General features: G+C 47.7%; 3 protein-coding genes across 3 annotated transcripts in view; all 3 read right to left on the bottom strand.

Moving 5' to 3' along the window:
• LOC122750397 (sialic acid-binding Ig-like lectin 13) overlaps nucleotides 1-65 on the bottom strand; it is an 11,697-nt gene extending 11,632 nt beyond the window's left edge. Inside the window, exon 1 of the mRNA XM_043997119.1 lies at nucleotides 1-65. This exon is cut by the window's left edge and continues 38 nt beyond it. The gene's annotated coding sequence lies outside the window, so the exon portion shown is untranslated.
• An 11,982-nt stretch (nucleotides 66-12,047) lies between these two features.
• On the bottom strand, nucleotides 12,048-33,312 carry LOC122748284 (sialic acid-binding Ig-like lectin 12). The gene is given in 14 exon segments (XM_043993948.1): nucleotides 12,048-12,235; nucleotides 12,238-12,317; nucleotides 12,417-12,681; nucleotides 14,514-14,798; nucleotides 15,438-15,793; nucleotides 15,878-15,939; nucleotides 27,015-27,138; nucleotides 27,384-27,498; nucleotides 29,144-29,189; nucleotides 29,930-30,249; nucleotides 31,512-31,562; nucleotides 31,863-32,147; nucleotides 32,776-33,138; nucleotides 33,224-33,312. Coding segments are annotated over 14 exon segments (2,580 nt in total). The 5' UTR covers nucleotides 33,264-33,312.
• Nucleotides 33,313-57,158: 23,846 nt separating this feature from the next.
• LOC122751469 (beta-1,4-galactosyltransferase 3-like) lies at nucleotides 57,159-66,073 on the bottom strand. The gene is made up of 6 exons (XM_043998532.1): nucleotides 65,812-66,073; nucleotides 63,075-63,310; nucleotides 59,160-59,347; nucleotides 58,318-58,440; nucleotides 58,122-58,226; nucleotides 57,159-57,294 (listed from the first exon to the last, which is right to left on the bottom strand). Exons 1-6 carry the CDS (start codon nucleotides 66,056-66,058, stop codon nucleotides 57,159-57,161), a joined length of 1,035 nt encoding a protein of 344 aa, XP_043854467.1. The 5' UTR covers nucleotides 66,059-66,073.
• Nucleotides 66,074-70,481: the final 4,408 nt, after the last annotated feature.

Here is a 70,481-nt window from a genome sequence, read left to right as displayed (position 1 = left end):
GGGGCAGCAGAGAGTCAGGTTCTGGGGGCACGGTGTCACTGTCCCAACACCAAGGCTCCCTCTGGTCATCTCTGTCAGGCTCAGGGGAAAGAGGAAGCTAAAAGAGATAGACCCAAGTTGGAGAAGGAGGGAGGTCTGTCCACGGAAGAGGAAGCCCTGTTCTCTTTCCCAATGGGCTCCTGTCCTCCTTAGCTGACCTCAGTAGGGAGGGGCCTCCTGTCCTGGGGCAGTGTCAGGGACGTTGAGGACTCAGAGGCTGGGGGAGGACAGAGCTGGTGCACAGGCTGGGGCTAGGAATATTGTCTGCAATAGATTGTCTGTGTGGCTACTAGGGCTGCAGGGACCAGTGCCTGGGCCAGAGCAGGTGCTGCCCATCACACATGGCTGCACCTGTCCTGTACAACTGACCTCAGATCAGCAAGACCTGAGGTGAAGTCCTGCCTCAGGCATTTGCTGCAAGGCTTTTCCCCTGTAAGGATTACTCCCCTGGTGAGCCTCAGTTTTCTTCTCTGTAAAACGGGGATAATAACAGCCCCTACCTCTCATCCCTGTGGTTATGATTAAATGTATTTGCAGACCTTGAAGGGCTGCAGCAGTGCTGGGGACTGTCCATCAGACCTCACTCCCCTGCAAGATCTCTCTTATCCACCTACCCTGGCCAGCTGCCTGCTCCTTCAGAATGGCATTCCATCTCCCATCTCCAGGCCTTTGCCCTGGCTGTGCCCCATGCCTGGAAGGCTTTCCCCCTGCCCTCGTTTCCTTCCTCCTTGCTTCTGTCAAAATTCAGCTCATGTCCTTGTCCTGCTTCCCTTTTCTGTTTCTCTTCCTCTACTATCCTCTCTTCTACCTATGTGGTTGTTGAGGTGGTGTGTTCCCATGAGAATGAACATTCCTGGTGGGTGGGGGCTACTTCTGCCTTTCTTGGTATCCTTAGTGCTTAGCACAGTGCCTGACACCCAGTAAGAGGTTAGTAAATGCTTGGTGACCATTGACAGAATGCTGGTCCTCTTTACTTGGATTCCTTACATCTTGGTTCCCATTCTTTCCCTGGTTTCCCATGCTTCATTAGTCCACACAGATCTTCCTATACTTCTCTGAATTCCCCTATCCATACTTTCATTTTTAGAGCCCCATATTCCAATATTTTCACCCCACCTAATTCAACCATACTTCCCACCACCTTTGGATACCCACTTTCCAGTTTTTTGTGTTGGTGGCAGTATTTCCGCCACCCTGATTTTCTGTTATGGATATTCTGATAGTTATGGGACTTTTATGTTGTCTTTGTCCTTCAGAGGATTCAATCTCAGTGAAAACAATATCCAAGTGTCAACAGGGAACCCCATCACCAGGAGACTTATGTGAAAACCAAGTTTATTACAAGAGCAATGGACATGCATGTGTAGCCTCAAAGGTGGTAGATTTTATACAAATTATGTTTTTATAATAGCTAGACAAAGAGAGGAGGGGATGCCAGAAAGTCTCTTGACATTGGAGGGGGAACCATGTAGCAAAGGTGGGAAAAACACAAGACCAGTCCCCATGGTAAGGAGCAAGGTGATGGCAAAAAGCCTCATTTTTTCCCCCTGCAACCTGCTGGACTCTTTTTTTCAAGAAAAAACAGGATTTATTAAACATTTCCTATGTGCCAGGCACTATGTTAGTAGATGTTCATTATGAGATTTAAAATTGGAGAAGGAGGGAGGACTGTCCACGGAAGAGAAAGCCCTGTTCTCTTTCCCAATGGGCTCCTGTCCTCCTTAGCTGACCTCAGTAGGGAGGGGCCTCCTGTCCTGGGGCATTAATCTTCCCTCTTTAAACTTTCCCTTAATTTGTCTCCGAGATCATTAAGGTAAAGAACCCTCTGGTCTCTAGTTAGAGCTTTTATTGTTTGGTAATTACAAGGTGATGTTGATTAGAGGGATAGGAAAGTAGAAATACAAACAAATAGTCTTAAGTCTAAGCTTAGTCTCTATTCCGTATAAAACTCACCAAAAACCCAAGGCCACCTTTGGGGAGGAGAGCCGCATCAGGCGCTGCTAACGGCGAGCCCGGCCGAGTCCAACTCCAGTCAGCGTCTGTCTGAGCAGCTCAGTCATCAGACCAGGAGAGCAGGAAAGACCTCCCACTTCCATTCTCTCCTTGCCTTTTAAGCTCGCAGCCCGGAAGTGGAATGCTTAGCAGCGGGGCTGGCGTGCTTAGCCCATGCACGGCCGTCGGTCTCCTCCCCGAAAGGGTGGTCCTTCAAAAAACTGGCATCTCTCCATTATCGCTAACCAACTGTTAAAACTTTTTACCACATCATTTAAGCCCTTTACTACAGCTATAATATACCATTGCCTCAAGCTTTTGCATTGCTAGATTCTTTTAACAGCCCTGAGCACAGGTCAGTGATGCAGATGAGGACCTGTCCTCCAAGCTATAGATTTCAGACTCTGCAAAGGCATATGAAGGGGCTCCTCTGTGGCAGCTAGGAATCAGAGTTTCAATGGCTGGATCTTCCTCTTTTCATTTCCTGTCTTCAGCTTGGCACCAGGGGAGGCAGAATAGGGGGAAATTCATGTGGGCTGCTAGGAAGGAAGGTTGTTTTTTTTTTTTCTCTCTGGCTATACCAAATAGGTCTAAGATAGGATTTTCTATGCCATAAAGAATGTATTCTCAATTTCTCTCTCTTCGCTAACTTCTAATATATTTTAATAAATTCGTAAAAGCCTAAACCCTTGCTGAATTTATCATTGATTTTAGACAGCTTCCCCCAAAAAACTGGAGGGGGGCATATTAGGACCCATATTTAGAATTTAAACATCACAGTATATATAGTCTTATAGCCTTTTGGGCATGGTTCCTAATTGCTCTTCAGAATGGTTGGATCAGTTCACAATTCCACCAACAGTGTTTTAGTGTTCCAATTTTTCCACATCTCCTCCAACATTTACCATTTTCCTTTTTTTGTCATATTAGCCAATTGGATAGGTGTGAAGTGCTAAATCAGGGTAGTTTTAATTTGCATTTCTCCAATCAGTATTGATTGAGAACATTTTTTCATATGGCTGTAGATAGCTTTAATTTCCTCATCTGAAAAGTGCTTTGTCATATCCTCTGACCATTTCTAAATCAGGGAATGACTTGCATTCTTATATATTTGATTCAGTTCTGTATATGCTTTAGAAATGAGGCCTTTATCAGAAACACTGGCTATACAAATTGCTTCCCAGATTTCTGTTTCTTTCTAATCTTGTTTGCATTGGTTTTGTTTGTGTAAAACTTTTTTTAGTTTAATGTAATCAAAATGATCCATTTTGCATTTCTTGTAAAAACATATTACAGAATTCTCTTTTCCAATTAGCTTCCATTTTATGGGAGAATTCATGCCATTCACATTCACTGTTGTGATTGCTGTTTTTCTTGCATCCTATTTTTCCCTTTATTTATACTTTTCTCTTTACTTTCCCCTGACCCTTCTCACCAGTGTTTTGCTTCTGACCACCACCTTCCTCAATCTACCTCCCTTCTTACAGCCCTACCTCCCTTTTTCTTTTCCCTTTTGCCTCCTAGTTTTACCCTCCCTTCTATTAGCACTCCACCCTTTTCTTTCTCCCTTTCCCCTTTCCTCTCCTATTTTCCTTATAGGGTAAGATGGAATTTGATACCCAACTAAGTGTGTATGCTATTCCCTCTTTTCTCTAAATCAAATGAGAGCTATGTTGAGACAATGCTCACCCTTCACTTCTTTGCCCCTGTTGTAGTAGGTCTTTATGGTTTACCCCCATTTTGCCTTCCCTTTCCCTTTCTCCCATTTTCCATTTCCATTTTTCCATTTCCCTTTTTGCCACCCCTTATTTTTTATTTTTGATATCAGCACATCAAATTCAACTTATACCCATAACTTCTGTCTGTGTATGTCTTCTATATGTCCCAATAGCGATACTGTTCTCAAGACATACAAGTATCTTCTTCCCATGTGGGCATATAAACAGTTAAAACTTACTAAGTAATATGTTTTACCTTTTTATGCTTCCCTTTAGTCTTGTATTTGAAGACCGAACTTTCTGTTCAGTTCAGGACTTTTCATTAGGAAAGTTTGAAAGCCCCCATTTCATTGAATGCCCATCCTTTCCCCTGAAAGATGATGCTTAATTTTGCAGGGTAGTGCAATTCTGGGTTGGAATCCAAGTTCTTTTGACCTCTGGAATATCATATTCCAGGCCCTATAATCCTTTCATGGGGCCTGTCCCCATCTAGTGACAAAGCAGGAGAACAGCAGGTGGGTCCTGGAAGGACCTGGACATCCCCCCTCTATGCACCCTTGTAGAAGACACTTTAGTCCAAGGCAGAAGGGGGATACAGTAGACAGTGCACAGAAGCTGGGCATCATTCTTTTGGCATCCAAGTACCCTCCTGGGTGACAAATAGAGATTATTGAATGCAGCCTTCTCTTTTCAGGTAAGGAAACAGAGACCAAGGAACTTGCCCAAATGACTTGCCTAATATTCCCCTGGGAGAAAATAGCTCACCCTGCTGTCTAGTGTGACCCTGGGTTCTCTGTGGACAGCTGAGGGTGCTCTCCCAGGCCCAGGGTTAGGATTCCTGGGGCTCTGTCCTGCCTCTTTATCAGGTCATGGTATACAGATTTCCTCCCTCCATTCCTTCACCTTCAGGGATGTCCTCTCCTTCCCCCAGAGGTGGGGCCATGAGAGCAGGGTTCCCCATGGGAGCTGGGAAAGTCTGTCCTGCCAGAGTGCCTAGTATCACCTGAGATATCCCAAGATGGCCCCAGAACCTGGCTCCTAGCCCATACCCCAGATTCCTCAGGGGAGCAGAGTTGGTGACTCTGTTCACACCCACCTACTTGGGTCCTCTCCAAACACTTATTTCCTCTTCCATCTTCCCTTAGCCCAAGCCAAGAATGGATGGACAGAGAGAGTCTGAGGCCTGGGGACACCAGCCCCCAGGGAGCCCTGCCCTCCCTTCTTCCTCAGGGATGCTGCTACCCACCCCACCCAGGGCTGTGCAGAGTAGGGGGAGGGAGGGAGTGGAGGAGGCTCAGGAGAAGGGACAGAGTTGGGCTAGGGGCTCCCAGGGGCTCCTCCTTTGAAGTGTCTGTAGGGGGAGGGCCAGGCTTCAAAGGCAGGGGGAGGGCCTTGACTTGGGCTTTTCACCTGGGGATTAGAGGGGAAGCTTGGAGTCTGGGCTGGGGTTGGGCTGTGGGGAAGGAAGATGGTGCTGGCCCAGCCTCAGCATCATTGCACAGCCCTACACTGAGGACCTACTGGATACAAGACTAATTCTCAGCCCCAGGGTTTGGATATGAGGCAGGTCCTGCCCTCAGGGGGCTTACACTCTGGATGGGAGTTAGCCTCTCACACAGATCACTGAGACAGGCAAACTCCCATGGTGACAAAGGTATCAGAAAGGGGCAGATGAAGGGCCCTGGGAGGGGGGAGAGATGACAGTGTGTGCTGGGCAGGGGGAGCCCAGAAGGCTGCCTGGAGGAGGGGGCTTGGCTGAACCCTATGTCATGACAACTGACATTTCTCTAGCTAAGGCTGAGAAAGCCCTGAACAGGCATCATCTCATGGGAGCTTCACACACACCCAGGGAGGGAGAGGGGGACTTAGGGGGTTTCTCTTTCCATTTCATAGATGAAGAAAACAAGGCTCAGGGAGATTGAACAATGTATTTGCCTATTGTCACCTCCCTGGAGGGTCCCACCCTTGGCCTTCCTGGCTCAGGACCAGGCCTCTAGCCCCAAACCACACTGCTTCCCCTGAGAAGGACAAGTGACCACTCAGCAGCTCAGCAGGCCTGGGGAGGACCTTCCAGACTTAGAGGTTCTGAGGCCCAAGGCCCTGAGCTGGGAGAGAGGAGGCTGAGGGGGCAGACAATGAGGAGTCCAGCCCAGCTGGGGCAGGTTGGGAAGACTCCAAGCCCAGGAAGACTCAGCTGAGAAACATGGCAGCCCCAGGCTCCCCCAGTCCCAGGCTGCATCCAAAGAGGCCTGTGCCTGGACTGAAGCGGGGGAGGGGGGGGGGTCCCCTTGTCCTGGATCTGATCCAGCACACCTGGACATCTGTGTTCCCTTCTGGGCACCAGAACTCAGGAGGGACAGTGATCACTTGGGGAGCAATGAGAGGAGGGGGACCAGGCTGGACAAAGGCCTGGAGGTCATACCATAGGCCAATGAGGGGAAGGACCTGGGGCTGTTCAGAGGGAGGAGAGAAGGCCCAGGGGAGACCAGAGAACTCTCTTTAGTACTGGAGGGTGGGCCTGAAGCTGGTGGGTCAGGCTGGCCTTGCTTGTTTCCTGAGGGCACAACTGGGGCCCCTGAGTGGCAGGTGCAGGAGGCAGGTCTTGGCTGGGTCCAAGGCCAGAAGCAGGGCTGTCCCACAGACGAGGGGGCTGCTTCAGGTGCTAATGGGTGCACTTCCCTGGGGGCTTCCTGTGGGAGAAACAGGCCCAGTGCTGGAGTCACAGGGGGAAGAGCCAGGGGCTTTAGGCCACTGGGTCAGGGATGAGAGGTGAGCACAGGGACTGATTCTGGGAAACAGAATGAGGAGGGGGTTTGGGGCAGGGAGGGAGGGCCATGGGATGCCAGTCTTGGGGTCAGAGGGCAGACACACTCACCGGGTGTAACAGAGCCAGGTCAGGCCATAGGTGAGGAGGAAGCCGGCCCCCATGAGCACTCCCTTCAGCAGGATGAACATCAGTGGCCAGGAGCTATTGTCCTGGGCAGAGAAGACTGTGGCAGAGGGAGGGAAGGGGTGTTTATAGGGGCTTATTATCCCTGAGGTCTCAGGTCTTCCCCTCCTCCCTCACTCCCTTTCACAGTCCTGGTGCCCTGCTTAAATTCCCAAGGCCCAGGGTTGTCAGGTCTTTCTCTAGGGTGGGAGACAGAGCCCAGCCCAGTGGGCACAGGGCAGGAGTCCAGGCTCTGATCCCTGCTTTCATCAGCTCTTCTGGCCTGGTTCTTGGGGCTGCTGTGTGCTCAGATGAGGGACAGAACAAGGCAGGGGACATGTGATCAGCACAATCACCACAGGCATGCCCTCAAGGGAGGGTCTGCAGGGGCAGAGCCAAGATGGTAGAGGAAAGGCAGTGACTTCCCTGAGCTCCCCACAAGATCCCTCCAAATAACTTCAAATTATGCCCTAAGACAAGTCCTGGAGCAGCAGAACCCACAGAAGGATGGGGTGAGGTCATTTTCCAGCCAAAGACATCTTAGAAGGCAGGAAGGAAAGGTTTGTTGTACCAGGGTAAGAGTAGAGCACAGCCCAGCACAGGCCCATAGATCCAGTGCCAGCTTAGTCCCAGCCTCAGTGAACCAGGCCTTGGGGGCCTCTGAATCAGCAGGGGCAGCAGCTGCTTCTGGAACTCAGCTCACAGACAGTGAGGGGGTGAAGACGTTGGTCAGGGGGAGATTACAAGGGTCTCTTTGCTGGCGCTGAGTCAGGACTCTGTTGTTTTGCCCCTCTCACATCCAGGCCACAGTCTTGGGTGGCTCTCCCAGGAAGGGGAGGAGTAGAAGCACACAAGAGCCTGCAGCCACAACCACATTGAAGCAGGACTCTGTTCATAGTTCCAGGGCAGAGAAGCAGATTGCAGACCAGAGCACAGGCCAGGAGACTGGTAAATATACCTCTCCTGAAATCATAGCACCTTGGAAGAACTAAGGAGTTACAGATTCTTAGAAGTATCTTGGAAAACAGCTGCTCAAACACCCTGAAGCTTGGCCCAGTGAGCCCCCCACCCTGGAAGCAGTGCCCCACTTAAAGAAAGAGTTAAAAGTCAAGAAATAGACTCAGGAAAATGAGCAAACAGAAAAAAATGCTGACCCTAGGAAGTTTCTATGGTGACAATGAACACCAAAATACACCCTCAGTAGAAGATCACAAAGTCAAAGCTCCTACATCCAAAGCTTCCAAGAAAAATGTGAATTGGTCTCAGGCCATAGAAGGCTTCTAAAAGGACTTTGAAAATAAAGTAAGAGAAGTAAAGGAAAGAATGGAAAGAGAAATGAGAGTGATGCAAGAAAATCGTGAAAAAACGTCAACAGCTTGAAAAGCCAAATGGGCATAATGAAAAAGGAGGTACAAAAGCTCTCTTTAGAAAATAATTGCTTAAGAGGCAGCTAGGTAGGGGCAGCTAGGTGGCACAGTGGATAAAGCACTGGCCCTTTATTCAGGAGGACCTGAGTTAAAATCTGGACTCAGACACTTGATACTTACTTACTAGGTGTGTGACCCTGGGCAAATCACTTAACCCTCATTGCCCTGAAAAAAAATAGAAAAGGAAAGAAAAAGAGAGAGAGAGAGAGAAAGAAGGAAGGAAGGAAGCAAGGAAGGAAGGAAGGGAGGGAGGAAGAAAAGAAAAGAAAAAATGAAAAAAATTGTTTAAAATCTGCTTAAAAATTAGGATTGAGAAATTGAGAAATCAAAAAACAATAAAGTAAAACCAAAAGAATGAAAAAATAGAAAACAATTTGAAATATCTCACTGGAAAAACAACTGAACTAGAAAATAGATCCAGGAGAGATAATTTGAAAATTTTTGGACTACCAGAAAGTGATGATCAAAATAAAAGAGCTTAGACATCATATTCCAAGAAATTGCCAGGGGAAATTTCCCTGATATTTTAGAAGCAGAAGGTAAAATTCAAATTGAAAAAATCTACCAATCTCCTCCTGAAACAGATCCCCAAATGAAAACTCCCAGGAATATTATAGCCAAATCACAGAGCTCCCAGTTAGGGAGAAAATATTGCAAGCAGTTGGAAAGAAACAATTCAAGTATTGTGTAGCCACAGTCAGGATTAAACAAGATCTAACAACTTCCACTTTAAAGGATCAGAGGGCTTGGAATATGATATTCTGGAGGGCAAAGAAACTGAGATAACAACCAAGAATCACCTACCCAGCAAAAATGATCATAATCCTTCAGCGGGAAAAATGAGAATTCAATGAAAGAGAGGACTTTCTGGCTTTCTTGATGAAAAGACCTGAGCTAAATAGAAATTTCGACTTTCAAATAGAAGACTCAAGTGAAGCATAAAAATAGAATCAGGAAAAATGAATCATTAGGGATATTAAAATGGTAAATTCTTTCTATTCTTACATGGGAATATTATACTTGTACCTCATAAGAACTTTCTCATTATTAGGGCAGTTGGGTGGAGTATATTTAGACAGTGGGCACAGTTTTGAGTTGAATATGAAGGGATGATATCCTTAAAAAATAAAATTAAGGGGTGAGAGGAATGCACTGGGGAAAAGGGAAAGGGAGAGATCTAATGGGATAAAGTATCTCACACAAAAGAAACCAAAAAAAAAAAGCTTATACAGTGGAGGGGAAGATGGAGAAGGTGCTGGGAAGTGAGTGAACCTTACTCTCATCAGAATTGGCTTAAAGAGGGAATAACATACACACTCAATAGGGTATAGTAATCTATCTTACCCTGCAGGAAAAGTAGGAGGAGAAGGAGATGGCAGGGGGGAGGGTGAAAGCAGGGAGGGCTGGTTGAGGGAGGGGTCTGTCAGAAACAAAACACTTTTGAGGAGGGATAGGGTGAAAGAAGATAGAAAATAGAGTGAATGACATGGGGAGGGCATAGGATGGAGGAAACTACAGTTAGCAATAGTAATGGTGAAAAAAAATTTGAAGCCAGTTTGTCTGACAGGACTCAGTTCTCAAACACATAGAGAACCAAGTCAAATTTGTGAAAACAAGAGCCATTACCCAATTGATAGTTGATCAAAAGATATGAAGTATTCAGATCAAGTAATCAATGCTACCTATAGCCATATAAAAAAAATATGCTCTAACTCACTATTGATTGGAGAGATGCAGGTCAAAACAATTCTGGGGTACTACCTCATACCTATTAGATTGGATAAAAGGACAGCAGAGGAAAATAACAAATGTAGAAGATATGGGTGAAATGAGACATTAATATACCTTTGATGAAGTTGTAAACTGATTCAAACATTCTGACAATGACATCCCAGGGCATGTCCTGACTTGTGCATGAATTGGATGTGAGGCAGAGCTGCCCAGAGTCACAGCCTCCCTCTCTCTGCCAGTCCTCCAAGTCCAGTGGCAGGACTGAAGTCAGGACCAGGAGGTGATAGATGACCCTGGCATCTGTGATGTCTGACCAAGCTCGGTGTACTCCCCATCTCCTGCTTCAGCCGCCTTCATGGCCACCAGAAAACACTGTTCTCATTGGCCCATCCAGCCAGGGGCAGTCTCCCCATGCTTAGGGTGGACACCCCAATAAATCAGTGAGGGGTTTGAGGCCTCTCACCCACTCCCTCATTTATTCCTTCTTCCAAGAAGGTTTCACCAGAGTGTGGCCCACAGGAGGCTACAGCTTCTTGGAGCCACAGGTGACATTGGGTGACTCAGGAGGACACCCAAGGTGGATGAGCAGCCTTCCCCCAGAGGTCTGATCTTCCAGAACACTCCAACCATCCCTACACAGATACACAGGCCCCAGGTACCTAGTAGGGGTTTAATAAATGCTTGCTGACTTGACTTCACATAATTATGCAAAGCCTGCATATGTCTGACCTCAAGGATGTGAGTCCTAACCCTGACAAAGTTAATCTTGGATGCTCAGGTAATGAAGGAAGCAGCACAGGGGACTCATGACTGCTGCTTGGGGTCATCTTTGAAGTATATTGGAGCATGAGGCAGAGGCTACAGGATGGCGAGACACAAAGGAAGCCCTGGTTCCAAAGCAAGGAACAAGGGAAGCACTTGTGGAGGGACGGGGCATGTGGAAGGGCACGGCCTCCATGAACTCCAGCCCAGTGAGCTTGCCTGCTTGTCCATGCCCAGTTCTGCTGGCATCAATCCCCAGTTTTCCTTCTTCACAGGAAGGCCATGAATGCTCTCCCCAATGCTGGGCTGAAATCGAGGTGTACTTTATTTCAGACATTCCTCCCCCCTGCCAGGTTAGTACCAGATCCAACTCATAAGCTTGGGGAGTCCTGGCCTGCTCTTGGTGAAGGTCATGGAGGCTTTGCCGTCACAGTTCCCCTTTCTCACTGTTCATCAACCACCCCTTTACTATTCCATCCTCAAACTACAAATATGGATGTCAAGGTCCCTGGCCTATACTTTGTACATTGTACTCATTTCCCCTTTAAAAATAAATGGGGGAGGGGCAGCTAGGTGGCACAGTGGATAAAGCACTGACCCTAGATTCAGGGGGACCTGAGTTCAAATCCAGCCTTAGACACTTGACACTTACTAGCTGTGTAACTCTGGGTAAGTCACTTAACCCCCATTACCCCACAAAACAAACAAAAAAACAAACAAACAAAAATAAATGAGGACATTTGCCCATATCCAATCCTACTGCTCTTCTCCCATAATAAAGGAGAGATGTTATGGACAGAGGCTCAGCAATCATGTCCGTCCATTATTTTAGTGACCATGTTCCTCTAGGGGCAGCTAAGTGACGCAGTGGACAGAGCCCTGGCACGGAAGTTGGAGGACCTGAATTCAAATGTCACCTCAGACTTATTAGCTCTGTGAGTCTGGGCAAGTCACTAAACCTCATTTGCCTTAAACATCCAGGGCCATCTGCAGTTGTCCCGATGTATATCTGGTGACTGGACCCAGATGGCTCTGGAGGAGACAGGGAGACTGGTGACCTCGCACAGCCCTCCCTCCCTTAAATCCAATTCAGTACGAGTCATGACATCACCCTGACGTCATGGTCCTCTTCCAGAAGGAAGGATAAGCCATAACTAATTCCTCTGGGCAGGTGTCAGTTCACATGCTGGGGGGTGTTTCCCATCTGAGGTATGGATCCTAAATCCCCCCAGACCAGGTTAGTAGATTGGGGGCCGATTGAAATCCAAGCCTCCTGGCTCAGCTCCCTGACTCCTGTTCTGGGCTCTGCCCAGGACCCCTCACTGGTCTCTCGAGGCAGCCCCTGCCATCCCTCAGCCTCAGCTCTCTCCTCTGGGCCCCACCTGCCCCCTGAATCAGCCCCCTCACAGCTCTGCCTTCCTCCAGGAGGCCCAGACTTCTCACCTGGCATCAGCCAGATCCTGGCTCCTTTCCATAGTGGGTCCTCACCTCACAGTAGGGACTGAGGTTGTAGCTGGGCTTCACCTTCCCACTCAGGCTGCTGTTCACCCAGGGCCCAGATGAGGTGGGAAGCTCCCAAAAGTTGTCACTGCAACTATTGCCCTCCACAAACTTCCCCCCTACCCACCAGGGGAGGAAGGGGCTGGCTCTGCTTGGACAGTAAAGGTACAGAATAAGCCCCCCTTGAACCAGGCATAGGAAGGCCTGAGCATCCTTGGGAGACGTGGGAAGATACAGGAGACCCCCCAACTTGTCCTGGGTGACAATTTCCTTCCCCACCAGGACCCAAGCACCCCATGGTCTCCAGCCCCCTCATACTCACGCTGCACAGAGAGGCTCAGGGAGACCTGCTTGGAGCCCAGAGGATGCTGGGCATGGCAGGTGTATTTCCCTCCATCTCCCTGTCTCAGGTGGGGCAGATCCAGGGGCAGGACTCCATCCTCTGAGGGCTGGGAAGAGGCCAGGGTCTGGTCCCCCAGCATCCAGCTCAGTGTAGCTGGGGGATTGCTGTGGGCAGCACAGAGCAGGTGAAGGGACCCTCCCTCCTGCACCACAAGAGGTGAGATCTTTCCTGGGACCCAAACTGAAAAAAATCAGGATGTCCCAGTGAGAACCTGGAGGGACTTCAGAGATCACACAGTCACTGCCTTCATTGTACCCAGGAGGAAACTGGGAGCTAGAAAGCTGATGTGCCTTCCCTAAGGTGAGACAAGGAAGGGGAAACTGGAAGAGGACAGGAGCCCAGGCAGGAAGGAAATGCCCCAGGCCCAGCCCAGCCTGGACTTCCTGTCCCATTCTCACTCCACTCCATCTTACCTGGGTGGTCCCCAGGGCAAGGAAATGGAGTCCTCATCTGTTTCTCTTTCAACGACCAGCCCACACTCAGCCTGGGTTGTGCTCCCTGCCTTTCCCTATGATCTGGTTTTTCTTTTTCTTCCCTTCCTTCCTTCCTTCCTTTGTTCCTAGCTGGCTTTTTATCTCCTTCCTTCCTTTTTTTAATTTCTCTCCCTCTCCACTTGAACAAGTAAGAGGAAAATAACATGATAAACAGAAAAATCAAACAGACCCCCCCCCCACTCTCAGGGGACTGAAATGTCCACACATTGAACCCAAGAATCATGTTTCCTATGAGCCCAAAGTGATCCCCAGCAGGGCCTAGTTTCATATAACCAGCAGCCTTGTGGTCTCAAGAAAAATCCTGCACTTCCAGGACTGAAGACTCAAGGCTCAGCCTGGCTGGCCCCATCTGAGACAGCTCCTAGAGCCCTTCCCCATGACCTCTTTCTGTAGAAGCTCCTCAAACTCCCAGATCAGCCTTGAAACCGCCAAGGAGCAAAGCCTCCCATTCAGTCTGACCTGCTGAGGCCCAGCTCAGCTTCCCCAACAGGGAAACATCAATAGAGACAGTGGACAGAGCAGTGCCTGGGAACTGGAACACCTGGGTGGGACTTGTACCATTCAGCCTAAGCCTCATTTGGTGGACAAGTCATTACCTTTGGACTCCACATTTAGAGTTGACATCTCTGTGGTGCACGGTCTGAACCAGGTCAGGCCCTCCTCACAGCTCTGAGCGTCAGCTTCCTCATGTGGGAAAGGGGGATAAGAACTCCCCCACTCCTTATCTCCTGAGGCTACTGGGAGGAAAATGGATTCTTTCCTTAAAATTAAGAGTAAATGTGAGGGGGCAGCTAGGTGGCACAGTGGATAAAGCACGGGCCCTGGATTCAGGAAGACCTGAATTCAAATCTGGCCTCAGACGCTTACACTTACTAGCTGTGTGACCCTGGACAAGTCACTTAACCCTCATTGCCCCTCAAACAAAAAGAAGATTAAATGTGAGCTGATATAATTCAGAAATTAGGGACAGTCCAGGAAAAAGGGAACCTGGGCCTGGAGAATGAGAATCCTTGTCTCTCCTGTCTCCCCCATCTCCCTGGCATCCAGGACCACCCTCAGTCTAAAAGGTGAAGCACCAGGGGTCCCCTCCCTGCCCTCACCCTGGGGCTCTGCTCTCACCTGTTGGGATGTTGTCCTGGGAGATGGTGATGGTCACATTCTGCACAGCATCTGCAGCAGAAGGAGAAGGCTGGCTGGGGGTGGGGGTTCTCTGTCCAGCCGAGCATCGGGCAAGGAAGAGATGAAATTTCAGACTCACAGAACATCAGGGTGAGAAGGAAGCTCAGGGCCATCTGGGCTAATCCCAGCCTGACTGACTTTGGTACATGAAAATATGGGAACTGAGGGAAAAGATAGGAAAACCCAGACTATGTCTCAGCCGGGAAGCAGCTTTTCCTGCCCTGATCCAGATCAAAGTCATCTGGCTTCCCAGGGCTGGGCCAGGACCCTGGCATCTTGATGCAGCCCTCCATAGCCCCCCTCCCTTGGGGGAAGCAGACCTCCTGCCCCAGCACTCACAGGACACATTGAGCTGGATGGTTCTCTCTGTGCTCAAACGGCCTCCAGGCAAGGTCACCTGACAGGTGAGGCTGGTGCCATGATGCTGGTGCCCAGGGATGAAGGAGACCTCTGAGGAGTGGGAGGCCCCAGAGCTTCCTGGCTGGGAGGAGAGGGCAGCCCCCCTCCAGGAGAACTTGAAGGCCCTATTTGCCTCACAGGCTGAGGGAAATGTGCACTTCAGAGTCACTGATTTCCCTGATTCTAGCACCTCTGGAACACTGATGTCTGGCTTCTGGATCAAGCCTGGAGAGGAGAGAGACAGTGAGCCAGGGGAGGGGGAGGAGAATGAGGGCTCAAGTGTCCTTGCAGATGCTGGTACCTGCACCATCCCCCAGGTCCCTCAGGTGTCCCCTCATAGTATGACACCCTTGGTGCCCCTAATCCTTACCAGGAGCTTCTCCTGCCACCTTCAGGGCCTGAGACACTCAGAGATTAGAGGGCAAGAGGAAGTTCCATTAAAAGCAAGAGAGAACAACGCCTTCATTTGACATAAGAGGAAACTGAGTCATAGAGGGAGGGGGGAATTCACATGGTGAAGGGAGAAGGAGTGGGGAAATCTGGGATGTGAACCTAGTTCTTTTTGCAGCAGATACAGGCTTCTTTCCAGCACAAACCTGGCCCCTCCCAGCCTTGCCTGGGGCCTGGCTGCTCCCACAAAAGGAGCCCACCAAGTTCTAGCCCTTTGTAGCTCTGGAGCTTCACGCTTGTTCTTCAGACCCTGCCCTGGGTCTGCCCCCACCCGAAGTGGGGTCCCCACCTGTGCTCCATGGTCTCTTACCCCCCACACACACACATGGACCTTGGGGGGTCTCCAAAGCCAGTCCTTTCCCCAGACCTCCCTGCCCCACACCCTGACAACCTCCCATGACAGGAGCCTCCTACCTGTCACAGTCACAGAAAGTGGCTTCCCTGTGTAACTGTATTTTTCATGTCCATTTTCAACACGGAAGTAGTATCTGCCACTGTCTGAGAACTGGGCATCTGTGATGCTCAGAGAGCAGTTGTTCATTCTGGGATCCCCAAGGAGATGGAATCTCCCCTGGGCGTACTTATTCACAATCCAAGATGGGTGATTTGTGGCCATAGGTCTTCCATAGAAAATACGAGTCCCTTCTCTGAACCAATAGCCATAAACTGGCTTGCTGTTAAAGCGTGAGGGGTAGTAGAAGGTGCAGGGGACTCGGGCACACAGCCCCTCCTGCACACTCACCCGGGCCTGCACATCCAGTGTCTGGACGCTGAGGGCAGACAGAAGCCTGGTCAGCAACTTCATCTCTTCCCACCCCCTCAGCCCAGTCTCCCTCTGCCCCAGCCCCACTCACCCTCCCAGAGCAGGGGCAGCAGCAGCAGCAGCAGCATCTCTGGGGCAGCAGAGAGCCAGGTTCTGGGGGCACAGTGTCACTGTCCCAACACCATGGCTCCCTCTGGCCTTCTGTGTCAGGCTCAGGGAAGAGAGAAAGGTAAAAGAGATAGACCCGAGGTGGAGAAGGAGGGAGGATAGTCGAGGAAGAGGAAGCCCTGTCCTCTTTCCCAATGGGCTCCTGTCCTCCTTAGCCGACCTCAGTAGGGAGGGGCCTCCTGTTCTGGGGCATCAGCAGGGATATTCAGGACTCAAGGGCTGGGGGAGGACAGAGCTGGTGCACAGGCTGGGGCCAGGAATGTTGTCTGGAAGAGAGGGTCTGTGCCTGGGCCAGAGCAGGTGCTGCCCATCACACATGGCTGCACCTGTCCTGTACAACTGACCTCAGATCAGCAAGACCTGAGGTGAAGTCCTGCCTCAGGCATTTGCTGCAAGGCCTTTCCCCTGTAAGGATTACTCCCCTGGTGAGCCTCAGTTTTCCTCTCTGTAAAATGGGGATAATAACAGCCCCTACCTCTCATCCCTGTGGTGATGATTAAATGTATTTGCAGACCTTGAAGGGCTGCAGCAGTGCTGGGGACTGTCCATCAGACCTCACTCCCCTGCAAGATCTCTCTTATCCCCCTACCCCGGCCAGCTGCCTGCTCCTTCAGCATGGTATTCCATCTCCCATCTCCAGGCCTTTGCCCTGGCTGTGCCCCATGCCTGGAAAGCTTCCCCCCTCATTTCCTTCCTCCTTGCTTTTGTCAAAATTCAGTTCATGTCCTTGTCCTGCTTCCCTTTTCTGTTTCTCTTCCTCTACTATCCTCTCTTCTACCTATGTGGCTGTTGAGGTGGTGAGTTCCCATGAGAATGAACATTCCTGGTGGGTGGGGGCTGCTTCTGCCTTTCTTGATATCCTTAGTGCTTAGCACAGTGCCTGACACCCAGTAAGGGGTTAGTAAATGCTTGGTGACCATTGACAGAACGCTGGTCCTCTTTACCTGGATTCTTTACATCTTGCTTCACATTCCCTGATTTCCCATGCTTCATTAGTTCACACAGATCTTCCTATACTTCTCTGAATTTCCCTATCCATACTTTCATTTGTAGAGAACCATATTCCAGTATTTCTTTTTTGTAGGGCAATGTGGGTTAAGGGACTTGCCCAGGGTCACACAGCTAGTAAGTGTTAAGTGTCTGAGGCCAGATTTGAACTCAGGTACTCCTGAATCCAGGGCTGGTGCTTTATCCACTGTGCCACCTAGTGGCCCCCCCATATTCCAGTATTTTCATCCCACCTAATTTAATCATACTTCCCACCACCTTTGGATACCCACTTTCTAGTTTTTTGTATGGTGGGGGCAGTATTTTAGCCACCATGATTTTCTGTTATGAATATTCTGATAGTTATGGGACTGTAACTATTGGAATGACGCCATCTGCTGGAGAGTTACTGTAGGAAAGCTCCGCCATGAGAAGGCATCTGAGGGTAAGCCATGTGGCTTTTCCTTGGCTTCAGGAAGTGAAGTTTGCTCGTGGGTACTGTCTATCAAAGCTACCAGCCAATTAGCTTAGAGCTGTGTGTAAGTGGATGGGATGTTCCCAGTTTCACAGGAGGCTTGTGGGATGAAGGAGGTATGGTTCTTGCTCTTTTGTCAGGACTCTTGTGGAGAGTGGAGCAGAAATGCCGGCTTCCTGAGATAGACAGCTGAATCTAGGCCTCTTTCTCTCTCTCTTCACCAAATTCTTATTGTCCTTAATAAATGCTTAAGGGTCTAACTCTTGCTAGAGCTTATAATGTATTGGCGACCACTCATTAGATATTTTAGACAGACTAGCTAGAATTTTATCCCTGTACAGGACTTTTCCATCATCTTTGTCCTTCATAGGATTCAGTCTCAGTAAAAACAATATCCAGATGTGTAAGGGGTAAAATTCTAGCTATACTGTCTAAAATATCTAATGAGTGGTTGCCAATAAATTATAAGCTCTAGCAAGAGTTAGACTTTTAAGCATTTATTAAGGACAATAAGAATTTGGTAAAGAGAAAGAGAAAGGCCTGATTCCTCTATCTATCAAAGGGAGAGGGCATTTCTAGCTCTGCTCTCCACCAGAGTCCTCAGGAAAGAGAGAGTCAGAGCCAGCCTCCCCCTTCTTCCTCCCAAAAGCAAACATCACGTCCTGACTCCAAAGAAAAGATGCATGGTCCTGCCCTCAGAGGCCCTCTCCTCATATTGGAGCTTTCCTACAGTAATTCTCCAGCAGGTGGTGTCATTCCAATCGTTACAGGTGTCAACAGGGAACCACATCACCAGGAGACTTATGGGAAAACCAGGTTTCTTACAGGAGCAATGGACATGCATGTGGAGCCTCAAAGGTGCCCAGACTTTATACAAATTTACATTTCTATCATAGCTAGACAAAGGGAAGAGGGGATTCCAGGAAGTGTCTTGACATGAGAGGGGGGACCGTTCAGCAAAGGTGGGAAAAAAGACAAGACTAGTCCCCATGGTGAGGAGCAAGGTGATGGCAAAAGCCTCATTTTTACCCCCTGCAAACTGTTGGAATCTTCTATTTGTTTTTTTTAGTGAGGCAATTGGGGTTAAGTGACTTGCCCAGGGTCACACAGCTAGTAAGTGTTAAGTGTCTGAGGCCGGATATGAACTCAGGTACTCCTGACTCCAGGGCCGGTGCTCTATGCACTGTGCCACCTAGCTGCCCCGGAATCTTTTTTGAAAGAAAAAAAGAGATTTATTAAACATTTCCTATGAGCTAGGCACTGTGTTAGTAGATTTTCATTTACGTTGCTTACTACAACTATAATATACCATTGTCTCAAGCTTTTGCATTACTGGATTCTTTTAACAGCCCTGAGCACAGATTAGTGATGCAGATGAGGACCTGTCCTCCAAGCTATAGATTTCAGACTCTGCAAAGACATATTAAGGGGCTCCTCTGTGGTGGGTACTGTGCAAAGTGCTGTTGATTCAAGGAGAACAAGTATGGTTTGTCTGCCCTCAAGGAACTTGCTGTCAAGTGACGGCAAAGGGAGGATAAGCTCATGCACAGACTAGTCCCAAGCTCCTCTGGGCTCACTCTTCCAGCTCCCACTCATCACACTGACAGTTTGGGGTATGGGTGGGGAGAAGTGGAACACTGCCCCTGGGATCTCCCTCTGGAATCCCTTCTATCCTCTGCTATAGGTACCAAGGTAGGCCTCCTCAAGGCCCTCCCAAGCTAGGATATTGCCAGCCCTGGGCTGCCCTCTTGGTATATCAGCTCAGTGGTCCCTCTGGTTCTTTTCATTTATTTATTTGTTCATTTGTTTTTAGCATTTCACCATACCTTTATTTTTTCAATTACATGTAAAGATAATTTTCAATATTCACTTTTGTAACATTTTAAGTACCAAATTTTTCTCGCACCCTCCCTTTCTTCTCACCTCCCAAAGCCAGCAAGCAAATCTGATATGTTTTATATTACAATCATGTTCAACATATTTCCACATTGGTTATGTTGTAAGAGAAGAATCAGAACAAAAGGAAAAAAACAACACAAGAAAGAAACAACAGAAAAGTAACAACAAAAGTAAAAATAGTATGCTTCATTCTGCAGTCAAACTCCATAGTTCTTTTTCTGGCTGGGGAAAGCATTTTCCATCTCCAGTCTTTAGCACTTTGCTAAGAAGAGCTAAGTATATCACAGTTGATCATCATAAAATGTTGCTGTTACTGTGTATGATATTCCCTTATTTCTGTTCATTTCAGTAAGCATCAGTTCCTGTAAGTTTTTCCAGGTTTTTCTGAAATCTGCCTGATCATTGTTTCTTACAGCATCATAGTATTCCATTATATTCATATACCACAACTTGTTTAGCCATTCCTCAGTTAATGGGCATCCCCTCAGTCTCCAGTTCTTTGCCACCACAAAGAGAACTGCTACAAATATTTTTGTACATGTGGGTCTTTTCCACTTTTTTATGATCTCTTTGGCATATAGACCTATTAGTGGTATATGTAGGTGAAAGGGAAGTGGGGGGGGGACTGGATTTAATTGATCAAATTGATCATGAGGTGTCCTAAAGAATTACAAGATTCAGTGACTCGGTTTCCCAAGTTTTATTGAAAGACTGGTGATCACAAGGAGAGCACTAGGGAGGTGTCTTGAATAGGGAGAAGAAAATGGTTATCCTAACTTAGACTTCCTGGGGTCCTTAGACAACCTCCAAGGTGGGTATCTTTTTCCTTGGAGGTGTGTTTTTGGAGTTTACACATCATAAAGTGATCATAAGGACACATTTGGCCTTTTCTGTTCATGTTCCTAAAGACATGCTTAAACTTGTTAAGATCTGGTTTCTAGGTGTCCTGTCATCTAAGAATATTAATGGCTATCAATGGTTAATTGTCCCTAGTTATTGTCTCTATTGATGATATTGGTTGGTAGGGACTGAACCGCCTAGTTATAGTTCTGTTAATAAGAACAGAAACTTTAATTTCTCTGTTAACCCTTTCAGGTACTATTGATCTTAGGTTGTCTGTTAATCCTTTGTTAGCCTCCCCCATCAAAAATATATGCAGGGGCGGCTAGGTGGCACAGTGGATAAAGCACTGGCCCTGGAGTCAGGAGTACCTGAGTTCAAATCCGGTCTCAGACACTTAACACTTACTAGCTGAGTGACCCTGGGCAAGTCACTTAACCCCAATTGCCTCACAAAAAAAAAAATATATATATATATGCAGTTGGGGCAGCTTGGTGGCACAGTGGATAGAGCACCAGCCCTGGAGTCAGGAGGACCTGAGTTCAAATCCGGAATCAGACACTTGACACTGAATAGAAAATTTAACTTTCAAATACAAGACCCTGGAAAACCATAAAAAATAAACAGGAAAAAGACTTCATGATGGATACTAAGAGATCAAACTGTTAACATTCCTACATGGGAAGATAATGTTTCAAATTCATAAGAACATTCTCAGTAAGGAATTCACAGAAGACACAAGTGTGAAGTGAATATGAAGGGATGATATCTGTAAATCATTTATGTTTTGTTCTTTTGTTTTGTTTTATTTTGTTTTCCAGGGCAATGAAGGTTAAGTGATTTGGCTAGGGTCATACAGCTAGTTAAGTATCAAGTGTCTGAGGTCGGTTTTCAACTCAGGTCCTCCTGAATCCAGGACCAGTGCTTTTTCCACAGCACCACTTCAGTGTCCCCTATGTTTTGTTCTTTATGGGGCAAACAGGGTGGGGTGTCTTATGTCTGGGGCCGGATTTGAGCTTGGGGTCACCTGGGACCAGGGCTGGTGCTTTGTCTACTGTGACACCTAACTAACCCATGATGACATCTTTAAAATAGGGTTGAGGGGTAGGAGGATTAGCCTGGGGGAGGAGGAAATGGAGAGATGGTCTGGGGAGAGGTAGTTCACATGAAGAAAACAACAAAAAAGCTTATAGAGGGGAGGGGAAGAGGGGGAAGGAGTAGGGGAGTGAGTGAGCCTTAATATCATCAGAATTGGCTCAAAGAAGGACTAACATACATAATCATGTAGGTATAGTAATATATTTTTTCTCTGAGGGAGGGGAAAGAGATGGGGGTGGGAAGAAGGGAAGGAGGGAAGGGCAGATTGGGGGAGAGAGCAGTAAAAAGCAAAACACTTTCAAAGAAGGTGAAGATGTTCTGCATAACTGCACAAGTATGACATATTGAATTGGTTGATTTCATAGGGAGGATTGAGGAGGGAAGGAAGAAGAAAAATTTAGAACATGGACTTAAGTGCAAAGACCTTAATCTCATCACACTGGGCTCAAGGAGGGAATAACATTCACACCCAATTGGGAGGAGTAATCTATTTAACCCTACAGGAAAGTAGGAGGGGAAGAGGATAAGGAGGGAAAGGTGAAAAAAAGGGAGTACAGAGTAGGGGAGGGGACAATCAGAAGTAAAACACTTTTGAGGAGGAATAGGGTAAAAGAAGATAGAAGATAGAGTAAATATCATGGGAAGGGAATAGGATGGAGGGAAATAGTCATGATGATTGATTATAATGGGAAAATGGATGGTACCTACTTTGCTGGGCTATTATGAAGAAAATTCTTTGTCAAGTTTAAGGTACTATAAACAGGTTATGATTGTATGGGCCAAATTTAATATGGGGAGAGTTAATTGGGTGGCTTACCATAATATTGGAGTTCAGAAAATAATAAGGGACCTCTAAGTCCAAAGCTTCCTCCCCTCTGAACTGTCTTTTTTAGTTATTTCTCCCAGGCCAATAAGAAAGGAGCTTAACAGCCTCTTTTCCACAAACAAATCAGGTTTTATTTAATGGGAATAAAATACACAGCAAAGGTGGAATTAATTAAGCCAATGACAAGGGAATAATGAAAGAGGAAAATGGATAATCTCCCTGGTTCTAGCGAAGGCTGTTTCGAAACTCAAACTTGCTTTCAGCTCAGCTAATTCAAAGAGTTGAATTTAACACACCACCAGGTGTCTGTATTTTCTATGGGAGTCAGCTGCCAGTCTTTAGTCTGCTCCAACAGCTCCTCCAAGGCCCAGAGTGAGACCATGAGTGAGTCACTTCCTGTTGGGGTCCCTTTTTCTACCTTTTTCTCCCTCCCCCAAAGGGGAGGTCCTTCAAGTAGTGTGGCTAAGACTGGTTCCCTGTTGATGATGCAGTCCACAGACCTTGAGGACACTCTTCAGGGTTGGCCAAGTTAAGCTAGGTCTAACAGGGTGGGCCAAGTGTGGCTCAAATCTAATCTTTTTTTTTTTTCAGTGAGGCAATTGGGGTTAAGTGACTTGTCCAGGGTCACACAGCTAGTAAGTGTTAAGCGTCTGAGGCCAGATTTGAACTCAGGTACTCCTGACTCCAGGGCCGATGCTCTATGTACTGTGCCACCTAGCTGCCCCAAATCTAATCATCTTTAAATGGGTACTTAGTAGTTAATCAAGACAGACCTCCAGGTATCTGCCAAATTCCATAATTTTACCACATGATTAACAGGATACTATAAGAATAGCCTGGAAAGACCTACATGAACTGAAGCAGAGTGAAATGTACTGTATACAAAAAAACAGCAATAGTGTAAGATGATCTGCTGGGAAGCATGTGGGTATTTCCAGCAAGGCAATGATCCGATATAACCCTGAAGGACTTACAAAAATTGCAACCCATCTACAGAGAAAGAATGGATGGTTTCTGAAAACAGATGGAAACACATTTAAAAAATTTTTTTCTTTGATAATTCCTTAATCTGAAGTTTTGTTTTTGAACTGTTTTCTCTTACGATCTACCTAATGTGGTAATGTTTCCCATGACTACACATGTATAGCTTATTTTGCATTGCTTGAGTTCTTGTGGGTGGGGGGGTGGGAAGGGAGGGAGGAACAGAAGTTGGAACACAAAGTTTTAAAAAGTTGATGTCAAAGTTTGTTTTTACATATATTTTGGAAAACAATAAAAGCAAAATGCAAAAAAAACAAAACCAGAAAATAAAAACAAACAAAAAAGCATATGCAGCTTTATAGCATGTTGGGTATGGTTCCAAATTGCTCTCCAGAATGGTTGGATCAGTTCACAACTCCCACCAACAGTGTTCCAATTTTTCAACATCTCCTCCAACATTTACCATTTTTGTCATATTAGCCAATTGGATAGGTGAGAGGTGATACATCAGGGTAGTTTTAGTTTGCATTTCTCCAATCAGTATTGATTGAGAACATTTTTTCATATGGTTGTAGATAGCATTAATTTCTTCATCTAAAAATGCTTGTTCATATACTTTAACCATTTCTCAATCAGGAAACGACTTGCATTCTTATATATTTGATTCAGTGTGCTATATGTTTTAGAAATTGGGCCTTTGTCAGAAACACTGGCTATAAAAATTGATTCCCAAGTTTATGCTTTCTTTCTAATCTTGTTTGTATTGATTTTGTTTGTGCAAAACTTTTTTAGTTTAATGTAATCAACATGATTCATTTTGCTTTTCTTGTAAACAACAGATTATAGAATTCTCTTTTTCAATCAGCTTCCATTTTATGGGAGAATTCATCCCATTCACATTTACTGTTATGAGTGCTGTTTTTCCTGCATTCTATTTTTTCCCTTGTTTATACTTTTCTCTTTACTTTCCCCTGACTCTTCTCACCAGTGTTTTGATTCTGACCACCACCTTCCTCAATCTATCTCCCTTCTTACAGCCCTACCTCCCTTTTTCTTTTCCCTTTTGCCTCCTAGTTTCACCCTCCTTTCTATTAGCCCTCCACCCTTTTCTTTCTCCCTTTCCCCTTTTCTCTCATATTTTCCTCATAGGGTAAGATAAAATTCTATACCCAACTAAGTGTGTATATTGTTCCCTCTATTGATCTAAATCAAATGAGAGCAATGTTCAAACAATGCTCACCCCTCCCTTCTTTCCCTCTATTGTAATAGGTCTCTTGTTCCTCTTCTTGTGATATGATCTATTCCATTCTGCCTTCCCTTTTCCTTTCTCCCATTTTCCATTTCCCTTTTTGTCACCACTTAATTTTTTTATATCAACACATCAAATTCAACTTACACACATATCTTCTATCTGTATATGTCTCCTATCTGTCCCAGTAAAGATACAGTTCTCAAGAGTTACAAGCATCTTCTTCAATGTGGGGATATAAACAGTTAAAACTTATTAAATGATATGTTTTATCTTTTTATGCTTCTCTTCAGTCTTGTATTTGAAGGCTGAATTTTCTGATCAGTTCTGGACTTTTCATTAGAAGAGTTTTAAAGCTTCCTATTTCATTAAATGCCCATCTTTTCCCCTGAAAGATAATGATTAATTTTGCAGGTTAGTGCAATTCTTGGTTGTAATCCAAGTTCTTTTGACCTCTGGAATATCATATTCCAGGCCCTGTAAACCTTTCATGTTGAAGCTGACGGGTTTTGAGAAACCCTGATTGTTGCTCCTTAATATTTAGATTGTTTCTTTTTGGATGCTTACTGTATTTTTCTCCTTTCTGTGAAAATGCTGGAATTTGGCTATGATATTCCTTGGAGTTTTCCTTTTGGTGTCTCTTTCAAAAGGTGATGGGTGGAGACTTCCGGGGGTGGAGCCAAAGTGGCGGAGAGAAGCTAGGAACTTTCCTGAGCTTTCCCGTATTTCCCTCAAAAACAACATTAAATCAAGCCTCTAAACAGATTTTGGAACTACAGAACCTACAAAAAGAGAGTCAAAATCCTGCTATGTGAGATAATTTAGAAGACTTCAGAAAAGGTCTGTCTCACCTAGGGTAAAAGGGGAGGGAGGCTCAACTCAGCAAAGCTCCACTCAGTGGGCAGCTCAACACTGTTGCAACTCGATACAGCTGAGAGTGGGGCAGCTGAGAGCAGTAAGAAGCTTGCAACCGTGAACCCTGTGCCCCAGGAGTAGACTTCAACTTGATAAGTTTAAAAATAGCCTACAACATGAAGAAGAAACAAAAAAGAACCCTTACCATTGACAACTTCTATGGTAAAAGGGAAGACTAAAATTGAAACACAGATGAGTTAGTCAAAATGCCCAAAAGTGAAGACTAAAGAGAGAAGATGATCTTGTCTCAAGACCAAAAAACCTACTCTGAAGAGCTCAAAAAGGATTTTAAAAACCAAATAAGAGAAGTAGAAGAACAAATGGAAAAAGAAATAAGAGAAATGAGAGTTACACTGCAAAAAACAAGCACAAAAAATGACTGAGGAAAACAATTCCTTAAAAACATACAATTGGCCAAATGAGAGAAAAAATTAGCCAAACAGAAAAAGAACTGCAAAAGCTTACTGTGGAAAATAAGGCCTTAAAAATTAAAATTGAGCAGATGGAAGCGGGTAAAATAACTCCATGAGACAACAAGAATCTGATGAGCAGAATCAAAAGACTGAAAAAAATAAAAGAAAATGTGAAATACCTCATTGCAAAAACAACTGACCTGGAAAATAGGTCCAGGAGAGATAATCTGAGAATAATTGGACTACCTCAAAGCCCTCCTGGATGAAAAATAGAGATTATTGAGTGCAACCTTCTCATTTCAGGTAATCAAACAGAGACCAAGGAACGTGCCCAAATGACTTGCCTAGTATCCCCCTGGGAGAAAATAGCTCAAGAAACTATCCTGGGGCAGTTAGGTGGCACAGTGGATAAAGCACTGGCCTTGGATTCAGGAGGACCTGAGTTCAAATCCAGCCTCAGACACTTGATACTTACTAGCTGTTTAACCCTGGGCAAGTCACTTAACCCTCATTGCCCTGCAAAAACAAACAAACAAAAAAATAAATAAATTTTCCTGCTATCTAGTGTGACCCTGGATACTCTGTGGACAGCTGAGGGTGCTCTCACAGGCCCAGGGTTAGGATTCCTGGGACTTTATCCTGCCTTGTTTATCAGGTCATGGGATACAGATTTCCTCCCTCCATCCTTTAACCTTCAGGGATGTCCTCTCCTTCCCCCAGGGTGGGGCCATGAGAGCAGGGTCCCCCATGGAAGCTCGGCAAGTCTGTCCTGCCAGAGGGCCTTGTATCACCTGACATGCCCCAAGGTGGCCCCAGAACCTGGCTACTGGCCCATACCCCAGAGTGCCCAGGGGAGCAGAGATGGTGACTCTGTTCACACCCAACTACTTGGGTTCTCTCCAAACACTGATTTTTTCTTCCATCTTCCCTTACCTCAAGCCCAGAATGGATGGACAGAGAGAGTCTGAGGCCCCAAGGCCCTGAGCTGGGAGAGAGGAGGCTGAGGGGGCAGACAATGAGGAGTCCAGCCAAGCTGGGGCAGGTTGGGGAGACTCCAAGCCCAGGAAGACTCAGCTGAGAAACATGACAGCCCCAGGCTCCCTCAGTCCCAGGCTGCATTCAAAGAGGCCGGTGCCTGGACTGAAGGGGGGGGGTCCCCTTGTCCTGGCTCTGATCCAGCACAGCTGGACAGCTGTGTTCCCTTCTGGGCACCAGAATTCAGGAGGGACAGTGATCACCTAGTGATCAATGAAAGGAGGGGGACCAGGCTGGACAAAGGCCTGGAGGTCATGCCATAGGCCAATGAGGGGAAGGGCCTGGGGCTGTTCAGAGGGAGGAGAGAAGGCCCAGGGGAGACCAGAGAACTCTCTTTAGTACTGGAGGGTGGGCCTGAAGCTGGTGGGTCAGGCTGGCCTTGCTTGGTCCCTGAGGGCACAACTGGGGCCCCTGAGTGGCAGGTGCAGGAGGCAGGTCTTGGCTGGGTCCAAGGCCAGAAGCAGGGCTGTCCCACAGATGAGGGGGCTGCTTCAGGTGCTAGTGGGTGCACTTCCCTGGTGGCTTCCTGTGGGAGAAACAGGCCCAGTGCTGGAGTCACAGGGGGAAGAGCCAGGGGCTTTAGGCCAGTGGGGACAGGGATGAGAGGTGAGCACAGGGACTGATTCTGGGAAGCAGAGTGAGGAGGGGGTTGGGGCAGGGAGGGAGGGGCATGGGATGCCAGTCTTGGGGTCAGAGGGCAGACACACTCACCGGGTGTAATAGAGCCAGGTCAGGCCATAGGTGAGGAGGAAGCCGACCCCCATGAGCATTCCCTTCAGCAGGGTGAACATCAGTGGCCAGGAGCTGTTGTCCTGGGCAGAGAAGACTGTGGGAGAGGGAGGGAGGGGGTGTTTAGAGGGGGCTTATTGTCCCCGAGGCCTCAGGTCTTCCCCTCCTCCCTCCAGAGCCCAGCCCAGTGGGCACAGGGCAGGAGACCAGGCTCTGATCCCTGTTTTCATCCTCTCTTCCTGCCGGGTTCTAGGGGCTGCTGTGTGCTCAGATCAGGGACAGAACAAGGCAGGGGACATGTGCCCAGCACAATCACCACAGGCATGCCCTCAAGAGAGGGTCTGCAGCCCAAACACTTTAGGGACTGCCCCCCAGCCCCTTCCCAGCACTCACTCTGCTTCCCCACCCCCTGCAGACCCTCCTCAGACATTCTCCTCTGGCCTCTGCCTCCATGACCCTACCCAAACACCCCTGTCCTGGCTGCCCCCTGACACCATGTCTCTAAATGCCTGGCAAGTTATTGCTCCCTCTCAGCTGGTCTCCCAGTGGGGAACACAGGAGAGGGATCTCTGCCCCAAGGGGCCCACAGCACTGCCCCCTCTCCCTCCTTTTCTCTGGGCACAGAGACACTCAGGGGGCTGGGCTGGGCTTGGCAAGTGGGTGCCCCTTCATCAGCTGCCCTGGGGGCAGAGCTTCTGGCATCAGAGGCCTGGGAGGAGGCCATGTCTGTGGGTCCACCTCAGCCCTCTGAAGGGAGACTGAGGAAGGGACTGGCCCTCCACCACCAGCAGGAACACAGTCCTAGGCACAGTTTGTGTTCTCAGCTCAAGGCTCCTGACAGTCCTGAGGCCTCATGTGCCGAGGTCCCTCCAGCTCTGATGTTCTGTAGGCTATGTTCTAAGTCCCCAATGACCTCCAACATTCTATTCTGTGTTCTAAGGCCCCTCCCAGCTTTGACATTCCCTATTCTAAGGGCCTTCCCAGCCCTATTGCCTCCTATTATATGATCCTTCCTTAGAGGGGAAACCTTAGCTCTACCTTCCTAAATTGTAGATTCTATCAGCTCTAATTTTGCTTCTATTTTGTCTCCAAATACAATCATCTGTCAGCAGGGAAGAATAGAATAAAAACAAGTAACAGGAAAATCAACATTAATGCCAGTGTCCTCCCTGGGAAATTCTTCCACTCTTCACATTTGTCAGACCCAGCTGTCTCTGTGCTGTCTCCCCCAGCAGAATGGGATACTCTTGACAACCCGACTGTCACTTGCCTTTTTTCTCCACAACATTTAGCCCTGAGCCTGGCTCCTGGTTGTCTCTTTATCCCTTAGAAGGCCAGGGACCTCATGGGAGATGTCCTGACTTGTGCATGAATTGGATGTGAGGCAGAGCTGCCCAGAGTCACAGCCTCCCTCTCTCTGCCAGTCCTCCAAGTCCAGTAGCAGGACAGAAGTCAGGACCACTGGAGATGACCCAGGAGGTGATAGATGACCTTGGCATCTGTGGTGTCTGACCAAGCTCTGTGTACTCCCCATCTCCTGCTTCAGTCGCCTTCATGGCCACTGGAAAACACTGTCCTCACCTGCCCATCCTGCCAGGGGCAGTCTCCCCATGCTTAGGGTGGACACCCCCATAAATCCCTGAGGTGTGTGAGGCCGTTCACTCTCTATCTGATTTATCCATCTGCCAAGAAGGTTTCACCAGGGTGTCATCCTATCATGCTATAGCTTCTTGGAGCCTCACGTAACATTGGGTAAATCAGGGGGACACCCACGGTGGATGAGCAGCCCTGAAAAGGGCTCAGCAACCCTCAGACCAGAGGTGCCAAACGTCCAGAACACCCCAACCATGCCTACCTAGACACCCAATCCCCTCATACTTAGCAGGGGTTTAATAAATGCTTCCTGACTTGACTTTACATAGGCAGGTGAGGAGATAGAGGAAAAGCCAGCACATGTCTGCCTTCAAGGATTCAAGTCCTAACCCCTGACAAAGTCAATCTTGGATCCCCATGTAATGAAGGAAGCAGCACAGAGGACTCATGACTGCTTCTTGGGGTCATCTTTGAACCATACTGGAGAATGAGAGAGATGCCACAGGCCAGGAGGACAGAAAGGAAGAACTGGTGCTAAAGCAAGGAACAAGGGAATCACTGGTGGAGGGAGATGGCCTGTGGAAGGGCAGGGCCTCCATGAACTCCAGCCCACTGAGCTTGCCTGCTTGTCCATGCCCAGTTCTGCAGGCATCAATCCCAAGTTCTCCTCCACAGGAAGGCCATGAATGCTCTCCCCAATGCTGGGCTGAAATCTAGGTACTCTTTATTTCAGACATTCCTTCCCCCTGCCAAGTTAGTACCAGATCCAACTCATGAGGTTGGGGAGTCCTGGACTGCTCTTGGTGAAGCTCATTGAGTCTTTGCAGTCACAGTTTCCCTTTCCAACTGTTCACCAACCACCCCTTTAATTCTCCATCCTCAAACTTTTCAAAAATGGAGGGAAGACAAAGGGAACCTGGTATTTAGTGGGTGACATTCTCCTTTCCCCAGCAGGACCCCAAAAACCCATGGTATCCAGCCCAGTCGTACTCATGCTGCACAGAGAGGCTCAGGGAGACCTGCTTGGAGCCCAGAGGATGCTGGGCATGGCAGGTGTATTTCCCTCCATCTCCCTGTCTCAGGTGGGGCAGATCCAGGGGCAGGACTCCATCCTCTGAGGGCTGGGAAGAGGCCAGGGTCTGGTCCCCCAGCATCCAGCTCAGTGTAGCTGGGGGATTGCTGTGGGCAGCACAGAGCAGGTGAAGGGATCCTCCCTCCTGCACCACAAGAGGTGAGCTCTTTTCTAGGACCAAAACTGAAAAAGATCAGGATGTCCCAGTGAGAACCTGGAGGGACTTCAGAGATCACACAGTCACCACCTTCATTGTACCCAGAAGGAAACTGGGAGCTAGAAAGCTGATGAGACTTCCCCAAGGTCAGACAAGGAAGGGGAAAGTAGAAGAGGACAGGAGCCCAGGCAGGAAGGAAATGCCCCAGGCCCAGCCCAGCCTGTACTTCCTTCCCCCTTCTCACTCCCCTCCATCTTACCTGGCTGGTCCCCAGAACCAGGAAATGGAGTCCTCACCTGTTTCTCTTTCAATGACCAGCCCACACTCATTCTGGGTCACCTTCCCAGGCTTTCACTTGTGAATTATTTTTATGCATCTTCCCTACCTTCCATCTTCCCTTCTCCCTTCTTCTCTTTTGCTGTCTCTGTTTCTTTTACTATATGACTTAATGAAAAGATAATATTAAAAAAAAAAACAGGGAGCCCTTAGGAGACAGAAATGTCCACACAGTGAGCCTTAGAATCTTGTTTCATAAGAGCTCAACGTGATGACCATTGGAGCCACTTTCCTCACACCCAGAAGCCCTGTGACCTCAAGGCAAACCCTGCATTTCCCTGACTGAAGTCCAAAGGCTCTGTCTGGATGGCCAGAGTCCAGGCCCCATCTGAGAGCACCTCCTAGACACATTCCCCCCATGACCTCTTCCTGGACAAGCCCCTCAACTTCCCCAGATCAGCCCTGAAACCACAGAGAAAGCACCAAGTGAGCAAAGCCTCCCATTTGTCCTGGGCTGTTGATTCCCGGGTCAGGTACCCCAATGGGGAAGCATTGATAGGGACAGTGGACAGAGCACTGCCCTGGGGACTGGAACAACCAGGTGGGACTTGTACCTCTCAGCCCAAGCCTGGTTTGGTGGAGAGATCACTACCTGTAGACTCTACATTTAGAGTTCACACCTCATTGGTACTGGGTCTGAACTAAGTCAGGGCCTCCTCATAGCTCTGAGCCTCAACTTTCTCATCTAGGAAATGGGGAGAACAAGTCTCCCCTCCTCATCCCAGCACTGTTGGAGGAAAATGGTGTCTAACCCTTAAAGTCATGAGCAAATATGAGCTGATGTAATTCAGAGAGTGGGGGCCATCCAAGACCAAGGGAACCTGGACCTGGGGAGTAAGAGTCCCTGCCTCTCCTGTCTCCTCCATCTCCCTGATATCCAGGCCCACCCTCAGACTAAAATCTGAAGCACCTGGAGTCCCCTCCCTGCCCTCACCCTAGGGTTTGCCCTCACCTGTTGTCCTGTTGTCCTGGGAGATGGTGATGGTCACACTCTGCACAGCATCTGCAACAGGAGGGTGAGGCTGGCTTGGGGCAAGGGCTCTCTGTCCAGAACAACAGAGCTCAGGGACCATCTGGGCTAATCCCTACCTGACTGACACTGGTACATGAAAACATGGAAACTGAGAGAGAGAAAAGATAGGAAAACCCAGACTATGTCTCTGCTGGGAAGCAGCTTTCCCTGCCCTGGTCCAGGAAAAAGGCATCTGGCTTCCCAGGGTTGCACCAGGACCCTGGTATCTTGATGCAACCCTCCCTACCCCCCCTCCCCTGGGGAAAGCAGACCTCCTGCCCCAGCACTCACAGGACACATTGAGCTGGATGGTTCTCTCTGGGCTCAAATGGCCTCCAGGCAAGGTCACCTGACAGGTGAGGCTGGTGCCATGATGCTGGTGTCCAGGGATGAAGGAAACCTCTGAAGAGTAGGAGGTCCCAGAGGTTCCTGGCTGGGAGGAGAGGGCAGCCCCCTTCCAGGAGAACTTGAAGGTGCTACTTCCCCCACAGGACGAGGGAAATGCGCACTTCAGAGTCACTGATTTCCCTGACTCTAGCACCGCTGGAACATCCATGTCTGGCTTCTGGATCAAGTCTGGAGAGGAGAGAGACAATGAGCCAGGAGTGGGGGAGGGGAATTAGGGCTCAAGTGTCCTTGCAGATGCTGGTACCTGAACCGTCCCCCAGGTCTCTCAGGTGTTCCCCTCATAGTATGACACCATTTGTGCCCTTGATCCTTACCAGGAGCCTCCCCTGCCATTCTCAGGGCCTGAGATACTCAGAGATTAAAGGGCAAGAGGAAGGTCCATTAAAAGCAATGGAGAAAAAAAAGCACTGGAGAATAATCCCTTCATTTTACATCAGGGAAAACTGAGTCCAAGAGGGGGGATTTATATGGCAAAAAGAGAATGTTAGAAACCTCTGCTTTGAATCTAGTTCATTTCATAGCAGATCTAGAGTACTTTCCAGCACAAACTTGGTCCCTCTCAGCCATTATCTCAGTCCTACTTGTTCACAAAGAGGAGCCCACCAAGTTCCCAACCTTTGAAGGTCTGGAGAGTTGGCATTGACTTCAGACCCTGCCCTGGGTCTGCCCCTCCCTAAGTGGGGTCCCCACCTGTGCTCCATGGTCTCTCACCCCTCCCCCATGGGGCTTGAGGGGTCTCCAAGGCCAGTCCCTTCCCCAGACCTCCCTGCCCCATACACTGACAGGAGCCTCCTACCTGTCACAGTCACAGAAAGTGGCTTCCATGTGTAACTGTATTTTTCCTTTCCATTTTCAACCCGGAAGTAGTATCTGCCACTGTCTGAGAACTGGGCATCTGTGATGCTCAGAGAGCAATTGTTCATCCTGGGATCCCCAAGGAGATGGAATCTCCCCCGGACTTGCTCCTTCAGAATCTGAGATGGATGATTTGTGGCCACGAGAGTATCATGGTAAACATTAGTCCTTACTCTGAACCAATAGCCATAAACTGGGTCGCTGTTAAAGCGTGAGGGGTAGGAGAAGGTGCAGGGGACTCGGGCACACAACCCCTCCTGCACACTCACCCGGGCCTGCACATCCAGTGTCTGGGATGAGGACCCTGAGGGCAGACAGAGGCCTGGTCAGCACCTGCAACTCTTCCCACCCTCCTCAGCCCAATCTCCCTCTGCCCCAGCCCCACTCACCCTCCCAGAGCAGGGGCAGCAGCAGCAGCAGCAGCAGCATCTCTGGGGCAGCAGAGAGCCAGGTTCTGGGGGCACGGTGTCACTCCCCCAACACCAAGGCTCCCTCTGGTCATCTCTGTCAGGCTCAGGGGAAAGAGGAAGCTAAAAGAGATAGACCCAAGTTGGAGAAGGAGGGAGGACTGTCCACGGAAGAGGAAGCCCTGTTCTCTTTCCCAATGGGCTCCTGTCCTTCTTAGCTGACCTCAGTAGGGAGGGGCCTCCTGTCCTGGGGCAGTGTCAGGGACATTGAGGACTCAGAGGCTGGGGGAGGACAGAGCTGGTGCACAGGCTGGGCCAGGGATGTTGTCTGCAATAGATTGTCTGTGTGGCTACTAGGGCTGCAGGGACCAGTGCCTGGGCCAGAGCAGGTGCTGCCCATCACACATGGCTGCACCTGTCCTGTACAACTGACCTCAGATCAGCAAGACCTGAGGTGAAGTCCTGCCTCAGGCATTTGCTGCAAGGCCTTTCCCCTGTAAGGATTACTCCCCTGGTGAGCCTCAGTTTTCCTCTCTGTAAAATGGGGATAATAACAGCCCCTACCTCTCATCCCTGTGGTTATGATTAAATGTATTTGCAGACCTTGAAGGGCTGCAGCAGTGCTGGGGACTGTCCATCAGACCTCACTCCCCTGCAAGATCTCTCTTATCCACCTATACTGGCCAGCTGCCTGCTCCTTCAGCATGGCATTCCATCTCCCATCTCCAGGCCTTTGCCCTGGCTGTGCCCCATGCCTGGAAGGATTTCCCCCTGCCCTCATTTCCTTCCTCCTTGCTTCTGTCACAATTCAGCTCATGTCCTTGTCCTGCTTCCCCTTTCAGTTTATCTCCTCTACTATCCTCTCTTCTACCTATGTGGTTGTTGAGGTGGTGTGTTCCCATGAGAATGAACATTCCTGGTGGGTGGGGGCTGCTTCTGCCTTTCTTGGTATCCTTAGTGCTTAGCACAGTGCCTGACACCCAGTAAGAGGTTAGTAAATGCTTGGTGACCATTGACAGAATGCTGGTCCTCTTTACTTGGATTCCTTACATCTTGGTTCCCATTCTTTCCCTGGTTTCCCATGCTTCATTAGTCCACACAGATCTTCCTATACTTCTCTGAATTCTCCTATCCGTACTTACATTTTTTGAGCACAATATTCCAATATTTTCACCCCACCTGATTCAACCATACTTCCCACCACCTTTGGATACCCACTTTCCAGTTTTTGTGTGTGGTGGTGGCAGTATTTCCGCCACCCTGATTTTCTCTTATGGATATTCTGATAGTTATGGGACTTTTCTGTTGTCTTTGTCCTTCACAGGATTCAATCTCAGTGAAAACAATATCCAGGTGTCAACAGGGAACCACATCACCAGGAGACTTATGGGAAAACCAGGTTTATTACAAGAGCAATGGACATGCATGTGGAGCCTCAAAGGTGTCCAGACTTTATTCAAATTTACATTTCTATAATAGTTACACAAAGGGAGGAGGGGATGCCAGGAAGTGTCTTGACATTGGAGGGGGAACTGTGGAGCAAAGGTGGGAAAAAAGACAAGACCAGTCCCCATGGTGAGGAACAATGTGATGGCAAAAAGCTTCATTTTTTCCCCTTGCAAACTGCTGGACTCTTTTTTTAAAGAAAAAAAATTTATTTATTAAACATTTCCTATGTGCCAGGGACTGTGTTAGTAGATGTTAATTTAAGTCCTTTACTACAGCTATAATATACCGTTGCCTCAAGCTTTTGCATTGCTAGATTCTTTTAACAGCCCTGAGCACAGGTCAGTGATGCAGATGAGGACCTGTCCTCCAAACTATAGATTTCAGACTCTGCAAAGGCATATGAAGGGGCTCCTCTGTGGCAGCTAGGAATCAGAGTTTCAATGGCTGGATCTTCCTCTTTTCATTTCCTGAGTTCAGCTTGGCAGCAGGGGAGGCAGAATAGGGGGAACTTCATGTGGGCTGCTAGAAAAGGAAGGTTTTGTTTTTGTTTTTTCCTCTGGCTATAACAAATAGATCTAAGCTAGGAGTTTCTATGCCATAAGGAATGTATTCTCAATCTCTCTCTCTTCACTAACTTCTAATATATTTTAATAAATTCGTAAAAGCCTAAACCCTTGATGAATTTATCATTGATTTTAGACAGCTTCCCCCAAAAAACTGGGGGGGGGGCGATTAGGACCCACATTTAGAATTTAAACATCGCAGTATATGTAGTCTTATAGCCTTTTGGGCATGGTTCCTAATTGCTCTTCAGAATGGTTGGATCAGTTCACAATTCCACCAACAGTGTTTTAGTGTTCCAATTTTTCCACATCTCCTCCAACATTTACCATTTTCCTTTTTTTGTCATATTAGCCAATTGGATAGGTGTGAAGTGCTAAATCAGGGTAGTTTTAATTTGCATTTCTCCAATCAGTATTGATTAAGAACAGTTTTTCATATGGCTGTAGATAGCTTTAATTTCCTCATCTGAAAAGTGCTTTGTCATATCCTTTGGCCATTTCTCAATCAGGGAATGACTTGCATTTTTATGTATTTGATTCGGTTCTGTATATGCTTTAGAAATGAGGCCTTTCTCAGAAACACTGGCTATAAAAATTGCTTCCCACCTTTCTGTTTCCTTCTAATCTTGTTTGCATTGGTTTTGTTTGTGTAAAACCTTTTTGGTTTAATATAATCAAAATGATCCATTTTTCATTTCTTGTAAAAACATATCGTAGAATTCTCTTTTCCAATTAGCTTCCATTTTATGGGAGAATTCATGCCATTCACATTCACTGTTGTGATTGCTGTTTTTCCTGCATCCTATTTTTACCTTTATTTATACTTTTCTCTTTACTTTCCCCTGACCCTTCTCACCAGTGTTTTGCTTCTGACCACCACCTTCCTCAATCTACTTCCCTTTTTACAGTCCCACCTCCCTTTTTCTTTTCCCTTTTGCCTCCTAGTTTCACCCTCCCTTCTATTAGCCCTCCACCCTTTTCTTTCTCCATTTCCCCTTTCCTCTCCTATTTTCCTTATAGGGTAAGATGGAATTTGATACCCAACTAAGTGTGTATGCTATTCCCTCTTTTCTCTAAATCAAATGAGAGCTATGTTGAAACAATGCTCACCCTTCCCTTCTTTGCCCCTGTTGTAGTAGGTCTTTTGTTCTTCTTCTTGTGATATAATTTACCCCCATTCTGCCTTCCCTTTCCCTTTCTCCCATTTTCCATTTCCATTTTTTCATTTCCCTTTTTGCCACCCCTTATTTTTTATATCAGCACATCAAATTCAACTTATACCCATACCTTCTGTCTGTGTATGTCTCCTATCTGTCCCAATAATGATACTGTTCTCAAGAGTTACAAGTATCTTCTTCCCATGTGGGGATATAAACAGCAAAAACTTATTAAATAATGTTTTACCTTTTTATGCTTCTCTTTAGTCTTGTATTTGAAACTCAATTTTCTGTTCAGTTCTGGACTTTTCATTAGGAAATTTTAAAGCCCCCATTTCATTGAATGCCCATCCTTTCCCCTGAAAGATGATGCTTAATTTTGCAGGGTAGTGCAATTCTGGGTTGGAATCCAAGTTCTTTTGACCTCTGAAATATCCTATTCCAGGCCCTATGATCCTTTCATGGGGCCTGCCCCCATCTAGTGACAAAGCAGGAGAACAGCAGGTGGGTCGGGGAAGGACCTGGACATCCCCCCCTCTATGCACCCTTGTAGAAGATACATTAGTCGAAGGCAGAAGGGGGATACAGTAGACAGTGCACAGAAGCTGGGCATCATTCTTTTGGCATCCAAGTACCCTCCTGGGTGACAAATAGAGATTATTGAATGCAACCTTCTCATTTCAGGTAAGGAAACAGAGACCAAGGAACTTGCCCAAATGACTTGCCTAATATTCCCCTGGGAGAAAATAGCTCACCCTGCTGTCTAGTGTGACCCTGGGTTCTCTGTGGACAGCTGAGGGTGCTCTCCCAGGCCCAGGGTTAGGATTCCTGGGACTCTGTCCTGCCTTGTTTATCAGGTTATGGTATACAGATTTCCTCCCTCCATTCCTTCACCTTCAGGGATGTCCTCTCCTTCCTCCAGAGGTGGGGCCATGAGAGCAGGGTCCCCCATGGGAGCTGGGCAAGTCTGTCCTGCCAGAGTGCCTAGTATCACCTGAGATACCCCTAGATGGCCCCAGAACCTGGCTCCTAGCCCATAACCCAGATTCCTCAGGGGAGCAGAGTTGGTGACTGTTCACACCCACCTACTTGGGTCCTCTCCAAACACTTATTTCCTCTTCCATCTTCCCTTACCCCAAGCCAAGAATGGATGGACAGAAAGAGTCTGATGCCTGGGAGGGGGGCACAGTCTCCAGGGAGCCCTGCCCTCCCTTCTTCCTCAGGGATGCTGCTACCCACCCCACCCAGGGCTGTGGGAAGTAGGGGGAGGGAGGGAGTGGAGGAGGCTCAGGAGAGGGGACAGAGTTGGGCTAGGGGCTCCCAGGGGCTCCTCCTTTGAAGTGTCTGTAGGGGGAGAGAGGACCAGGTTTCAGAGTAAATGGGGAGGGCCTTGACTTGAGCTTTTCACCTGGGCATTAGAGGGGAAGCTTGGAGTCTGGGCTGGGGCTGGGCTGCGGGGCAGGAAGATGGTGCTGGCCCAGCCTCAGCTTCATTGCACAGCCCTACACTGAGGACCTACTGAATACAAGACTAATTCTCAGCCCCAGAGTTTGGATATGAGGCAGGTTCTGCCCTCAGGGGGCTTACACTCTGGATGGGAGTTAGCCTCTCACACAGATCACTGAGACAGGCAAACTGCCATGGTGACAAATGTGTCAGAAAGGGGCAGATGAAGGGTCCTGGGAGAGATGACAGTGTGTGCTGGGCAGGGGGAGCCCAGAAGGCTGCCTGGAGGAGGGGGCTTGGCTGAATCCCATGTCATAACAACTGACATTTCTCTAGCTAAGGCTGAGAAAGCCCTGAATAGGCATCATCTCATGGGAGCTTCACACACACACCTGGGGAGGGAGGGGGGGGATTTAGGGGGTTTCTCTTTCCATTTCATAGATGAAGAAAATGCTCAGGGAGATTGAACAATGTATTTGCCTATTGTCACCTCCCTGGAGGGTTCCACCCTTGGCCTTCCTGGCTCAGGACCAGGCCTCTAGCCCCAAACCACACTGCTTCCCCTGAGCAGGACAAGTGACCACTCAGCAGCTCAGCAGGCCTGGGGAGGACCTTCCAGACCTAAAGGGTCTGAGGCCCCAAGTCCCAGAGCTGGGAGAGAGGAGGCTGAGGGGGCAGACAATGAGGAGTCCAGCCCAGCTGGGGCAGGTTGGGGAGACTCCAAGCCCAGGAAGACTCAGCTGAGAAACATGACAGCCCCAGGCTCCCTCAGTCCCAGCCTGCATCCAAAGAGGCCTGTGCCTGGACTGAAGGGGTGGGGTCCCCTTGTCCTGGCTCTGATGCAGCACAGCTGGACAGCTGTGTTCCCTTCTGGGCACCAGGATTCAGGAGGGACAGTGATCACCTGGGCAGCAATGAAAGGAGGGGGAGCAGGCTGGACAAAGGCCTGGAGGTCATGCCATAGGCCAATGAGGGGAAGGGCCTGGGGCTGTTCAGAGGGAGGAGAGAAGGCCCAGGGGAGACCAGAGAACTCTCTTTAGTACTGGAGGGTGGGCCTGAAGCTGGTGGGTCAGGCTGGCCTTGCTTGGTCCCTGAGGGCACAACTGGGGCCCCTGAGTGCAGGAGGCAGGTCTTGGCTGGATCCAAGGCCAGAAGCAGGGCTGTCCCACAGACGAGGGGGCTGCTTCAGGTGCTAGTGGGTGCACTTCCCTGGGGGCTTCCTGTGGGAGAAACAAGCCCAGTGCTGGAGTCACAGGGGGAAGAGCCAGGGGCTTTAGGCCAGTGGGGGCAGGGATGAGAGGTGAGCACAGGGACTGATTCTGGGAAGCAGAGTGAGGAGGGGGTTGGGGCAGGGAGGGAGGGGCATGGGATGCCAGTCTTGGGGTCAGAGGGCAGACACACTCACTGGGTGTAATAGAGCCAGGTCAGGCCATAGGTGAGGAGGAAGCCGACCCCCATAAGTGCTCCCCTCAGCAGGGTGAACATCAGTGGCCAGGAGCTGTTCTCCTGGGCAGAGCTGACTGTGGGAGAGGGAGGGAGGGGGTGTTTAGCGGGGGCTTATTGTCCCTGAGGTCTCAGGTCTTCCCCTCTTCCCTCACCCCCTTTCAGAGTCCTTGTGCCCTGCTTAAATTCTCAAGGCCCAGGGTTGTCAGGCCCTTCTCTAGGGGTGGGAGACAGAGCCCAGCCCAGTGGGCACAGGGCAGGGGTCCAGGCTCTCATCCCTGCCTTCATCCTCTCTTCCTGCCTGGTTCTAGGGGCTGCTGTGTGCTCAGATCAGGGACAGAACAAGGCAGGGAAATGTGACCAGCACAATCACCACAGGCATGCCCTCAAGAGAGGGTCTGCAGCCCAAACACTTTAGGGGCTGCCCCCCAGCCCCTGCCTTTGCCAGCCCCTTTCCAGCACTCACTCTGCTGCCTCACCCCCTGCAGACCCTCCTCAGACATTCTCCTCTGGCCTCTGCCTCCATGCCTCCACCCAATCACCCCTGTCCTGGCTGCCCCCTGACACCATGTCTCTGACACAAATGCCTGGCAAGTCATTGCTCCCTTGCAGCTAGTTTCCCAGTGGGAGGCACAAGAGAGGGATCTCTGTTCCAAGGGGCCCACAGCACTGCCCCCTCTCCCCCAAGCCTCACCGTATCTAGACATGTAGACGTCTAGTCCCTCTTTCCCTCTCTTTCTCTGGACACAGAGACACTCAGGGGGCTGGGCTGGGCTTGGCAAGTGGGTGCCCCTTCATCAGCTGCCCTAGGGGCAGAATTTCTGGCATCAGAGGCCTGGGAGGAAGGCATGTCTGTGGGTCCAGCTCAGCCCTCTGGAGGGAGACTGAGGGAGGGACTGGCCCTCCATGACCAGCAGAAACGTAGTCCTAGGCACAGGTTCTATTCTCAGCTCAAGGCTCCTGACAGTCCTGATGCCACATATTCTAAGGTCCTTCTGGCTCTATTGTTCTATAGACTACATTATAAGGCCCCTTTGGCCTCTAATATTCTAGTCTGTGTTCTAAGACCCCTCCCAGCTCTGACATTCCTGTTCTAAGGTCCCTCCCAACTCCATTGCTCCCTGTTCTGTCATCCCTCCTTAGTGGGAAAACCTTAACTCTATCTTCCTAAATTGTAGATTCTCTCAATTCTGATTCTGCTTTTATTTTCTCTTCTAAATAGAAGTTTATTTTCCAAAATATATGTAAAAACAAATTTTGACATCAATTTTTAAAAACTTTTTGTTCCGGGGGCAGCTAGGTGGCGCAGTGGATAAAGCACCGGCCCTGGAGTCAGGAGTACCTGAGTTCAAATCTGACCTCAAACACTTAACACTTACTAGCTGGGTGACCCTGGGCAAGTCACTTAACCCCCATCGCCCCGCAAAAAAAACAAAAACAAAAAACAAAAAAAACCAACAACTTTTTGTTCCACCTTCTCTTCTACCCTCCCTTCCCACCCCCATCCACAAGAACTCAAGCAATTCAAAATATGTTATACATGAGTAGTCATGGAAAACATTCCCATATTATCTAGGTTGTGAGAGAAAACAGTAAAAAAACAAAACTTCTGATTAAGGAATTGTCAAAAACAATTTTTTTTTAATTGTTTCCATCTGTTTTCAGATACTGTCAGTTCTTTCTCTGCAGATGGGCTGCAATCGTCATAAGTCCTTCATGGTTATATTGGACCACTGCCTTGCTGAAAACAACCACATGCTTCCCAGCAGATCCTCTCCCAATATTGCTGTTCTTTTGTATACAGTACATTTCATTCTGCTTCAGTTCATGTAGGTCTTTCCAGATTTTTCTGATAGTATCCTGTTCATCATAACCTGTATATAGTACCTTAAACTTGACAAAGAATTTTCTTCATAATAGCCCAGCAAAGAAGGTACCATATGTTTTGCCATTATAATCAATCATCATAACTATTTCCCACCATCCTATTCCCTTCCAATGATATTTACTCTATTTTCTATCTTCTTTTAACCTATTCCTCCTCAAAAGTCTTTTACTTCTGACTGTCCCATCCCCCACTCTGCACTCCCTTTTTTCACCCTTCCCTCCTTATCCTCTCCCCCCCCCCCAGTAACTCCCAATTGGGTGTTAATGTTATTCCCTCCTTGAGCCAACTCTAATGAAATTAATGTCTTTGAGCTCTCCCCTTCCTCTTCCCCCAGCTAGCTAGGTGGCACAGTGGACAAAGCACCAGCCCTGGACCCAGGAGACCCCAAGCCCAAATCTGGGCCCAGACACAAGACACCTCACGCTGTTTGCCTCACAAAGAACAAAACATAAATGCTTTACAGATATCATCCCTTCCTATTCAGTTCAGACCTGTGTCTTCTGTGAATTCCCTCAAGGATTCGAGTCCTAACCCCTGACAAAGTCAATCTTGGATCCCCAGGGAATGAAGGAAGCAGCACAGGGGACTCATGACTGCTCCTTGGGGTCGTCTTTGAACCATATTGGAGAATGAGAGAGATGCTACAGGATAGCGAGACACAAAGGAAGCCCTGGTTCTAAAGCAAGAAACAAGGGAGTCACTGGTGGAGGGACGGGGCATGTGGAAGGGCACAGCCTCCAAGAACTCCAGCCCAGTGAGCTTGCCTGCTTATCCATGCCCAGTTCTGCCTGCATCAATCCCCAGTTCTCCTTCTTCTCCACAGAAAGGCCATGAATGCTTTCCCCAATGCTGGGCTAAAATCGAGGTGCACTTTATTTCAGACATTCCTTTCCCCTGCCAGGCTAGTGTCAGATCCAACTCATGAGTTTGGGGAGTCATGACCTGGTCTTGGTGAAGCTCATTGAGTCTTTGCAGTCACAGTTTCCCTTTCCAACTGTTCACCAACCACCCCTTTAATTCTCCATCCTCAGACTTTTCAAATATGGAGGTCAAGGTCCCTGGCCTATAGTTTGTATGTTCTGTTCTTTTTCCCTTTAAAAATAAATGAGGGGGCAGCTAGGTGGCGCAGTGGATAAAACACTGGCCCTAGATTCAGGAGTACCTGAGTTCAAATCCAGCCTCAGACACTTGACACTTACTAGCTGTGTGACCCTGGGCAAGTCACTTAACCCTCATTGCCCTGAAAAAAAATAGAAAAAAAATAAAAAATAAAAAAAAAATAAATGAGGACATTTGCCATCTCCAATCCTATTGCTCCTCTCCCATAATCCATGATCTTTTGTATGTTATGGAGAGAGGCTCAGCAATCATTTCTGCCCATTATTTTAGTGACCACATTCCTCTAGGGGCAGCTAAGTGACACAGTGGACAGAGCCCTGGCACTGAAGTTGGAGGACCTGAATTCAAATATCACCTCAGACTTACTAGTTCTGTGACCCTGGGTAAGTCACTAAACCTCATTTGCCTTAAACATCCAGGGCCATCTCCAGTTGTCCCGATGTATATCCGGTGACTGGACCCAGATGGCTCTGGAGGAGAGAGTGAGACTGGTGACCTTGCACAGCCCTCCCTCCCTTAAATCCAATTCAGTACGAGTCATGACATCACCCTGACATCATGGTCCTCTTCCAGAAGGAAGGACAAGCAATAAGTAATTCTCCTGGGCAGGTGTCAGTTCACATGTTGGAGAGTGTTTTCCACTCCAGGCATAGATGCCAAGTCCCCAGACTTTGTTAGAAGATTCTGGGATGATTGAAAACCAAGCCTCCTTGGATTTCACTAAACCTTGTGGGAATCACAGTCTGCTGTTTACTTGGGCAAAAGATGGAGAGATAGGGGCAGCTAGGTGGCACAGTGGATAAAGCACCGGCCCTGGATTGAGGAGGACCTGAGTTCAAATCCGACCTCAGACACTTGACACTTACTAGCTGTGTGACCCTGGACAAGTCACATAACCCTCATTGCCCTGCAAAAAAAAAAACAAAAATTAAAAGATGGAGAGATGAAGGATACTGTGCTTCAAACCCAAGTCTCTTGGCTCAGATCCCTGCTTTCTGTTCTGGGCTCTGTCCAGTACACCTTACTGGTCTCTCGAGGAAGCCCCTGCTATCCTTCAGCCACAGCTCTCTCCTCTGGCCTCCACCTGCCTCCTGATTAAGCCCCCTCATAGCTCTGCCTTCTTCCAGATGGCTCAGACTTCTTACCTGGCATCAGCTAGACCCTGAGACTACCCTTTCCATAGAGGGTCCTCACCTCACAGTAGGGACTGAGGTTGTAGCTGGGCTCCACCTTCCCACTCAGGCTGCTTTTCACCCAGGGACCAGATGAGGTGGGAAGCTCCCAAAAGTTGTCACTACAACTATTACCCTCTACAAGCCTCCCTCCTACCCACCCGGGCAAGAAGGGGCTGGCTCTGCTTGGACAGTACAGGTACAGAATAAGCCCCCCTTGAACCAGGCATGGGAAGGCCTGAGCATCCTTGGGAGATGTGGTAAGATACAGGAGACCCCACAACTCATCCTGGGTGACAGTTTCCTTCCCCACCAGGACCCAAGCACCCCATGGTACCCAGCCCCCTCACACTCACACTGCACAGAGAGGCTCAGGGAGCCCAGCTGGGAGCCCAGAGGATGCTGGGCATGGCAGGTGTAGTTCCCTCCATCTGCTGGCCTCAGGTGGGGCAGATCTAGGGGCAGGACTCCATCATGTGAGGGCTGGGAAGAGGCCAGGGTCTGGTCCCCCAGCATCCAGCTCAGTGTAGCTGGGGGATTGCTGTGGGCAGCACAGAGCAGGTGAAGGGATCCTCCCTCCTGCACCACAAGAGGTGAGCTCTTTCCTGGGACCTAAACTGAAAAAGATCAGGATGTCCCAGTGAGAACCTGGAGGGACTTCAGAGATCACACAGTCACCACCTTCATTGTACCCAGGAGGAAACTGGGAGCTAGAAAGCTGATGTGACTTCCCCAAGGTCAGACAAGGAAGGGGAAACTGGAAGAGGACAGGAGCCCAGGCAGGAAGGAAATGCCCCAGGCCCAGCCCAGCCTGAACTTCCTGTCCCCTTCTCACTCCCCTCCATCTTACCTGATTAGTCCCCAGAGTCAGCAGATGGAGTCCTCACCTGTTTCTCATTCTGATACCAAACCACTCTCAGCCAGGGTTATGTTCTCTGCCTTTTTCTCAGAACCTTTTTTCATTTACTTTGTCTTCCTCCCTCCCTCTCTCCCTCCTTCCTTTCCTCTCCACCCCTTCTCCCCCTCTCTCTTTTCTTCCTTCTGACAAACACAATTGACTGAGATCTGACTGAACTCCATCGAGTTTCCTTCCCAGTTCATTGTGTTATCTGAGGCTGACCCAATATGATCATTCTGATTTCTTTTTCATTATTTTGTAAGACCCCTACATTCTTCCCTCCCTGTTTATTCCCGGACTTTAGCTTATTATGAAAAATAATGTATCTCGTGATACTGTGAGAAACTTGCTCTTCTCAAAGGTAATCTCTTTGTTCTGAATAGAATATTTTCCAAAATATATGTAAAAACAAAATTTTAACATCAATTTTTAAAAAACTTTGTGTTCCAACTTCCCTTCCCCCCTCCATTCCCACCCTCCACCCACAAGAACTCAATCAATTCAAAATAAGTTATACATCAGTAGTCATGGAAAAATTCCCATATTCGCTAGTTGTGAGAGAAAACAGTCAAAAAACCCAAAACTTCAGAGTAAGGAATTGTCAAAGAGGAAATGAAAAAAAAAATGTTTAAATGTATTTCCATCTGTTTTCAGATACTATCACTTCTTTCTCGCAGATGGGCTGCAATCTTCATAAGTCCCTCAGGGTTGTATTGGATCATTGCCTTGCTGAAAACAACCACATGCTTCCCAGTAGATCATCCCCCACTATTGCTGTCATTTTGTATACAGGACATTTCACTCTGCTTCAGCTCATGTAGGTCTTTCCAGGCTTTTCTGATAGCATCCTGTTCATTGCAACCTCTATATAGTACCTTAAGCTTGACAGAGAATCTTCTTCACAAAAGCCCAGCAAAGTAGGTACCATACATTTTGCCATTATAATCAATCATCATAACTATTTACCTCCATCCCACTCCCTTCCCATGACATTTACTCTATCTTCTTTTCACCTATTCTTCCTCAGAGGTGCCTTACTTCTGACTATCCTCTCCCTCACTCTGCACTCCCTTTTTTTCACCCTTCCTTCCTTATCCTCTTTCCCTCCTACTTTGCTGCAGGGTTAAATAGATTACTCCTCCCAATTGGGTATGGATGCTATTCCCTCCATGAGCCCACTCCAATGAGATCAGGGTCCCTGAGCTAATTCTGTCTTCTAAATTTTCTTCCTCCCTCCCTCCTCAACCCTCCCTATGAGATCAAGCAATTCAGTATGTCATACTGGTGCAGTAATGCAAAACATCTTCATCTTCCTTGAAAGTGTTTTGCTTTTTACTGCTCTCTCCCCCAATCTGCCCTTTCCTCCTTCCCTTCTTCCCACCCCCCCTTTTCTCCCCCCCCCTTTTCTCCCTCCCACCCCCCAGGGCAAAAGTATATTACTATACCTACTTGAGTATGTATGTTAGTCCTTCTTTGAGCCAATTCTGATGATAGTAAGATTCACTCACTCACTCCCCAACTCCTTCCCCCTCTTCTACTCTGCTCCATAAGCTTTCTTCTTGTTTCCTTCATGCAAAATACCTCTCCCCAGACCATCTCTCCTCTTCTCCTTCCCCCAGTTTATTCCTCCTACACCTCAACCCTATTTTAATGATGTCATCATGGATTAGCTTGGTGACACAATGGATGAAGCTTCAGCCCTGGACCCAGGAGGCCCCCCAAGCCCAAATCCAGCCCCAGACATGACACCCCTCCCCATCTGCCCCATAAGAAAACAAAACATAAATGCTTTACAGATACCATCCCTTCATATTCAGTTCAGCCCTGTCTTCTGTGAATTTCTTGTGAAGAATATTTGTTTTGTTTTGTTTTGTTTTGTTTTTTGGTGAGGCAACCAGGGCTAATTGACTTGCCTAGAGTCACACAGCCATCAATTGTCAAGTGTCCGAGATCACACCTGAACCCAGGTTCTCCTAAGTCCAGGGTCAGCACTCTATCCACTGCACCACCCAGCTGCCCCTGAATTTCTTACTGAGATAGTTCTTATGATTTCAAAGTATTATCTTCCCATGTAGGAATGTAAACAGTTTGATCTTTTAATATCCCTCATGAAGTCTTTTTCCTGTTTACCTTTTTATGCTTCTCCAGGATCTTGTATTTGAAAGTCAAATTTTCTATTCAGTTCAGGTCTTTTCATCACAAATGCTTGAAAGTCCTCTTTCTCATTGAAATTCCATTTTTTCCTCTGAAAGATTATATTCAGTTTTGCTGGGTACATGATTTTTGGCTGCAGTCCCAGTTCCTTTGCCCTCTAGAATATCCTATTCCATGCCCTCCGGTCCTTTAATGTAGAAGCTGCTAGATCTTGCTTTATCCTTATTGGAGCTCCACAGTATTTGAATTCCTTTTTTTCTAGCTGCTTGCAATAGTTTCTCCTTGACCTGGGAGTTCTGGAATTTGGCTATAATATTCCTGGAGGTTTTCCTTTTCGGATCTCTTTCAGGAGGTGATGGGTGGATTCTTTCAATGTCTATTTTAGCTTCTGCTTCTAGAATATCAGGGCAATTTTCCCTCACAATCTCTTGGAGGATGGTGTCTAAGCTTTTGTTTTGGTCATGGTTTTCAGGTAGTCCAGTGATTTTCAAATTATCTCTCCTAGATTTATTTTCTAGGTCAGCTGTTTTTCCAAGGAGATATTGCACATTGCCCTCAATTTTTTCATTCAATTGGATTTGCTTTACTGTGTCTTGGTTTCTCATAAGGTCACTAGCTTCCATTTGTTCAATCCTAATTCTTAGGCAGTTATTTTCATCAGACAGTTTTTTAATCTCCTTTTCCATTTGGCTTTTCAAACTGTTGACTTTTTTCTCATGATTCTCCTGCATCGCTCTCATTTCACTTTCCATTCTTTCCTCCTTTTCTCTACATCTTCTTTCTATTTCTCCTACTTTCTCTTTAAAGTCTCTTTTGAGAGCTTCCATGGCCTGAGACCAGTTCATATTTTTCTTGGAAGCTTTGGATGTTGGAGCTTTGACCCTGTTATTATCTTCTTCTTCTTCTGAGTTGTATTGTGGTCTACCTTACCCCCAAAGAAGTTGTCGATGGTCTTCTGCTTTCTCTGCCTGCTCATCCTGGCTTACTATTTCTTGGCTTTTAACTCCTTCTTTAAGTGTGGCACTGCTTCCAGGACACACTGTTCAAGCTACAGCATGGCCTGGGGGATGATTGGGCTTCTTCTCAGCCTGCCCGGCCTCGCTTTCATTTGATTTTAAACTCTCCACTGGGGGGGCGTGGGGTAGGGGTGGGGGGCTGCTTCTCAACTACACTCCTGTTCTCAGCTTCAGAGGGTTCCAGGTGTTTTGGGTTGAGGAGGGGCAGGCTTTAATCTCACCTGGCCTGTTCTCAGGTCCGGAGATAACCTCAGGCCTATTTACTAAGAAACCAACCAGCAAAGCTTTCTGTGGTGTGGTTCTCAGCTTCCGATGAGACTGCTCCCCTGCTCCCCTCCCCCACCTGTGTCTCCCACTGCTCAGGATTTCTTCCTGGTTGCTAGCTGGAGTGGGATGGTCAAATCCTTCCCCCCAATCCACTGTTACCCCTGCACTTACCCCCCCCCCCAACCCAGGCCAACCATTCAGTCCGACAGTGCACTCAGTTCCAGGAGACACTGGTGCTGCAGCCAATTCAGAGGCACTGAGGCAAATTCCTCTGGCGGGTGTCTGGTGTGTCGGCCCGATTGCGGGGATAGGCTTTATTTGTGGTCCATCGCGGCCCCCTGAAATCTATCTATAGCTGGAGAAATCTCTCAGCCTGTATTTTTGTGTGTTTTTCTGCCCCAAGGGTTCTTTTATTGCTATTTTGGGGGTTATTGTATCAGGAGCCCTGTGAGCTTAATGTCTTTCCTCTGCCATCCTGGCTCTGTCCAGGTAATCTCTTTGCACTCAAAAATATTTATAGCTGCTTTTTGGGGGTGACAAAGAATTGGAAATTGATAGGATGATAGTTGGAGAATGGTTAAACAAGTTGTGATATATGAATGTAATGGAACATTACCATACTGTAAGAAATGATAAGCAGATAGATTTCAGAAAAACCTGGAAAGACATGAATTGATGCTGAGTGAAATGAGCAGAACCAAGAGAACATTGTACACAGTATCAACAACATTGTATGATGATCAACTGTGTTAGACTTAGCTATTCTCAGCAATACAATGATCCAAGACAATGGCGAAAGACTCATGATAGAAAATACTCTCCACATCCAGGAAAAGAATTATGGAGTCTGAATGCAAGTTGAAGCATACTTTTTTCACTTTTGTTGAGTTTGTTTGTTTTTTTTCTTCATTCTTGTGTTTTTTCTTTTTGTTCAAATTCTTCTCTCACAACATAATGTTGTGAAATGTTTAAGATGATTGTAATAAGAAATGTTTAAGATGATTGTAATGTATAAGCTATATGATTGCTAGCTGGCCTTGGAAGGGGGGAAGGAAAGGAGGGGAGGAGAAAAATTTGGAGCTCAAAATCTTTAAAAAGTGAATGCTAAAAACTATCTTTACATGTAATTTGAAAAAAAAATAAAGGTCTAGGAAACATGAAAAAGAGATAAAAAAATAAAATGGTAGTGTAGTTGTTTCTACTGCCTCCTTACACTGGATATGTACAAGATGAAAACACAATGATTTGAGAGACACTAGTAACTGGGGAGTTTAAAAAGGCCTCCTATAGGTCTCCTGTTCTCAGGCTTACCCTTGAAGGGAGTTATGGGTTACAAGGGGTATAGGTGAGATGGGCATGGGCTCAAGTTGTAAAAAGGCAAAGAACAGTAGATGAATTATTGTTTAAGGGGAACAGCCAGCAGTCTAGCTTGGCTAGAGTGTAGATTATATGATGGTTATTAAGGCTTGATAAGCCTTGAACTAGTATGGTGGCTAAATCATAGGTTTAAAGGGAACATGTCTGAGAGGTGTTGAGGATAAAGAAATGGACAAGACTTGTATATAAGGGTGAGAGATAGTAAAGGGTCAAGGATGATTCCTACCTAGGCTATAAGGATGACAGAGTCCTGAATAGAAATTGGGAATTTAGGAAGAGGGGAAGTTTGGAGAATGGCATAATGAGTTGTTTTGGACATGCTGAGTATGAGGTGCCCAAGAAGCATCCAATGGAGATGTTCAGAAGTCAGTTAGAGATGCAGATCCATCTGCTTAGGGATGCCAATTGGATGCATGGTAGTTGACAAGGTCACTAAGAAACTGAGAGTAGAGAGAGAAGAGACCAAGGGCAGAACCCGGGTACAGCCACACATAGGAGCACAAATGATGAACTTGCAAAGGAGACAAAGAAGCAATATTATGACAGGTGGAAACAGAACCAAGAGAAGACATTGGTCAACACTGTGAAAGAAAAGAGATTAAAAAAAAGTGGAGATTGACAAGGCTTCAGTGAATTTATCATTGTTGCGCCTTTTATTAGCTAGACACCAGATGGGAAATGTAGTTTTTCCATTGTAAGGAGAGACTGAAGGCAGATGATGTGTGACATGGGTCAAACTAGGGTGCCAAAGAGTGGACCATGTCTCTAGTCAATTACAAAGCCAATAGACCAAAAAACAGCAGAGGAAGGAATGCCTGTACCCTCTTCAGAAATTTGCAGTTAAGGCATAATTTGTTGAAGTGCTAAATAAAAAGACAAATTGTTTGTTTTTAAAAAAGGTATAAAAATACCAGGTTATGCATGACTTTAAAGGCCAAAAGCAGAATTTTACATTTGATCCTGGAGGTAATAGGGAGCCATAAGGGTTTATTGATAAGGGAGGGATATGGGCTTTAGGGAGATCTCTATGTTGGCTGAGTGGACCATGAACTCACCAGCAAGTTATTGTTATAGTCTAGGTGTGAGATGATAAGCATCCCCACCAAGGTGGTGGCAGTGTCAGGGGGATAGAAGAAGCTTATACAAAAAGCTATGCAATGGTAAAAATCTGCAAAAGTAGGCAATAGATGGGAGGGGCTTTATCAATAAGGATTTACTTGGCAATCTAACAAATTTGGTGGCCTTGGGGGCAGTAATTTCAGATGAGTAATGAAGAAGGAAGCTATATTGTAAGAAGCAGTGAAGTGAATGGGAGGTGGGCAGAGCCAAGATAGTGGAAGAAAGACATTAAATGCACAGAGCTCCTGACACAATTACCCCCAAAAACAGCCATAAAATTACCCCTGGAGCAGCAAAACCCACAAAAAGATGAACTGAGATTATTTTCCAGCCAATGACAGCTTAGAAGGGGCTGTGCTGGGCTGCAAGAAGAGTCAACCCTACAATCGCACCAGCACAGACCCCAGGTGGACTGCACCAGAGGAACTTACCCCCAAGTCTCCAAATTAGCTGCAGCACCAGCGTCTTCTGGAACTAAGCTTATGGTTGGGTGAGAGGGCTGAACAGCTGACAGGGGTACTGGTGGAAAATAAAGGGGTGTCTGTGGGAACTAAGGAGGAATTGGGCTATCCCACCCACACAGCAGGGAACCAGGAAGAAATCTTGAGAGGTGGGAAGCCCAGGTGGGGGAGGAGCACAGGCTCATCAGAGCTAAGAACCACAGCACACAAAGTTTTGCTGACTGGTTAATTGGCAAGTTGGCTTGAGGTTATCTTCAGATCAGAGAACAGTCCAGTGAGAGAAAAACCTGCCCTTCCTCAAACTGAAAAACCTGGGACCCTCTGAAGCTTGGGACAGTGTAGCTTGGAAGTAGGGCCCCACTGTAAGAGGGAGTTAAAAGTTGAGTAAAATACAGCAAGATGAGCAAGCAAAGGAAGTTGAGAATTATAGAAAATTTCTTTAATGACAAGGAAGGTCGAGGTGCACCCTCAGAAGAGGATAGGAACCTGAGGGCTCCTACTTGCAAAGCTTCCAAGAAAAATATGAATTGGTCTCTCAGGCCATGGAAGCACTCAAAAGGAACTTTGAAGAGAAAGTAGAAGAGATAGAAAGAAGATTTAGAGAGGTGGAGGAAAGAATGGAAAGAGAAATTAGAGTGATTCAGGAGAATCATGAGAAAAAAGTCAACAGTTTGAAAAGTCAAATGGAAAAGGAGATAAAAAAGCTGTCTGTAGACAATAATTGCCTAAGAATTAGGATTGAACAAATGGAAGCTAGTGACCTTATGAGAAATTGAGACACAGTAAAGCAAATCCAAATGAATAAAAAAATAGAGGGCAATATGAAATATCTCCTTGGAAAAACAGCTGGCCTGGAAAATAGATCCAGGAGAAGTAATTTGAAAATCACTGGACTACCTGAAAAACATGATGAAAATCAGAGTTTAGATATCATCTTTCAAGAAATTATCAGGGAAAATTGCCCTGATATTCTAGAAGCAGAAGCTAAAATAGAAATTGAAAGAATCTACTGATCACTTCCTGAAAGAGATCCCACAAGGAAAACCTCCAGGAATATTAAAGCCAAATTCCAGAACTCCCAGGTCAAGGAGAAAATAATACAAGCATCTAGGAGAATAGGAATTCAAATATGGTGGAGCTACAGTAAGAATAAAACAAGATCTAGCAGCATCCACATTAAAGGATTGGAGGGCATGGAATATGATATTCCAGAGGGCAAAGGAACTGGGACTACAGCCAAGAATCATTTACCCAGCAAAACTGAGTATAATCTTCCAGAGGGAAAAATGGGACTTCAATGAAAAAGAGGACTTTCAGGCATTTGTGATGAAAAGACCTGAACTGAATAGAAAATTTGACTTTCAAATACAAGACCTTAGAGAAGCATAAAAAGGTAAACAGTAAAAAGAAATAATGAGGAATATTAAAAGATTAAACTGTTTATATTCCTACATGGGAAGATAATACTTCTAACTCATAAGAACTTTCTCAGTATTAGGGCAGCTGAAAGGAATATACTTAGACAGAGGACATAGGTCTGAACTGAATATGAAGAGACGTTATCTGTAAAAATTTTTTTTTAAATTTATCCTTGTTTTTTGTGGGGCAGGCAGGGTGGGGTGGCTTATGTCTGGGGCCGGATTTGGGCTCTGGGCCTCCTGGTTCCAGGGTTGGTGCTTTGTCCACTGTGTCACCTAGCTAACCCATGATGACATCTTTAAAATAAAGTTAAGGAATAAGAGGAATACACTGGAAGAAAGGGAAAGGAAGAGGTAGACTGGGGAAGAGTAGCTTACCTAAAAGAAACAAGAAAAAGTTTTTGGAGGGGAGGTGAAGAGGGGGAAGGAGTGGGGAAGTGAGTAAACCTTACTATCATCAGAATTGGCTCAGAGAGGGAATAACATACATACTCAAAAGGGTATAGTAATATATTTTGCCCTGAGGGAAAGTGGGAGGGGAAGGAGATGGGGGGGAGGGGAAGGAAGCAAGAGCAGACTGGGGAGGGAGAAGTAAAAAGTAAAACACTTTCGAGGAAGTTGATGTTCTGCAAAACTGCACATGTATGACTTATATTGAATGGCTTGATTTCATAGGGAGGGTTGAAGAGGGAGGGAGGAAGAAAATTTAGAATACAGAATTAGCTCAAAGACCTTAATCTCATTAGAGTTGGCTCAAGGAGGGAATAACATACACATCCAATTGGGAAGAGTAATCTATCTAACCCTGCAGGAAAGTAGGAGGGGAAGAGGATAAGGAGAGAAGGGTGAAAGAAGGGAGGGCAGAGCAGGGAAAGGGGCAATCAGAAGCAAAACACTTCTGAGGAGGAATAGGATGAAAAAAGATAGAAAATAGAATAAATATCATGGGAAGGGAACAGGATGGAGGGAAATAGTTATGATGATTGAGTATGATGGCAAAATGTATGGTACCTACTTTGCTGGGCTATTGTGAAGAAAATTCTTTTTCAAGTTTAAGGTACTATATAAAGGTTATGATGAACAGGATGCTATCAGAAAAGCCTGGAAAGACCTATATGAACTGAAGCAGAATGAAATGTACTGTATACAAAAGAACAGCAATACTGTAAGATGATCTGCTGGGAAGCACATGGTTATTTTCAGCAATGCAATGATCTACTATAACTCTGAAGGACTTATGAAAATTGCAATCCATCTACAGAGAAAGAACTGATGGTATCTGAAAACAGATTGAAGCATAATTGTTTTTGATAGGTCCTTAATCTGAAATTTTGTTTTTATCTGTTTTCTCTCACAACCTAGGTAACGTGGAGATGTTTTCCATGACTACTCATGTATAACTTATGTTGAATTGCTTGAGTTCTTGGGGGTGGGGGTGGGAAGGGAGGGAGGAAGAGATGTTGAAACACAAAGTTTAAAAAATTTGTTGTCAAAATTTGTTTTTACATGTAATTTTGGAAAATAAAATTCTAAACAGAAAAATAAAAAATGAATGGGAGGTGAGAAAATGGAGGTAAGGCATTTAGTCTGCTTTTCCCAGGAGTCTGGCTAAGAGAAGATGGAAAGATATTGAAGGATAGCTTGAGGGGGTGATAGGATCTAGTCTAAGGCTCGTTTGCATTTTTTGAAAGATGTGGCAGATCTGGGCATGTTTGCAGGCATCAGGGAAGGAGCCAGGTAAAAGAGAAGCTGAAAATCAGAAAGGGAGAGGAAACGAGGGAAGGGGATGTCTCCCAGCTCTGATCTGTGCTGAATATCAGCATAGTACAGTGGTTACAGTGATGATGTCAGCAAGCACTACTATGTGCCAGGCACTGTGCTAAGTTCTGGAACTATTAAAAAGGGATGGGGGTTAGGGGGCGGCTAGGTGGAGCAGTGGATAAAGCACTGGCTCTGGAATCAGGAGGACCTGAGTTCAAATCCGACCTCAGACACTTGACACTTACTAGCTGTGTGACACTGGGCAAGTCACTTAACCCCCATTGCCCCGAAAAAAACAAAACAAAAGGGATGGGGGTGGGGGTGAAGCCCAACCCCTGCTCTCAAGGAGTCCCCATTCTAACAGGAGAGACAACATGTAAACAACTATGGATATACAAAATACAGTCAGGGCAAAATGGGTGTAGTCCCAGAGGGAAGGCACTAAGATTAAGGAGGACTGGGAAAGGTTTCTTGTTGAAAATGGGATTTTAGTAGGGCCTTGAAGAAAGGAGGGAGAAATGATGGAGGGTAGGGGGAGAGGGAGAGAAAAGAAAGAGGAGAGTGAGAAACAGAGACAGAGAGAAGGGGAGAGGAGAGGAGAAGAAAGAGAAGAGTGGGGGTGGTGGGGAGGGATGGACAGACAAGAGAGATACACACAGATCAAAAGAGAGATTATTCCAGCCCTGGAGGACAGCTTGTGAACATGCCCAGGGATGTGAGATGGCAGGTCTGGTTTGAGGAGGCCAGTGCTACCTGATCGCAGAGTGTGTGGTAGGGCATTCCCTACCTTATTACCTTACTAGCTTATTGCTACTTATTATCACTACCTTAAGGCTGCAAAGCTGGGCAGGCACCGGGTTACAAAGGGCATTCAAAGCCAAACAGCAGATTTCCTATTGGATCCTGCAGGTAAGAAGCAGCCCCTCAGTTTCTTGCATAGGGGACTGGTCGCCTGTGCTTCGGGAAGACCACTCTGACCGCTGAGGGGAGGACGGTCTGCGCGGGCAGAGAACAGAGGCAAGGAGGCCTGCGAGCAGACCCCTGCAATAGTCCAGGCGTGAGTGAGATCGGGAGGCTCTGCCCTAGAGCAGGGCAGTGTGGCAGGAGAGAAGGGAGCTTATAAGGAGGTCGTGCACACCTATGTCAGGCTCCCAGGCGAGCGCTAGAATACAGAGAAAGGCAAGTTCCCCCTCTATAGGGGAAGACGCTATCTATGTCACTAGGCACACAAGACACAGGTACGTGAAAGATAAACTGAAAGGGCAGCCACTACAGGGGGGGAGGGGGCAGGAAAGGCCCCCTGACGTAACCAGGATGGGATCTGAGCCTCCGAGAAAGGCAGGGAAGTCCGCGTTCCCAGCGCGGGGTGCAGCCGGCACCGAGGGACAAAGACAGGACAAGGAGAGTCCAGTGCAAGAGACTGTGGCGGGGGCGGGGGGGGGGGGGGGGACGGATTGAAGACTTTGGGGAGGCAGGGGAAGTGTAAGAAGACTGGCAAGGGAGGAAGAGGCCGGGGTATGAGGACCTTTAAACGCCAAACAGGAGTTTCTATGTGATCCCAGAGGTGAGTGAGCGCCACTGGACTTCGCTGAAGACAGGACGGCGGGCGTGGTCGTTCCTAGACATGAGGAAAATGTCTTTGGCCGAGGAGAGGAGCATGGAGTGGGGAGAGACAAGTCCGGGAGGTTTTGCATCAGTGATTGACCTAGGGGGGTTGATGCTTATACAGAAGGGTCTGTAGGTGAGAGCTGTGGCAACATATCACACGTGTGCTACGAGTGCGAATGACTCAGGGAACTGTGGGAGCCTGAGTCCGAGGCAGGTTCAAAGCCTACCTGTGACACTAGCTGGGGCACCCTGGGCCGCACGGTCCCCTGGGCTTCAGTTTGACAGGTAACAAAGCCTGTAAGATGAGAGGCAGATGTTGCCTCACAGCGTTGTTTGTGTCCACATGTTTTGCACACTTAAAATCATTGAGGTTCTTGGGGGTGAGTGAGTGTTGGTCAGGGGTTTCCCTCCAGGAAGACAATCTCCCCCTCTTGACAAGTTTTCTTTGTGGGAGGAAGAACACGTGCCTCCCTCCCCACCAGCATTGACAGTCTATAAATTATGTTCCTCTCCCCTGCCCATCTCTGAGTCTGAGTCTCCCAGACCCTTTCATCCTCCCCTTCCAACGATCCAGACAGAAGTGCTTTTTATTTTGAAGATTGGTCCATTGATAGGGAAAGACCCCAAGAACCCCGTGTTCTATTCAAAGACAAGGCAGTCCCTTACATGCAGAATGAAGGCCCCTGATCCTCCCACCCCTTGTCCATATCCTCATTCCCCTCTTTTCATTCATCCCTCCCCATCCTCCCTTCTTCCCTGTCCAGCAGCTGGCCCTGGGCCTCTACTTTCAGTCTAGCATCTGGAACAGACCCTGGTGGCTTTCTGTCTGGGACTCAGCCAGTCACCAATGGAGAACAGTGATTTATGCTTTCTCCAATGATAGAATCATAGGAGCAAAGGGTCCCCTGCCAGGGTCTCTAAGGAATGTCAGTCACATTTCACATCTCCCCAACCCATCCAGGAACCTTTTCTTTGGGAATACTTCCAAGTGGACCTCAAAATCACTCTCCGCCTTCAGGATACCATGGGAGATGAATCCCAGCTCATTTCTCTGACTCTTCTTGCCCAGAGATCACATGCTCACTTGGAAATACATTTGTGCTTGATATGAGGTGGGGTTTTTTGGTTTGTTTTTAATGGGGTCACCTGTGTCTGTGTTTGAGCAAAAGGGCTTAAACACCAGCTACCCCTTAGACCTCCCTAGAAGCAGAGCCAAGTTTCCTTCAGAGATTAATGGCTCCAGGGCAGAAATGGTGTCTCCTGCCTCAGATGGGGTCTTTTCTCCCAGCCCTCATCCCCACATAGATCTAGATGATGGAAACTTCTGCAGCCAGGGGAGACCCACATGGTGTACAGGAGGGCACATGCATCATATAAAACAAATTATACTTTAATTAGAAATTGGGGTGAGGGAGAAAGCTAATCCTCTCTGCCTCCTTCCACATTTCCTCCCCATTCTGTTCCCTGTGTCTTTGTCTTGAGTGACTGGCTTTGGTGCTTAATGAATGGGAGAGATGAGGCATGTGGTGGGAGAAGCAGCAGGAGATCCAGCATTCTAGGCAGAAGAGGTGGGACCAGGGGTCCTATGGGAAGGGCTGCAATTAATGGTCATTGATACCTAAGTTCACTGTGAGGTTGGTGTAGAGTGGGGTCTGCTCCTTGGACAGCAACCTGTAGATCAGAGTATTCATCCCGTTGTAACGCCACCTCAGATGGGTGCTGGAGAGGAGGTTAAACCTGAGGAGGCAAGGAGAAGGAAGGTGTGTCCTGATGCGCCCTATGGTGGCCTGCAGCCCTTCCCCCCTCACTGCCCTTCTTATCCTGCCTACTTCTTTGGGGTTTCAGTTCCTGAAGCTTCTTCCTCACAGCCACCTGCAAGGCCCCTTTTATAGATCAGCATCCTGAGGGCTTGGATGCACACAACCAGCCATGTATTGCCCCCTCTCCCCCACTTAAGAGAGGGTTCTGTGCCATGGCCCAAGGAGAATAACCAGGGCATGAGACCCCTGAAAATGCGAGAGTCCCTTCTAAGAGTGACCAGGGGGCAACCACTCCTCCCTCCAGGAGAATGACTCCAGATTGACCTCTGAGGCTTTGTCCCTCCCATTAGGATGAACCTCTGCTTTCAAGTACAAATGACTGGGCAAGGGGCAGCTAGGTGGCACAGTGGATAAAGCACTGGTCCTGGATTCAGGAGTACTTGAGTTCAAATCGGACCTCAGACACTTGACACTTACTAGCTGTGTGACCCTGGGCAAGTCACTTAACCCCAATTGCCTCACTAAAAAAAAAAAAACACCAAAGACCAAAAAAAACACACAAAAAACAAATGACTGGGCAAGATCCTTCTCCAAAGGCACTGCCCCTCACCATGCTGACAATGGGGAAGGAGCCCAAGGGGACCTCAGAGAGTCACACCGAGGATACCGGAGTATTCTCCTGCGCAGGAGTCCTCCACAATTGGGGTCCTCTTCTGGAGATGGTCCAAGGGTGGGGCTCAGCCCTTAGTCAAGGATGGGGAGCGTGGCAGTGGCCCCGCCCTTGGGCCCCTCTGTCTCCCTCACCTTTCGGGGTTGGCCTCATTTCCTTTGTCTTGACTGTGCTTCAGCATGTGGTAGCGGCCAAATACTGCGGGAGGCCGGGAGATGAGCAGCTTATTGAGGAAAAGTCTGTGGGAAGGAATGGAATGGAGAGCCCCCATCGCCTCTTCTCCCCTGCTCCCAGCCTCCTCCCCATGAGACCTAGGCAGGAACTACTCACCGGGATGCAATATCATCATCCTCACCTCCCCAGCCCCAGTAGTTATTGGGGAAGCCATTGATCTTCACATAGTGAGTGGGTCTCAGTGCTGTCACACCCCCAAAGTACGTCTGGTAAGGAAGCCTGTAAGTGGGAAGGAGGCTGGCTCAGGTGGAGGACCCTGGTCGGCCAGGTGTCACTGTAGCTGGGCTTCTGAGCACTGCTTTCAGTGACCTCTACCCAAGGCCTGCCCTCAGACCCACATGAAAATCCCTCCTCTAACATTGTAGCTCTGAGACCCTCCTTTGACCCTTTAGAGTAGCCCCCTCCTCTGGGACCCTGGACCCTCATCTCTTGATTTTGAGATAACTTCTCTCTGGTGCCTGGAATAGCTGCTCCTCTCTTACCCTGGGATAGTTGTTCCTTTCTTACCCTGCAGATAGTTGCTCAACTCTGCCCCATGGATAGTCCTCTAGCCCCTAGGATAACTCTCTTTTCTTTACTTTTTTTTTGGGGGGGTGGAGTGAGGCAATTGGGGTTAAGTGACTTGCCCAGGGTCACACAGCTATTAAGTTTCTGAGGCCAGATTTCAACTCAGGTCCTCCTGAATCCAGGGCCGGTTCTCTATCCACTGTGCCACCTAGCTGCCCCTAACTCTCTTTTCTAACCCCTGAGGTAGCCCCTCTTCTGTGGCCCCTGGGATATTCCTTTTTTCTAACCCCTGAGGTAGCCCCTCTTCTGTGGCCCCCAGGATATCCATCTTTGGTAATGCCTGGGATAAACTCGCCTCTCTGGTCCCTAGGATAGCTCCTCTTCTCTGACCTCTCTGGGATAGCTCCTTTCTCCCCTCTGCCCTCACTTACTCATACTGGAACTTATCAATGGCTACTGCAGCATGTATAGGAAAGGCACTGCAGCCATAAATATTGCGGTCATCCTCAGGAATCAGATCCACATCATGGAAGTAAATACACCGCCAGTTCTGCTCCTTCATGGCCTCCTTGAAGCCCACATTCAATAGCTTCGCTCGGTTAAAGGTGTAATTGTCCACCTGGAATAAACATAGCTTTTATTTTTGGTTTTTTGTTGTTGTTGCAGGGCAATGACGGTTAAGTGACTTGCCCAGGGTCACACAGCTAGTAATTGTTAAATGTCTGAGGCCAGATTTGAACTCAGGTCCTCCTGAATCCAGGGCCAGTGCTTTATCCGCTGCACCACCTAGCTGCCTCCTAAACATAGCTTTTAAACAGGAGGGATGGCCCTTTGTTCAAGGAGCACCCTGCTCAGCACCTAACCGAGATAGTATAGGTCTACTTTGTCCCCCTCCCCCAGACCCCCCCCACACACACACACACATAATGGGGAGAGGAAAGACCAGAATGGCCAAAGCAGGATATCTTGATTATAGAAAATTTTAAATACTTTTGTATATATAAAATCAATGTAGTAGAAAAAAAATTCGAATCCAGATAGGGAATAAATAGTAGATTTTGCCCAGAGGATCTCTGATTAAAGTCTGTCATCTAATCTGCCATTTAATTTGACACAAATCTTTAAGACTAAGGCTCTCCCCAAGAGTGAAGCCGTCAAAGGATATAAATAGCTTCCAAAGGAAGAAATCTAAACCATCAATAGCCATAAAAAAGTTCAATCTCCCTAATAGATAAATGCATACCAAAGTAACCTCACCCTCATCAAGCTAGAAAAGCTGGCTAAACTAAAAAAAAATTTGTTTTAATCCTTTTAGAAGGGTTCTGGGGAACTATGGGATAGTAACAAGAGGGATTAATTTAAAGACAAAGGACCTGGATTTGAATTGTAGGTCTGATGCTGACCCACTTGGTGGCCTTGGGCAAGTCATTTGACTTCTCTGCATCTATGCAACTTGGGGGTAGGGGTGGACCCACTAAGTTCTGAGGACCCTTATAACTCTAGGGCTATGTTCTGATAAACCTCAGAGAACTGTGAACTCTTCTAATCAGAACATCTTAGGTTTAGATTCAAGGGACACCTGGAGCCTACCTAGTGCTCCCTTCCTCCTTTTGCAGATGAGAATTAGCCAGGGGGTCACCCATGTGGTAAAAATTAGAGAATTCTCCATAGGCAGCTTTTAAAGGACCTCCCCTTTTGGGGAAGGAAAGATTGAATGCTCCCTGAAGGGAGACAGAGGCTGCTTCTGGAACCCTAGGCATCTTCCAGGACTCAGCCTTTTTCATGCTTGGCCCTTGCGGTGGTGGTGCGTGTTAGCTGTCTCTGGTGGCGTGAGCAACTGTAGACTTTCAGGTTCAGTGAGTTAATTATGGAAAACCCTAAATTCCTTTGAACTAGCTTAAATGAAAACGGTCTGGGTGGTGAAGTTTAGAGTTAAGAGCATTTATCTGTATTTCTATTTTCCTATTTCCTTATCTTTGATTTTTATTAGTTTCACCTTTGTTGTTAAATTAATTCCCAAGTAATAAAATGTGATCCTTTTTTGAACTAAAGCTTAGAGGCGCCTTTCTTTTTTTTTCTTTTTCTTTTTTTTTTTTTAGTGAGGCAATTGGGGTTAAGTGACTTGCCCAGGGTCACACAGCTAGTAAGTGTTATGTGTCTGAGGCCGTATTTGAACTCAGGTACTCCTGATTCCAGGGCCAGTGCTCTATCCACTGTGCCACCTAGCTGCCCCCCAAGGCTCCATTCTTATTGGCCTGAGAGAAATATCTAAAAAGGGCAGTTCAGAGAGGAGGGTGAACCTAAAAGGGTCCCTCATATTTCCAGGACCCCAATATTAAGGCAAGTCACTCAAATAATGCTCTGTATATCAAATTTTGGCCCTCACACCCAGTTAGTGTCAGGTGCAGGGTTTGACCTGCATCTCCCTGGCTCCAAATCCATAATTCTATACTGTTCTGTAGAGCAACTTGGAATTATGCTTAAAAAATTACTTTCTAGGGGCAGCTAGGTGGCGCAGTGGATAAAGCACTAGTCCTGGATTCAGGAGGACCTGAGTTCAAATCCAGCCTCAGACACTAGCTATATGACGCTGGACAAGTCACTTAACCCCAATTGCCTCAAATTTAAAAAAAGAAGAAATTACTTTCTAGTTCAAATCCCTTGACCCAGGGACCCCACTACTGGGATTATAACCCAAGTAGCCTCCTGACTGCAGGAAAATACTCAGATGTACAAAAATGTTCATAGACACATTATTTGTGATTACAAAATCTGGAAACAAATGCATTCAGTGATTGGTGCACAGTTGAACTAACTTCAGTCGGTGAACATGATGGGATATCAGCTATCCAAGAAGGAACAGGGACCATACCTGTGTTTTCTTAAGTATAGGTCACCATCTCTAATCCTAGAAAGCTCCTTGGGGCAGCAACATGGCACAATGAACAGAGCACCAGCCTAAAAGTCAGGAGGACCTGAGTTCAAATATGATTTCAGACACTCGCTACCTGTGTGACCTTGTGCAAGTCATAAAGCTGATGACCAGAATCCACTTCCACGTTGTCATTGCCACTGGTGATGTGATCAACCTATGGCCTTAGACTTGCTGAGTGATATTACTGTTGAGCAAGAACGCAGGGACCATAAAATGGCAAATTTGATTGTGTGAAATTGAAAAAAGTTTTGCACAAACAAAACCAATGCAGCAGAAATTAGAAGGGAAACTGTTAACTGGAGAGAAAAAAGTCTTTTCAGTAAGTTTCTCTGGAAAAGGAGCCATTTCCAAGGAACTGATTCAAATTTATCAAACTAAGAAAAACCTGGGAAGACTTGAATGAACTGATGCAGAGTGAAACAAGCAGACAAGGACAAACTGATACAATAACAACAATGTAAAAATCAAACAACTTTGAAAGACCTCAGAACCCTGATCAATACAACAACTAATGAACATTACAGAGGACTCATGATGAAGCATGCTATCACCCTTCCGCAGTTTGCCTTTAACCTAAGCATTGAGAGAGATGGAAAGCAAGAACTTAAACTTACAAATTGTATTTACTTAGTATCAAGGGGCTCAAAAATAAAAAGGAATTTTCTTTAGGTTTAAGGGGCAAAGGCTGAAGGAGTGGGAGGTCAATGAAATTTAGTGAAGTTTGAGATTTTCTTCCCCACTGGATGGCAAAAACTCTGGAAGCTGTTAAGACCGTACACTGACTTGTACACTAGATTGCCCACCAGAGAAGCGATGGATTCAAATGGCACAATAAGGAATACATTTTGTGACCAAGACTGGAGCTTGTTTTGCAGAACTAAGCATATTTATTACAAGGGATTTAGGTGGTTTTTTTTTCTTTCACATAAAAGGATAAATGCTTTATTTTTGGTTTTGTTTGTTTGTTTGTTTGTTTGTTTGGTTTTTTGCAGAGCAATAGGGGTTAAGTGACTTGCCCAGGGTCACACAGCTAGTAAGTGTCAAGTGTCTGAGGCCAGATTTGAACTCAGGTACTCCAGAATCCAGGGACAGGGCCACTGCACCACCTAGCCACCCCGATAAATGCTTTTTAATTGAAATATGTAGCCAAAAATAATACCATGTACTTGCTTTCCCTCTAGAAAGTGACATGGGAGGCAGCAGAAGATGAAATATCACATGCAAAATGTTTTTAAACCCTCAATCTTGGAAGCAACAATGTGTCTTTGAGCATCTGAGAGACTTAACAATGTTATACCTTTGTGTCCATGGGGAGGGGCCTGTGGGAGTCACTGGGCTCGTCCCCTACAGGCCCTCCTTAGCCAGGCTGCTGCATTCTCCTCCCCCACTTCCCAGAGGCCCAGTCCCTTACCTGGTGTACCACATAGATGGCATAGTGGATCTGCTGCCTCTGCAAGAAGGGGTGCAGGTGGTAGAGTAGCTGATGCAGGTGCTTTCTCCTGGCCCGGTAGGGGATGACGATGGCCGTGTGGTGAAGAGCCTCACAGTTGGGTGGCTGATAGTGGCCTCCCAGCTGGACCAGTGGGTTCTTCTGAGCAATCTCATCCAGCGTCGGATCAAGTGGGAAGCTCACCTTCAGGGGACCACCTGAGGGGAGAAGAAGGGTGACTCATGCCCAAGTGATGGATGAACTTTCTCAGGGTAGGTATGATGGCCATTGAAGGAATGAACTAGTACTGGTGGAGGAGAGAGAAGGGAAGCCTTGAAAGGGGGACCACACGTGAAAGACATTTCATGAATGGTCACTAGGAAAAGAGCTCTGGACTGGAAGTCAGCAGACCTAGAGCCAAATCCTGCCTCTGACTTTATGTACAAAACAGAGGGTCATTAGGCAAGGGTGTCACTGCCCTTCGCCATCTTCTCTTTCCAAATGGATTTAAAGTTGGAAGGGACTGTAATGGCAGCCTCGCAGGGCTGGGCCCAGTTAGGGATACTCTGACTCTGGAAGGGACACTCTGACCATGGAGAAATATGGTTGGTCAACTTGCTGGGGTCAATTAGTGATTACTCTCTCCTTGGAGAAGCAAAGTAGTTCGTTAACCAGACAGTGTTTAGTCAAACAGATAACAAAGCAGGCATGTCACCGACACCCAGGAAGCTGGCCATCTTGAAAGTTATAGCATGAGCTTAGTTGGGAGCCAGTCGTGTTTGCCATGTGATTAGGACCAGGGAATGACAATAATCTCAAAATAGAAAGGTGGAATTTTTATTTTTTATGTATCCCACTCCCTAAATAGCTAGCATCATCATTTTGCAAACTGCTGCTCCCTCTACTCCCTCCTCTCCTCTACAAAACCATCACCCTTTCCTTTGCTTGGGGAGCTGAAGTTTAGACTTCTCCCAGCCATACCTCTGTGTGTCGAATAATAAAAACTTTTACTTCAATTTTGATTGGGTTCTGTGGACGAGTAATTCTTTGAAAGAGGAATATTTTCAGACCCAGTTTTGCAGTGACGGGATTGTAGAGGCCTTTTAGAGCAAGCCCCTAATTTCACAAAAGAGGAAACTGAGGCCCCACAGACAGGAAGTGGCAGTAGGCTCTTTTCTACTATATTTTAAACAGAAGTCACACTAGATGATATTGGATGTGGGACAGTGGAAAGAGCCTCTAGTGTCAGAGGACCTGAGTTCAAATCCTGCCCCTGACCCTTACTACCATGTTGGACAAGGCATTTGCCTTCCCTGAGTCTCAGTGGCTTCATCTGTAAAATGAGAATATAATAGCCACTCCCTCCCAGGATTGTTGTGGGGATCCAATGAGATGATAGCCGAGAGCCTGGCATGTACTGGGTACTCTATATAAACACCTATTCCCTTCCTTCCTTCCCTACCCCAAGGAGAAGGGCAGCTCCAGCTGGGTGCCCTGTGTGGTGCTAAGTACTTTTGGTCCTGAGACAAAAAGGCCTCAGGCTCTGCCCTTAAGGAATTTCCTTCTATCTGGGGAATACAGGGACAAGAAGCTGGGGAGGGGAGGAGGAGCAGGGCTGGTGGAGAAGGGAGGGGAGAAGCGACAGGGACAGAAAAATCCTCCTCCCCAGGCAGCTCTTGAGCAGAAGGAGACTGGAGATGGAAGGGAAGAGTGAGGGCACCCCAGAAATGGCCAACAGCCCACGTGTGCACAAAGACCAGGAAAGGAGAAGGATGGAAACGAGGATGGAGAGGTAGGCTGGGCTCAGGCTGGGGTGGACTATGGATGCCAAACAGGAGTGTAGCCTTTAAACCAGAAGCAGAAGGGAAGCAGGATTGTTGGAGAGGGGCATGGTGAGACATCTGCTTTGGTAGCTGTGTGGAGGATAGCTTTTGTGTGTGCGAGTTTGGGCAGGGAAGTGAGGGGTAGGGGGCTGACTGGAGGCAAGGAAGCTAACTAGGAAGCTTTGGCAATAGTGCAGGTTTAAAATATTCCACCTAAATAAATGCTTGATAAATGAATGAATGAATGAGTAAATGAATGAATGAATGAATGAGTGAATGAGTAAATGAGTGAGTGAATGAGAGAATAAGTGAATGAGTGAGTGAGTGAATGAGTAAATGAGGGAATGAATAAGGGAATGAATGAATGAATGAGTAAATGAGTGAATAAGTGAATGAATGAGTGAATAAGTGAATGAATGAATGAGTGAATGAGTGAGTGAATGAATGAGTGAATAAGTGAATGAATGAGTGAGTGAATGGATGAATGTGTGGAGTAAAGGAATGAGTGAATTAGTGAAAGTGAGTACATGAGTGAATGAATGAATGAATGAGTGAGTGAATGAATGGATGAATGTGTGAATGAGTTAATGAGTGAATGAGTGAATTAGTGAAAGTAAGTGAGTGAGTGAATGAATGAGTGAGTGAGTGAGTGAGTGAGTGAGTGAGGGAGGGAGGGAGGGAGGGAGTGAATGAGGAAGTGAGTGAATGAATGAGTGAGGGAGTGAGTGAATGAGTGAGTGAGTGAGTGAGTGAGTGAGTGAGTGAGTGAATAAATGAATGAGTGAGTGAGTGAATGAGGGAGTGAGTGAATGCCCCCCCTGCACTATCTGCTCCCACCACATCAAGTAGCCAGCCCTCTCCCATGTGCCCACAAAAATCTCAAGGTCCCAGCTTACTGATAAAAGGTGAGATCTTAGGGCAGGTGGGCAGCTTTTCCTTAGAAAGGTTCAGGGGTTGGATCTGGTCCAGGTTGCTGTAGACATCTTTCACTGTCAGGAAGCTGGGTGTGGTACTAAGCATGCTACTGGTCAGGATTTTCAAGACATAGCTGACCTGGTGGCTGTAGCCTTGGTGATACAAGGCCACCATCACCACCAGCTGCAGTCCCAGGAAGATGAGCAGCACTCGGCCCTGTACCGCCATGGTGGGGGCAAGAGGGAGTCAGGGTTCTGCCCCGTGCCCAGTGGATCGCCTCTTGGCTCCCTGCCTCTGCCAGGCTATGAAGAGAGTTGGAACAAAACGGGGGGGGGGGTAAGGGCTGGGGGGTGGGAGGGAGGAGATGGGAGAGAAGAACAATTAACTCCCATTTCTTGACCACTGCAAGACTTACAGAGGGCAGGGGAGGAGATGAAGGGGCTTGGGTAGAGGGAACAAGTTTATTCCCATTTCACAGATGACTACATTCAAGCTCAGAAGTGACTTGCCCACTTAAACATCAGAGCCAGGATCTGTATCCAGGCCACCTAGTCCAACTTCTTCCTTTTACATATGGAGAATCTGAAACCTAGAAAGGAGATGTTAAGTGACTCACTCAAGGTCACACAGCTGCTTCAGTATCAGGGCCAGGATTTGAATCCAGATCACAGGATCATAACTGGAAGGGACTTTGGTGAGAGGAAGCATGGCATCGCAAGGGAGAGTGCTGGACTTGGAACCAGGAAGGTCTAGATTCAAATCCTGCCTAGGATACTTACTACCTTGTTAAGTCACTTTATGTCTCTGAGCCTCAGTTCCCCTTTGTAAAATGAAGATAAATGAGGGAGTTAGACTATATAGCCTCTGGGGTCCCTTGCAGCTCTGGATCACTCATCCTATGCTCATCTGGTCCCAAATATGGGAAGTGACAGAACCCAACTGGCACCCACCCCCTGGAGTCCCAGGGCGTGACTGTCACTGACATGTCACATTGCAGTACATCCTGACCTCTGGGCTCAACCACACTGTCTTTTCTGGGAGGACTTCCTGGAGGAAGAGGACATTCTGATGAGACAGACGAGAGCAAGGGAGTGCCCTCTCCCTAGAAAACCAACCCATCAGGGCACTCCTGCATCTGCCTGGATTAGAGAGGAAGGCACTGTACCCACTGGGGAGATGGAAGAAGACATGGATTCTGGCTTTTGGCCTTTAAAAACTAACCCACTGCTCTGCTCCTAAAATTTGATCCAGGAAGCCTTCCTAGATCAGTTGGAGAGACTGAATCCCTGATACCACTGAAGGGCCTCTAATTGCTGGGGGAAGGATCGCAGATCTAGAGCCAAAGGGGACTTTAGAGGGTACAGATGTGTCAAAGCCAGGTGATCTTTGAACTCTGGTCTTCCAGACTTGCAGGGTAAAGATGGAAATACCTTTACCCTCAAAACCATCCACACAGAGCCTCAGGCCCAGCCTCCCTCCCTTCAGCTTTTTTCCCAATCCCCATCCCCACCAGCCACTGGATTCCACTCTGTCTATCCTGGCTGAGAGCCCTTCTTTTCCTCCCCTGCTCAAGGACCTTCCAGAGCTCCCGCAAGTAGATCAAACTTCTCATCCTCATAAGCCAGGTCTCTGGAGTTGGGACCGACCAATCCCTCCAAATTATAGTCCCTTGAACACTCACTTCCCTTGGCTCCCCAGGCTCTCCCTCACACTGTGCGTGCCAACTTCCTTCCTGACTTAGGCAAGCTCAGTCCAGTCTCACATTTCTCCCCCCTCCCCATCTTTGCATCCTCCCATTCTTCAGGGCCTTTCCAAGAGGCCTTCCTTGAGGACCCCAATTGGGGGCTTCCTGACATTCTCTATACCATTTGTGCAGGCCCTTTGAAAATATGTACATGTGGTCAGGGATTCAGTTCTAATGGGGCGTGCTCTTCAGGGAGGCAGGAGTCATAGACCTTCCTCCTATGTCCCACAATCAAACACAAGACTGGGCAGAGGAGACCCCGAGTCTTCAAGATGGCGGCTGAGTCACTTCCTGCTCCCCATCCTCAGTTTCCTTATCCATAAAATGGGCAGGAGGCATAGATTAGGAAGTGCTATTCTAGCTGCTATTCTCTCTCTCTTGGTCCCTCCCAGCTCTGCTGTTCTCTCTCTGTTCTAAGGACCCTTTCAGGTGTTGTGGTTGGGCCTACCTACTAGGTCGTGCCTGGCTTAGAGGAGGTGCCATCTTCCTGAAGTGTTAGGGGAAGGCCAAGGAGGGCTATACACCAAGAACAGTGGGAAAGGCAGGAGAAGTAGGCAGGGTGGCAAGAAAGACTGGGACCCAACCCTGTGGTCCCCTTTGTTGGACCTTGGCGCCATTAGATGTCAGACTTGTCTTAGCAGCCTACTGAGTCCACACCGCCCCCCCATCTTTTACAGATGGGAAGACTGAGGCCCAAGGAGAAGACCTGCCGAATGTCTCAATGCCCATCAGTGCCAGAGCCAAAACTAGAAGTCAGGCCCCAGGGTTCTCTCCCCCCAACTCCTGTTAGCTTATTCCCACCCCTCAGCTCATGTCTGGTCCTGTTTTCCCCCACCTCTTAGCAGCCCTCCTCCTCCCCGACCCCAGGGGCAGGTGGGGAGGCCAGCTGCCTCTCCATCCACTATGACAAGAGAACTGGAAGAGGAAATGAAGCCAGGCCTGGTGGTTAGAGCCAGCACGGCATGAGACCACTGGGGCATGTGGATCCTTCAGTAGGAGCCTTCCTTAACCTCACTCCATTTGGGGTGGCCCTGGCAGGTCTGACACCTGTGGAGCTGGTTGGTCTAGGCTCCACTGATCTCTGGATCTTGGGTCCTTTGTCTCTCTGGCTGGTAACACCCTCTCTCTGAGCTTAGAACTGCAGGGCAGGCTTAGGAGGCCCACTGTGGCTGCTTTTCAGGCACCTGCCCCCACCCCCACCCCTTTTATAAAGACCACTCCTCTCCAGGCCTAGACTCTTCCTCCCTCCCCAGGGATGGTGTCCTGGGCCAGGGGTGGGGATCACGGACGGAGGTGAAGGGAGACGCATAAGGACACCCAGCCCTGCTCTGAACACAACTAGCCAAGTGCACACATGCGCACACTGGAGCCAGACATCCTGACACAATCACAGGGTGATCCACCACTTGGCAGGAATGAGTGACAAGGGACAGTTATCACACCCAGAGAGACACAATCACACCCAGAAATAAATCACCCAGGCCACCCCACCCAAAGCCAGCTCTCTAATGCCAATGGAATCCCAGGCCGAGAAATCAGAGAGGCCGTCACAGCCACACCGCCGTGCCCACAGACAGCCCACCAGTGGGGATGGCACCAAGGGCCGGCGCTTCCATGCCCCCTAATATTGTAGGGACAGGAGACGGCTCCACCACCGGGTCCTGCAGTTGTTCTTATCACTTTCAGTTCTTGGGCTCGGCCGAGGTGAGAATCCTATCTGGGCGCCGTCCCCCCCTGACTGGCCGGGGTCTGCACCGGCTTTCACTCAGACCACTGGCCAGCTTGTTCTTACGGGACCTTGCAGAAGCCACAAACTGCCAAGAAATGGGTAACATGCAACATTTGCAAGGACACGGGGGTTGCCCCGGCCTTTAGCAAGGCTCTAAGACCTTCCTTGGTCTTCCTTGGCACAGTAGATACAACAAAGGGACTGGAGTCAGGAAGGCCAGAGTTCAAATCCCACCTCAGACACTGTGGCCCTGGGCAGTCACTTAACCTCTGCCTGCCTCAGTTTCCCTGTCTATAAAATTAGAATAACAACAGCACGTTATCAGGAGGAATTATGAGGAGGAAACATCCAGGGTTGTTGGGAGGACCCAGTGAAATAGCATTTGTCCAGCCCGGCAGGCAGCCGGCTCTTAATCAATAACTGCTTATTCTCTTCCCTTTCCCCCTCCCCACAAAGCGACCCAAGCTGACCGCTCCTCCAGAAGCAAGCAGCCAAGAGGCCAGGGCAGCTGTCTAGGAATTCTGGCTGAGGCCACAGGCCCGGCAGCTCTGGGAGCCGCCTGACACCACTGGAGCCTGGCCTTGTCTCTCCAGGGCCACTGAGGCTGGAGCTTTCTGTCTGACCTGCTGCGGCGACTTGAAGGCTAACGCAGTCAGGACTGGCCATGCTGGAAGGAGAATGAAGAGGGAGAAAACTTACATGCCCACAATCTTCCAGAGCCACAAAGAGTCCCACGTTAGAGACGAAATGATGAAGCGATCCTTCCCTCTGAGGTTGGTGGGGCTTCTGGGACACAGAACATGCAGTGTCTGAGCTGGGGGAACCTTAGAGGAGAGAATGTCAGTGTCAGAGCTGGGAGGGCCCTGAGAATAGGGGTCTGGGAGGGCCCTGAGAACAGAGGATGGCAGAGCTGGAAACATGGAATGTCAGAGCTATAGCAATGTTAGAATAGAGACTGTCAGAGCACAAAGAGACCCTAGAACATGGAATGGCAGAGTTGTAGCAATGTTAGAATAGAGACTGTCAGAGCACAAAGAGACCCTAGAACAGGGGATGGCAGAGCTGGGAGGGCTCTGTGAACAGGGGATGGCAGAGCTGGGAGGGCTCTGAGAACAGGGGATGGCAGAGCTGGGAGGGCCCTGAGAACAGGAGTCAGGGAGGGCTCTGAGAACAGGGGA

This window comes from Dromiciops gliroides, chromosome 3 (assembly GCF_019393635.1).
Source record: "Dromiciops gliroides isolate mDroGli1 chromosome 3, mDroGli1.pri, whole genome shotgun sequence".
Lineage (NCBI taxonomy): Eukaryota > Metazoa > Chordata > Mammalia > Microbiotheria > Microbiotheriidae > Dromiciops > Dromiciops gliroides.
The sequence above is the reverse complement of the archived record's forward strand: the minus strand, read 5'-3'. Positions and strand labels throughout refer to the sequence as shown.

Excerpts from the sequence above, each read along its gene's own strand:
- LOC122751469 (XM_043998532.1), bottom strand. The coding sequence starts at position 66,058 with ATGGCGGTACAGGGCCGAGTGCTGCTCATCTTCCTGGGACTGCAGCTG. Across the intron at positions 58,227-58,317 it reads GATGATGATATTGCATCCCG|ACTTTTCCTCAATAAGCTGC; the intron begins GTGAGTAGTTCC and ends TCCTTCCCACAG. Across the intron at positions 57,295-58,121 it reads AATGAGGCCAACCCCGAAAG|GTTTAACCTCCTCTCCAGCA; the intron begins GTGAGGGAGACA and ends TTGCCTCCTCAG.